Genomic DNA, 72,089 nt, shown 5'->3' with positions numbered 1-72,089 from the left:
AACACCTACAGGAAAAGCTTTCACTGCGAGTGCAGTAGGGCATTATGCCATTATTTACCATCTTTTACTCTAACCCACCTATCTCCCTTTAGGTGGTTAGCCTGACTATCTTTACAACAATACTAACCTGTTTCTTCTCCAGTCACGCAAACACACCTTCAAGAAAGGAGCTGGACTTCTTTTCTATTTCTGATTTTGCTGAAGCACATCTTTTAAAAAAGGCATCAGCATGTAGTATAACTCACTCTAATGAGGCAGAGTTAAGAAAAATTGCAGAGAAAGGAAAAAGTTATGGCTAGCCTGCATTTTAGACATAGGGGCTCCAATCCAGAATTGTGATCAGCTTGAGAAGATTTTGTGGGAAGAGCATTAGATTTTTAACATGAGGGAAGGATAAAAAGAGACCAACTGAAGCTCAAACATGAAATTGCATGAACATACTGAGCAAATGGCAAAGAACACTGAGGAAAAAACACTAAATAGGGGTAACAGGAGTCTGAGTAATAAGCAGTAAAAAAATTTCATTGATAAGAAATGCTGTCTAACTGGTATTAACTAAAATTTTAAAAGATGATCTGCACAATAAGAATGTTAAAAAAAATCACTAGCTACAAGTTATGAGAGAATGAGTAAGAGAAGTGAAGAGGAAATCACTCCAAATTCAGAACATTATTTTTAACATAGCCACTCAGACCATCAGTGAATACAGTTCAAAATGATAAACAACAAAAGGCAGGAGACAGAAAGCTGTCTATAATAGGTGGAAATTATTGTATAACCATGGCAGGGTTCTATTTAGCAGGTAGGGTCAGGGAATCTTGCAAACTCAGATATAAACCATCAAAGTTTTTTAAAAAAATATAGATAATTTTTCCTGGTATATTATGAAACAAGGCCCTTTTTTTTTTTTTTCCCTGTCCCAAATCTAAAATAAGAGATGGCCAGTGGCCTGAGTTTGGTTATTAACTAGAGACCAGTGACTGCGACTTCGTTATGTTCAATATGGACAAATTGCAGAAAAGTCTGCATCAGTAGCATCTAGGAATGGTGACTTCAAAGGCTGGTAATCCCAAAGCACAAGAAAATTAGTAGCAAAATTGATGAGGAGGAAAAACATTGGTAAAAAATTGTTACAGACAACCAGAAAGTCTTTAAGAAGAGTAGCCCAGTAATCATGAGTCTATGTACAGCTTGAGCAAGAAGCTCATATTAGTTAAGAAAGGAGCCAACAGTGATAGGACTCTCTTTGTGCTCACCCTCACATTAAGAGGTGCAGCAAACAGCTATGCAGTTATTTGCATGAGTACTGCTTTAATTAACATATTTTAATTAACATATATTCTGTATTAACAAAATTCTGGACATATTAACAGAATTCTTTACCAGTTACCAGGCCTGAGAGAGTTTGGGGTCTTCGAAACACTGTATTTCTTACTTGGTGTCAACACCCAAGTTTATAATTCTGGAACTGGTACCTAAGTCAGAACCAATGCCCTTAAGTGACTATTATTACACTCTGAATGTCCTTGGTAATTATAAATCAGAAAACTGCACTGGAGCTTGTAACTCCAAAAAATAGGCAGTTTAACAAGTACTGGAGAGAAAAGCTACCAGGTGAAGGAAAGAGGTGAACCTATTTGTCAGGCTCTCATAATAATTACTATGTACTAGAGGTCTTTGATACAACACTAAAATTCGTATTTGGTAAGCAGAAGAATCATAATACTGCATCTGAAAGAACAGGCCAGAAGGAAAAGAATAATTACAGCTTTAGAATTTTGTGTAAATAGTTTATAATATGCACAGCCAAGCTTCACATGCCACAATGCAGAAAAAAACCCCAAAGTACTGAATCTCCAAAGAGCCAACTTCATTCCAATAAGACCACCGAAACCAGTGAAAGTTCAGAGATCCTATGGAAAATAATCTTCAAGCTTAACAGCTGGATCCAGTAGTAAAGAATTCACAGCTAATTACAGTGTACTTGAAAAGTCAGAGTTTCTGTCAATGCATCAGAATGGGAAGCATTCAGCACAAGATAATTATACTAAAAAAGCAAAAAGCAACAAGCCAGCTAAAACCCATTTGATATCACCACATCTCCCAAGCTTCATGACCTCTTCCCCCTTCTCCCCCAGCAAAATGCTTGATCGCCAAAGACTGCCTCCTCAAAGCACAAAAATGGCCTATTCCAACTCTCAGGTAGTCAGACGAGTTTGGTTGAAGGGCACCATGGATGGACAAGGAACACCTGATGGAGTTCAAACACAGGAAGTACAGACACAGAATCAGGGATGGGCTACCCAGGAGGAATATAGAGACATTGCCCAAGCTTACAGGGATAGAGATAGGAAAGCCAAAGCTCAGCTGGAGTTGAATCTAGCAAAGGATGTGAAAGGCAGCAAGGTAAGTTCATTGGCAGGAAAAGGAAGGCTAAAAACAATGTGGGCCCACTGCTCAATGGGACAGAGGAGCTACTAAATAGGGGATACAGAAAAGGATGAGGTACTCACTGCTTTAGCAGCAGAGACTCTGGGACTGAGACACAGCCCACAGGAGAATGATTTAAGTTAGGAAGCACAAACACCAGTTAGACAGAAACATGTCCATGACAGCAGATGGGATGCACCCAAGGGTGCTGAGGGAGCTAGCTAAAGTCATTGCAAAGTCACTCTATGATCTCTGAGAGGTCACAGCAACTCTGGGATGTTCCTGAGGACTGGAAAAGGACAAATATTGTACTTGTCAAGCTGTACAAGAAAGAGGAGAGGATCCTGAGAACTACCTGCTAGTCAGTCTCACCTCAGTCCCTGGGCATGTAATGGATCAATTCTTCCAGGAAGGAGGTGCACAGAGGATAAAAAAAGCTATGTGGAACTGCTGGCATTGATCTGCCAAGTGCAAATCATACTGGACCAACCTGATAATGTCCCACAATGAAAAGAGTTGCTTTATGGAGAAATAGTGGATGTTGTTTTCCTTGGCTTGAGCAAGACCTTTAACTCACTCTCCCACAGTATTCTTATAGTAAATCAGTGAAATGCAGACTTGTAGGTGGAAAAGTTGCTCGACTGCCAGCCTCAGTGTTATCGTCAACAAGTACAAAGTCCAACTAACTGGTTACATTCCTCAGGGAGTCAACAGTAAGGTCAATACTTTTAGTAGTAGCCAAAGTGTTAATAGTAAATTTACATTCATTACAACTGTTTCTACACATGCCAATAATACAAAGTGTTCACTTCGAGTTGTGCTGTCCCACTTAGAACCTAGCTCACACCAAGGCAGGTATACATTGCACAAGTAGGATAGAATTTGACCAGAAGTTATATGCAGAGCTTCCCACCACCCCTGTTTAAGTTTGTTAGAACAGGAGCAAAATGACCATGCAAAATTCAAAAGTTAAAGTATTTCAATTCTGAAGTAGTGCTAGACTGCCATCATTTTCTTATTCTCCTTTAACAGCACAAATTCCTGCCCAAGATTACATCTTCTAAGACATGAATCTTTGTCACAGATCTCTCCAGTGCACAAAAAAGCAGTGAACTGGGTCTCATGACAGGAGAGGATGGTGCAACACTGCAGTTTGCATAAGGACGCAACAGCCAGAGTGGCAAACGGCCCAAATATGGCTTCTGCTTCTCTCCATTGACTGCATAGGAAGGCAGATCTGCCAGCTCAGGGGTGAAAAGCAATCAAGATAATCTATCATTTTCCTGATAACAGAAATCAGTAATGCTCTGTATGCCTTCAGTAACACAATAAAGTGAACATGACCTTGCAACTTCAATAAAGCAAAAAATTTGGCATCTTTTAAATGATTCAGGATTTGGAATATTTGCAAGTAAAGTGATGATATGGCGTGTTTAAGTGCTTTCAGAAGTCCAATACAATTACATACACATACTTTTGAGTCACACTGATTATAGCATATAGCAGTATAAAAGAAACTTTTAGGTAACACATTCCCTGAAAAAATTGCTAATAAAATTACAATGGAGAAAAAAATGGATTTCTGTTAGAACCCACTTAGTATGAAATTTCTTTCTGCTAGATAAAAATATTAGGAAGGCAAGGACAAGTCTGTGGGAAACAGTTAAAAAATGCATTTTAGGGCTGTTTTCTAAGTCTTAAATGAGACAGACTTTCAGATGTGCTGAATATCTCTTCTGAGAAATTGCCACTTTTGTATGTTGCAGGTAATGGCTAGCAACCAAAATACAAAAACAAAACACTAGTCACTAGCTTGTTTTCGCCTTGCCTGCATCTTCTAGATCCATAACTGAGACCTAAAGTAAAAAGCCAAGCCTATCTATTTGGGTATGTGGAGGGAAGAGAAGGGAAGTATCTGATAACATGTCTAGACTCACTCATGGATAAAGCCAGCCTGATTTGTACTATTTTCAGGCTTACTTTATACTAATTTTCAGGCTCATCTAATCTTGACCCTAATTACTGGGTACCAGTGCTTTTTTTCAGGCACTTTCATGAAGCCCTTTAAGTACTTGCCAGAATTTAAATTTTGTGGTCATTCATTCTCTCCAGAATTCACAGCACAAAGTTTTTATCCTCTCACTCTTTACTTTTGAGAAACTGCATGTTCCTTCCTTCTCTTTCTTCTTTTCCACATCTAAGGAAATAGTTTTCCTTAGATAGAGCGGCTGAAATTTGGAGCTCATAATGAATAATGAATATATGAATTCTGTAACTTTAAATTTTTGACAAAATTGACCCACAAAAATTTTCCCTGTTGGCATTAAATGCATGCAAAAGAAAACAAAGTACAGGTTCTAAGACTACAAGACAACTGTTGGTATGTTTGATTCATTTGTGATATAGGAAAGGAAAAAAAAAGCATGCATATGTTCTTATAACATAGTTCAGCTACACGGATCCATGGAGTTCAATACTCCAGCTAGTTAGAGCAGTAACATATTATAGATTTTACTTCTGCAGCAGACCAGAATTTCCTTGTACAGTTTGGCTGGTTCCAAAATAGCCAAACTATGGGGACTAATTCCACTTTCCAGCCACCTAAAGGGAAGCACACCTTACACATGCTTTTAAATGCTTGCTACACATGCTATATTTTATAGTGGCAAATTCCAAGGCAGTAAGGAATGGCAAATTATTGCATGAAAGACAATGTTACTCCAGATTTCCACTAATCAAATTGAAATTCTGACTCCATCACTCTAAGCCTGTGAGCAGATAAATCCAAAACCCAATGTTTTACCAACAAGAAAACTTCATTTTAAACTTCAGCTCAATAGTATAATTACATTTGTGGAAGACATAAACAGAATCTAAAGTCTAGTGCTTTCTTCCAGGAAGTCTCTGTACTATAATGTTATTAATATTGGTCTTCCTTTCCAAATATTATTACTTCTTCTTGAAAGTCATAACCAGCAAGCAGTCCAAGCAAGATGGAAAAATACCATGGAAATACATACAAATATGGCATGTATAATAATGGACTGACAATGTCTAACTGAATCAACAAGTAACATATTTGGTCTTTGTTTTAAAGTTACCGGAAGGTGCTGACATGGGATTACGTATCACAGAAATATTTAATTACAGAGCAGAAATTAATAAATAAGATATCTTAAAACAGAGTGTAATAGTCTAGGGAAATTATATACACCATGAAAAATCCCCTTTGACTTTCAGGGAGGACTAACAGTGGCTGCTATTAAACTCCCTACATTTGTAATTTTCATAGTTAAAGTCACTGTGTTATCTGCAGCTCCCCTTAGAATACAGGGGGCACTAGAATTACTACTGATATATTCAAGGGTCCTAGATAGCGCACAAAAAATTGGGAAATTTCAACCATGCACATATTTTCAGAACTTCTAACTTCACAGAATGGTTGAGGTTGGAAGGGACCTTTTGAGTTCATCTAGCCTAACCCCCCTGCTGCTCAAGCAGGGTCGCCTAGAGCACATTGCCCAGGACCCTGTCTAGACAGCTTTTGAATATCTCCAGGGATGGAGACTCCACAGCCTCTCTGGGAAACCTGTTCCAGTAAACCCTCACAGTAAAAGAGTTTTTCCTCATGTTCAGATGGACCTTCCTATGTTTCAGTTTGTGCCCGTTGCCTCTTGTCCTATCACTGGGCACCACTGAAAGAGTCTGGCCTCCTCTGACACCTTTCCTTCACCTATTTAAACACATTGATAAGATCTGCCCCTCAGTCTTCTCTTCTCCAGGCTGAACAGGCCCAGCTCTCTCAGCCTTTCCTCATACAAGAGATGCTCCAGTCCCTTCATCATCTTAGTAACCCTCCATTGGACTCGCTCCAGTAGCTGCATGTCTCTCTTGTACTGGGGAGCCCAACACTGGACACAGCACTCCAGACGTGGCCTCACCAGGGCTGAGCAGAGGGGTAGGATCACCTCCCTCGACCTGCTGGCAACACCCTTCCTAATGCACCCCAGGATACCATTGGCCTTCTTGGCCACAAGGGCACATTGCTGGCTCACGGTCAACTTGTTGTCCACCAGGACCTGCAAGTCCTTCTCCGCAGAACTACTTTCCAGCAGGTCAGCCCCCAGGCTCTACTGGTGCATGTGGTTATTCCTCCCCAGGTGCAGGACCCTGCACTTGCCTTTATTGAACTTCATGAAGTTCCTCTCTGCCCATCTCTCCAGCCTGTCAAGGTCCCTCTGAATGGCAGCACAGCCCTCTAGGCTTTCAGCCCCTCCTCCCAGTCTTGCATCATCAGCAAACTTGCTGAGGGTGCACTCTGTCCTTTCAACCAGGTCATTGATGAATAAGTTGAACAGAATTGGACCCAGGCTTGAGCCCTGGGGGACACTGCTAACCTACAGGCTTCCAGCTTGAGTTTGAGCCACTGATCACAATCCTCTGAGCTCTGCCATTCAGCCAGTTCTCAATACACCTCACTGTCTGCTCATCTAACCCACGCTTCCTGAGCTTGCCTATGAGGATGTTATGGGAGGCAGTATCAAAAGCCTTGCTGAAGCCAAGGTAGACAACCTCCACTGCTCTTAACTTTGACACATTCAAAATCCAGTGCAGAGATACAGCCCATGGTCACATATGAAAACCTGTGGCCTTTAGCCTATTGTGTTTAGAAATCTGGCACCAAAGTATTGTCATCCCCACTTAGGATCTTAAAGTTGAAAATCCACAGATATATATAAAACAAAAATAAAATATTATTATGGTATTGTGTTAATTAAAACAGGTCCATAAAGCAAACTAGATCCATTATATTATGGGCAGCAACACTGGTGCCCTAAGAAAAATCTGAACTGATAGTGCCTACTGAGAAGTTCTCTCAGTTCACATAATCCCATCACAGAGAAGCAAATGTCAACAAGTGGCCAATAGTGCAACACCACAGAAATCAGCCTAAGCAGAGATTGTGGCCTGTGACCTACAAACAGAGAAAGAGGAGGATCAGGTAAAGACTCTCAGAACAGTATTGAGCTGCATGAGTTATTCATTTTCTGGGGGAGAGAAAGAATTATTTCTTTTTAACACAACATCATTGTTTGTTAACCCTGATCATCATATACATTGTTCTTCCCAAAAAAAGAGAGAGAAGTAATGAAAATCTAAATGCAGCTGCACTTCAAAGTTGTTTAAGTTTCAGACATTTTTTCCAAAAATACGTCATGTATATCTGGGACATTTTAAAACTACCACTACAATAGCAGCACCATTCTTCAGAAAGCTTTGAATTCCTCCAGAGGAAATGATCTGAAGATGAAGAACAAATTCTTAAGTCTCATTAAGGTTTAGAAATACAACTATTTTCATGAAAGTATTCTGAAAAGCCTTTGAGCTTTCTATGCACCCAAGCAAAAAACAAAGGTTTCAGATCTCCGTAAGGCTGAAAATTCAAAGTTTGGTGAAGTAAAAGGCAATCTCTGGTGTGAGGGGCTAATGTCAGGTGAAAATTCTCCAGAAACCTCTCAAATAAGAGAATATACTTTCTAGGCAAATGAAACATGGTCTATAGTTTATCTTCAGTGAAGCACTTGCTGCACCACAGCATGGGAAATTACCAGTAAAACTGAAAAACACAAGGCTCGCAAAAGAGATTCTAAGATAAATAAATAATAAATGTACTAAAAACAAATAATATATGAAGGAGTTAGATAAGAGGTATTGAAAGGAAAACTATTGCTCTGGAGGAAATTATCAACCAAGTAATTCAAGGACTTGTTTTGAAATTGATGCTATCTACCATTTTCACTAACAGCTCTGCCAAGGATAATAGGACTGTACTAATTATATGCAAAGTGGAAAATCACTGATAATACAGAGGAAGATCAGAACAGTACATGGGAGGAATTAAATGGCCTTAAGGAGAGGATTAATACCGTATGTTGAAATTCAACTATATGAAGTACAAGGTTTTGTACTGATAGACTAATATAAAAGGAATTCCTACTAATAACAGTGACCTCTTCAACTGGAAATAACTGGAGAGAGAAGGACTTGCAGGTATTGGTTAGCCACATGATTAGTACAAGTTACGGGATAACACAATCATGAAAAAGACAAATACAATGCCAAAACATGTCAGGTGAAGTCTTGCTAGTAGAGCTAGGGGAGTATTCATACCTTCACATAGCCTTCAGTATTTCTGAAGGCTGAATTCACAGTGTGGCAGACTGTTGTACATTGAAATTCTTTGGAAACTGCCAGAAACCAAAATATTCCTTGTTTTTCCTCTTTTCAAGGTGAAAAGGACACAATTTAGTGTGACTTGATAAAAATACATAAGTAAGACTAAAATGTTTTTAGTGCCCTTCTTCAGCTCTTAGAAGGCAGAAAAGAATAAAAATCTCCATGTCAGAGATAGCCCTGACATGCTTGAGGTCAAGCAAGAAAACACTGGCAGAACTGCAAATCTCTCTCTTATGTGCCCTGCTCTAACCTTTCAGTTACACTCTGCCTCATTAATTTACTAGTATTTTTATGGCAGTGTAAATACAATTCACCAGTGCTGCAAATCTATCAGAGCACTGATTTATGACATGAACAAAGAGCTTCCGAAACAAAAGCTATGTCCTGACATGACACAGTTTAGAGACACGTTACAATTTTCTCTCCGAGTGTTTATTTTTCAACCATGTCATTTCGGTCCAACGAGCCATATAAGAAAGCCAATTTCCACCAGAGTTTCCAAGCCTACCGACTACCTTTAAACCATGACAGGTGCTTAGACAGAAAGGGTCTTCTCTCTTGCCTTGTTGGGTAAAAGTCCTCTTCTCCATTCAGACTCAGAAAAAGCCCCACTGCCCCTCCCAAGTCTTACAAGCTTTATAACAATGATTCCTTCTTCCCCATAAAACAACAGCTAATTTTAGATCCTAACGAGCAAACATCTGCGTCAAAATTATGTGGTCCCACTTAACATTATTAAATGCTGTATCAGTCCTGTGGTCTTCTGAGCTATGTAATGTGATGTTGCCATGGAGGTAACATGTCTGAATTATCTCTGTTATTTACACGATTCACTGCAATCCTGAATTCAGCACAGGCTTAATGACAGCTTAAGACCTTGACACAATTTGATTTACAGAGGCCACAATACAGCTTACAGCAGTGATTCCCACCGCACTTGTTGGTGCTCTTTCTTCTCTGTCATCCTCGCACCTCCCTGGCCTCCACCCTGTTCTTTGAACTGCTGCTTGCTCCTGTCCCCAGCCCCTGCACACAGGTACTGCTGCCATTGCCTCCTCAATAGACATATATATACACACACCACATACATATATGCACACACATATACATGAATATGGCGTATAGAGTTATAGATACATGTAATACCTGGCAGAGCTAGCTACTATAGTCTTGTTCATCTATATATAAAAAGGACCAGGATGTTTTTCTGTGTACTGTTACTCCAGGATAAGAGCTGCTTTTTGAATCAAATAAGCATTCCTCCAGCACAAACAACAGCTATTCTTCTGAAAACAGATAGGCTTGCAATTTCTCATGCACACACTTTACATTTTGAAAGGCAACATCACGGAGAACATGGTGCACTTGATGCACAGAGATTAAAAAGCCAGAAGAAAAAACACAAAGTTATTTTCAGAAGCAGTGTACTTCTAAGATTCCCAACAGATCATAGAAAGTTGTAGACTAATCTCTCTATATATTGACTGATAGCAGCAGTCAATGCAATGTACACAGAAGCACTACAAGATATTTTAGGACAACTCATATCCATCTGACAAGTGGAAAACGTGAAATACATCAAAATAAAGCAAGATAAAAAATGCCTAAAAATTTTCATGTGGCTGAAAAACCTAGCAGTTTTTAAGCATTTTCTTACAGCATGAACAAACAGATTGCTCAGATACATGCGAAAGACAAGGGCCACTCAAAAACAGTTTTGTGTTTGCTTAGGAGTCTGCCAGGAACTATTTCTATTTTTTACATTTCAAAAATTTTTTTTCTTTTTTAAAATCAGCAGCAGGGCTCTGCAAATTGCCTCCCACACCTCCCTAAGCCAGATTCACTCAGCATGGATCCAGGAAGCTGAAAGATCATTAACGTACAGTTTAATTTGCAAGGTCTTGATTTAGCGAGGCATTCTACAGAAAAAGAGATGCTCCCAAACAGTAGGCTTCATCTTGAATAAGACAGCATCCTTAATAAAATGCCGTTTTTTTCCACTTCTGTTTTGGAAAGCTGAATAAACATTGGTTTGCATAGGTGCTGAACTGACAGTCTGAACATTAAATCCACAGGAAAGGCACTGACAGCACTCAGACTTCTGTACCATCCAGAAATACACACAAATTATAGGATCATAGTTTTAGTAGAAAACTCCACTACCACCAGCTCAGCTACTGATCTGTTATATGGCACCATGCTTTAGTCAAGTCTGGAGATGCTAGGTCCACCACATTTTCCAGCTCTTAAAAGAAAAGCAACAGTTATCTTATCAAAGCATGATAGAAGTTAGTCTTATACAACACCTCCGGGAACCTGTGGCTATTCTCCTCACATTTTCCACTTACTTGCATAACTTTATCAATTTTTCATTTCAAAATTTAATTTAAAACCTTCAATGGTTATTCCTGAATTCAGATTAACATGCCCAGACTACTCTGAACTTATGTTCTGCCTTTAACATTCTCTTTTCAGTATCATCTGTGATTTCATAAACTAAACAAACACTTCACAATTCATACATTTCACATTAATACTCTTGATAGCGTCAATAAAGATATTCTTTGTAGCATTAACATATGTTTTCATATATATTTAAAAAGCATACATTTAAAGCATACTGGTATAGTATGTGCATGGCAATCAGATCAGAGTTGCTAATATCTATTTGATGGACTCATATATATGAAACAGATAATTTGGGGAGCCTTGGAAGAAATCTGAAGAAAAGGCTGTGCCTGAATGCTAGTCTTACTAGTTGTGCATTTTTTTGTTTTGTTTTGGTTTGTTTTTTTTAATATAAGTTCTGTATGATAAAGGATATTGCCTCTCTCCACAAAATTTTTCTTGTATCGTTAGTGTACTCCAGATATGATGACATCTATACTATTTTAATATATTAACACTCATTTATCATTGCACACAAAACTACTGCATTCCTGAGCCCCAATTTAACCAATATGTTGGTTGTACAGTTTCCCAAAGAGCTGTGATAGTAGCTGATTTAAATCCTTCTTTCTGGCTGGACTATCTTAAACTCAAAGTCAGAGTTGAGAAGTCCATGCAAGGGCAATTTTTCTACTTGGATATCAAAAGATTTTAATTGCTCCAGAGCAGGAAGACATACATCAATTTCTGATAAACCAAACAGCAAGCATTATTCCAAGCTAAACTATTGGACCAAAATCTGGTGTTTGTCAAGGGGAAGTTTTCCCACCCTTGCTCAAGATTTTGAAAGGGAAAAGATGAAGGGGGGAAAAAAAAAAGAAAGAAAAAAAGAGTGTCTCCCCACACTCTCCACCCCCAAGAAAATCCCTCCTGTTTCTCAGATTCTGAAAGTCATCTTCTTTGGCTGAATGCCAGAAGTATCTTATGGTGATTATCAGCAAAAATAAAATAAAAACTCCAGCATATGAAAACCAAAATTGTTGCTGAACTACTGAATACTACTACTAAGATTATTATTACCACTAAAAAAAATTTGAGGAATGAATCCTTACTCTGAAAGTTTTTCACTAAAGTGTAGCTTTTTCATTACAACAGCTTTGAGGAAAAAACTCCTAAGCAGCTCTGCTGAAAATGCTTCATTCACATGGTATTTTGCATTTGTTATGATTAAGAACAAATGACTGACTCTGCTGAATGAAAGCCAGCCGCTTCCTTGGAACTCCCACTACAGGACAGCAGTGAGTTATGACCCTCAAGTTTCATTTGTTCTATGTCATTAAAGTTAATTTAGCCCCTTCACTACCATAATTCAATAATATATTCAATAATGAAGGACAGATTTTCTGTTTTTAAGAGTTGGAGAAAGTATGTATTAAAGCACTTAAAAATATTCTAAGCTAGGTATTTTTATTACTTGGAGTACAACTATCAAAAGTTGACTGTGCAGTAAATAACATCTTGGACACTAATGGAATTAGTGCCTTACTCCCGGATAAGTAGTTTTTTCCAGCAAGTCTGTCACGGCAGCACAGAAGTAACATATCACACAGAGTGAATGACACTGAGTGCGGGATGACACTATAAAACAAGGGCACTTAGTTCTGAAAGAGGATATATCCAAAAAGAACACTGAGTTATACTCAGAAGTATGTGATCCATCAACTGCCAGAATAAGCTGTGAAGCTGTAGCCTTTTGCTATTGAACACTCATTTATCTTGGAAACCATATTTACTGTTGACCTAGGAAAAAATCACCTCTCTCCCCCCCCCATTTCTGAATTAGCCAAAATAATCTTAGCTGTTACCCACTCAACAGTATGAGCGCCCCGTGTCAGCAATCATCATTTAGTCATAAAGGTTAGAAAAAGGCCTTTCACCTCCAGAAGTTATATAATGAAGAAAATTACCCTAGCAAGCTGTGAGACAGAGTCAGAAGCCAGCACTGAAGATGCCATACGCCTCTTCTCCCACATGGTCCAGTGTATAGAGAGCTCAGCAGCAGGGAAGGCCTAGCAGGCAGATTAGAGAAGAATACAGGAGACTTAACACTCCTCCAGCTGCATAGCTCAAAGGAACCATTATCAGGGCAGTCTCATTTCAGGCCTGCTTGTTGTCACATGAGAAGCCAGCCAAAGCTTCAGCCCCAAGACAAACCCAGTTACTGTGGCTTGTTGTCACATGAGAAGCCAGCCAAAGCTTCAGCCCCAAGACAAACCCAGTTACTGTGGTGTTCAGACACAGTGGATTTGATGCTTTTCTACAGTGACAATGTATGTGGCATCAGGACTTCCACAAACATGGCAGATCCTGAAGAAGATATGGACAAACAATGTGCAAGTCTCATGCAGCAGCACTGGGCCTTCCCATCAGGGAAGGGCAATTGCATGTCCAAGAGATGCAGAAAAACATGGCAATTCCACAAAGCCTACCAGATGAGATTTCCAGGAAAAAAAAGAGACAGACTGAATATTTTTTAGTTGTGTGGTATCCCTTGGTAAAACCCACTCATAATTTACTGGCTACCAAGATAAAAGAATCACACTACACAGTATGTTTCCCATCAAAACAGAGTTTCAGAAACAGCATGGCCAGAACATTCGTGTTACCAAAAGTAGATTTTATTCTCTGCATGGTCTACAGTCCCTCTGCTTAGCCATCTCCACCCACCATCTGGATGTGACCTGGCAATAGTCTGTTCTTCTACTTGCCAGGTTTGAGGGGTTTGTTTTGGTTTGGATTTTTGTGAGTTTTTGTGTATTTTTTTTAAATTCTCCTTTCATTTCCTGGCTCATACTACAATGAGCATCCTTTTCCAAAGCAATTAGCAGGGAACTCAAGAAGTTCTCTTAGATACAGCATCACCTGCTGGCATCTTTACTTATTCCCAGGAAGAAAGCTGATTAAATAAACCTTGTTCACCTACTGTGTTCATGATGATAATATAGCCAATACCACTTAAGGCTAAGCACCAGACTGCAAGAGGAAAATGAGAAGTTATGGGTCCTATAATCTAAGCTATGGAAAATGACCTACTCTACCATAATAAGTGCTGGGAAGCCCTGAGTAGTAGTTCAGAGAAGAGAAGGGAGAGACAACTTGGATCTGCAAGTACCAGATTTTTTTACTATCGGGTTAACAGAATTCAAAACTGAAGCACCAAGATTTAGTAGCTCCTTGCCATTGCTGATTGACAGCACTTCTTTGTCCACGCAGGGGACACAGAAATGGTGCCTGGATATATCTGGTTATAGGAAAAGCACATCAACAAAACCCCTGGTCCGTCAACCCAGGCTCACTGAGATCTATTTCATCCTTCCTTTGGCCATCCACACCAGCTTCCTTACGCTCCACAGGGAGAAAAGGCCAGAAAGCCAAGGGCAGCAAGAGCAATTTTTTTTTTAATCCTTAAGAAATATGAGGACCGCCAGGGAGCTATTTCTACATTATTAACCCCCAGCTAATATTACTCACTTGCCTTAACCAGTAGCACTTCTGTAGTACAAATGCTGCATATGTTGTATTAAATAACAGTATCTTCACTAGATCACACTGAATGAAAATGAATTTTAATTAAGAGCTCTATTACAAATGAATCTTTTTTTCCCACTTCCCATCTAAAATTAATTGTTTTTAGTATAATTGTAAAGACTAGTTAAAGAATTCCATTTTCCTCCATCATAATTAAATTATACATTGTGATAGTTCATCAGCCAACCTGTTCAGTCACTGTGACTGACTCCACGGAACTTCCAAGAAAGGTATAAATCACCTGCCAATAACGGAGCAAAATGAAAGACCATCACCACCTTCAAAATATTTTGATTAGCTTGCATTTTGGAAACAAGCAACCCCTTTTAATTACAAAAATGATTAATTCTAATGTCAAGATAAGAATCTTGTTGAAATCCCTCCTCTTCTGCAAAAAGTCTACGTGGGTGAATAAACATTTCCCAATAGTATCATCTATCTGATGATATCAGTGTAACTTCAGCTTTTCAAATGTTTTTGCTATAGCCATCCATAGTGTTGTTTCAGAAAGCCTAGGTCTAGCCAACTCACAACTGAAGTAGTGTACCTTCACTGGCACTATTTAATGGATGGTCAGGCATAATATAATAACCCTCATCCTGCCTGCAAAACTATCATTTCAAGCTACTTAGAAAAGTGGAATTATTTCTCTTTGGAACTAAAATCTGTACACAGCTTACACTAGGCAAATACCTGATCCTTCCACATCCATGAAGGACTTCATTACTCTGAAGTGCCTCCTCAATCTTTCACACAAATATTCTATTAGAACAATAAAGTCAGAGGAAAAAAAATGTGCAAGTGGTTGCAACACTTAAAAAGTAAATTCTTAACTGAGCATTTTGCTGGTCCCATAATATGAGTCTGCAAAGAACACAGTCTCAGGTAAACAAAGTGACTTGTTTGGACAGGTATCACAGAGGAAATCAGTCCTCTCTACAGTGAGGGAAACTCAAAGGGAAAGAAAAGGAGGTCAGATTAGAAGCTCATGTAACAGATGACAGTTCTGCAAGATATCCTTTGAGTACAGAAGTTTAAGCTAAATTAACATTTTTGCTCTACCCAAACTAAAAGCTTGTTCCTCAGTATAGCCAAAAGCACATCAACAGTTACAGTTTGCCTTCTGTAGCACAAACTGCTGCATTGACCTGTAATTTACTCCACTGCTTACTAAGCTTTGCTGCAGCTTAGAAATCAGGAAAGACCCTCCTTCCACACCAGAAAGCTACTGAAGGAATAAATGTACATAACATCTTTTTTTCCTTATGCACACCAGTTGAAAAAAAATACCAGATCATATCACTGTAATTCACTCGTATAAACACAATTATTTCACACACCAAATGTGGAACTTTTTACACATTTTTCCTTATTTTAGCCATTTCACAGGAATCTTAGTAAAAGCCTCTAAAAACTGAAATGTAAGTGGAACTGAAGCTGGATGAACATTGCTTGAAATTCATGAACACACTGTGGTTCCAAGTGTCAGATTCTGGTTTAAGTAAAGCCAGTGTTTAGAAATACATTGCAAAGCACCAAAGGACCAAAGTTATTTACAGCTGTAACTGCATAATCATTCATATTCAAGTAATCAAATAAAACTGGTTGCTAGATTTTCTTCAGCACATGAAAAATAGCTTTAACAACCTGGTAGCAAACTATTTACATTGTGTATAGTGCATCTTACAAATGTGGCTCAGGAGACCAGTTATACTGTGCAAATAGCCAAGTCTGAGGTTAATGTTCCAAAGTGTTTAGCAAATATTTCCAGATAACAAATGCACTGAAAGAAATCAGGCTGGGTTATGAATCTTTACTTACAGGCATAAAACCCCACCTAAAACCACTGGAAAACAAGTCTGTGTAGCAGATAAGTATTAAACAATTTTGTTTTCCTAACATGTTTCCTGCTCTTTGATTTTTAAGTATCACTGTCTGTACTCGATATGCAATGTTGCCCAAATGTCCAATATGAAAACCTCTAAGAATACTGGTACATCTTTGATGTCATAACTACTCATTTTTTGGAACTTCACACCCCAAATGTCAATGCTATATGTATGCTTCTGTTCAGAAAGAGAGATCTGCTACTTCTAGCTATACTTTCAGAATACTTAAGGCCCACTATTCTTCAGAGTCTGAAGCAGTATGCAGATGTTGAGATTTTTCCTTAGAGGAATCCCAGCACCACCAGCAGCGAGATCAGACAGCAGTTTGTGCCTGGGCAACCTTCAGAAGAGACCTGACATCTACAGCCAAACCACAAACACTTTGAAAGAGGCAGGAGAGCCTTGTGAAAGTATATTTCAAACTGTATGCTCAAAATATAATTTGGGCATATTTATAGCTTGGTCCTCTTGAGTCCACTTTAATCTAACTTGAGCAACTGCAGAATTCCAACTCCATTTTCCTTGTTAAGCTATAAATAGCTTAGAGAAATGTGCTAGTATCATGATCATGTGTTAGTGTTGGTGCCTGTAAGCCTCCACACTGTTACCGTTTTTATTTCTGCATTACAGATTCTTGGGTACTGAATAGATTTCCTTCAGGCTATAAAATAAGAATCCAGAAAGTTTGTTTTGTTCTTTCATTTGGCCCCAGGCTTTGCCAATAGCTTTAGTTATTGACACAGCAGTATTTCAAGTGTTAGAAAGCATGAGCTGGTCAATGTGCCTGCCTTCAACTCTATGCTTTGAAAACAACCATTTGGTGTACATGACGAACAACAGACATTCTGCTGTTACATAAGAAAATGCTACAATGCATAAATCAATATACGCACATTCATCTTATGCAATCAGGCAGTTACATTGCTCAAGCATTTGTTCTAAGCAGCATCCTTAACTGTACAATTTTACTGGTCTTTCTAAACTCAGAAGCAGAGCTAGCATTCATGGTGATTAACTGCGGTCCAATTGTATGAAGTGGACTTCATCTGCTTCCTTTATTTTTCTCAGTCAGTGAGAAAACACTCATACAGTGTTAAATTAACACATGGCAGGAAAACAGTTCTGTGGGCAGAAAAATGGCCTTTCGAAGTTGCCCCCTTTATGTCAAGGAAACTAAGATCTTTTCAAAGATCTTTCTAAACAAAAGGCAAAAAGAGCAAATAAATGAACAAATGAAACAGAGATGTTTACAGGCACGCACACGCTGTTTCTCCACACCCTGGCTAGCAGACCCATGGAGCTCCTTGCCAAAGAATACCATAAGTGGTAGTAGCTCACATGTTCGCAGAGACCACACAAATTCTTGAAAGAGAACTCCTTTGAATGCCACTAAAAAGCACAGAAACAATGTTCACCTCAGGAGATCATCTGAGCTCAAAATAGCTGGCACCTGAGTGCATCATATCACCAATATTTGCCTGTTTTAGCTTTTCCTGAGGCATCTGCCCCCGTTGGAGGCAGGATGCAGCACTAGATGGTCACTTGGTCTGATCCTGTACAAACACTATGTTCTTAAACAGCCACTGACAAAGCAACTATGGCGTTCATCTAAGGCTTGCATGGCCTTGCGCAGATCCTAGACTTCAGAGTTAGTTCCTCCACATCTGCAGTAAGTGTCATGACTACAAGAGCACTGACTATTCTGGAACGAGCCTCCCTCTCCTCTGTCAGCTAGGAAAACTATCCTGAAGCTAAGAAACCACCCATTAACTCAAGTTTAGTAGAAACTTACTTTACCACAAAACATTTCAGTTTCACTGAAAAATTCCTGTTTACATTTAGTGACAGTACCACACTAAAGCATACTGCGTAATACGTGAAGCTGTACAGCGCTTACAAAAAAATCTAAGCTTATTCTATTTGTATTTCACATTTCTTGTCTTTTCTTCCTTATGTGGAAATTGCAAGCGATGGAGATGTTTTTCATCCAATAGATGCAGTTAGCATAACTGGCATATTATCTACCTCTTGGTATTATCTACATGTTCAAGATTAAGAAGCCTTGGACAGGTCAGTTCCAAAAAAGTTTCTTTACAAGCAACTTCTTATTGCGTAGCATATAGCAGCTGCTGCTAAGTGGAGTTAAGATGAAAAATTTCTTTAAAGATCAACATCTCCCTCAAGCATTAGAGTTATCAGACAAGTGATCAGATATAGGAGTGACTGAGAGTAAGCTTAACTGTTGAAAAGAAAAGAAAAATGGCCATTTTCTGACATAAGTTCTGACATAAGAACCAAAGAAGTTTAGTATACACCAATTAGTAGTTAACATTAGAGCTATATTTCTGCTTTCAACATGCTGTTTTGTAATGATTAAAGCAGGATGATTTCACCTTTCCTTTATTGCATCCATATAACAGGAAGCATTATTTGCTTGTTGGTGCTAGTTTGCTCCCTTCCACTTAAACACAACATCTGATCAAAAAGCTATTTAAATTGAAACATGATGGACTTGCTCTTTAATCATCTCATTTTTCTATAGAAAAGTGCAAATAACAATAAAAAAGCTATACTAAATGTAAGACTAGTTGAGAATTACACTGTTCAAAAATTTACACTGTTTGAAAATAGTCTTAAGGTGATCTCTCACCACATGCTGTCATCACCTCAACTCTGAAAAGTACTGCTCTGCTTACAGCACAAAGATAAGTGAGAAAAGATGAAAGCAAAGGGACCAGAGTCCAGACGAAACAGATGCTGAACTGGCTCAAGATTTAGTTCATGATGAGCACCATCTCAGATCAAGTGTCTGCAAAATGTCAATCTCAGTCAACATCCACTTCATCCATGGTATATTCTCAACAAAAGCAAGGATGCGTTATGTAGTGGAAGATATAGGGTACAGTCTTAATTTTGCATTTGAGTCCTTTTCATTATTGCTTTATTATTCAATATTGTTTTAAATACATCTAGTTATTAGTATCTCTTTGCTTCCAACTTCTTTTCCAGCACTGCAGCTGACACTGCCCCACACCTTGACCTCCATTCTGGAACACACTTCAGGTTTCTGAGGGACTGTAGGAGCAGTTTGAATTACAAGCGGGGAGCGTTTGTGGGGCACAAATTGAGTAACAAACAGAGACTGTGCGTAGAAACACACTCCTCAGACCAAGCTGGAGGAAATGTGACAGACAGTACCTTGTTTTGATTTTGTTCTGTTCATTTTTGTGCACAGATTTGTTAATTTCCTTTACCAATACTGATTGAGATAAATATTACTAGAGAAAGGAGGAGCCTCCTGGCACTGGGCAGCTACTGCACATGCTGGCGAGGGAGACTGTCGAAGAGGCAGCAGGGTGCGACAAGCCCAAGAGCTGCCACCTACAGCTGCGTGCCTGCAGTTCACACAAAGAAGCCAGCAGTCTGCTGAAGGGAGCAGGAAGACCCCAGCCAGGCCTTGGAAAGGACAGAAGAGTAATTTCTTAGAGACCAAAGGAGACTGTGCAAAGTCTCAGAAAGACACTGAAATGGCAGGAAGCAAAGACTGCCTTGCAAGAACAGAGTAGGCAAAGGGCTATAGATAAACTTGTGTTAGACAGGGAGGTTCCCATTTATTAAATTTGTCTTTCAGAAGTTTAAACATCTTTCCTTGGGGAGCTCAGCATAGAAACCCTAGGCAAATCTACCTCAAAACTCAGACCAGCTCAGAGCATGCAAGTCTAGGGTTTCTTTTATAAGCAGTATAATCCATCCCAACATACATCCTCCAACTTTGGCTCTGAGCAGAGTAGCTGCTTTGAGCCTGAAGTATAACTGATTTCATCTCTGCTAGAGCATGAAAACATGGAGAGAAAGCAAGCAGGCTCTAGCCCTCTCTTCACCTCTCTCTGTGGAGAGGGTCATAATGTTGTGCAACTGCGTGGTGTTAGTGACATCCAAGTCTAAAAGACTAAATCAATACTGTGGAGGTTGCCTACTGTTGACACACTTGAATGAGACTGGTTCACTTGGTTTTTGTTAGTATGAAATTGAATCAGCTCTCCAGAGACATTTGGAAGTGACCTGAGGAAGGGAGAAAGGTCTTCAGGATGATAAATTATGTTTTCCTCAGGATTGACTTTAAAGTCGGTGAAAGATATTATGCTCAAGTACTGTTCATCTAGAAAGTACACTGAAAACAGGCATGAACTCTGTGGCAAAGTATCTGAGTGCTCTCAAGTGTGTTTCCATGAAAGAGAATCGAGAGAGTCATGATTGCCTTGCTCAAGCAAGGTCTTCAGGCAAAATACAGAATTTTTCTAATGCTTCCTCCAACAAAGACAAATTGAATTTGCTGGCTCCTCCCCACCCCAAACAGTTATTATTAACAAATGCACAGTGAAGGGTACTTTTCTAAAAGTCCATCTCAGCATCTGTGCAACTTTGTGCTTTAAAAGTTGAAAGCAAAGTTTTGTCAAAATGATATAATGCAAGATACTTAGATAACCTCTGAAATGCCAAGTAAATAGTGAAGGGTTCTACATGCAGAAAACATGGGTATAAAACCTACATAAATCACCGGTGGAAGTGCACAGCTTAAGGCACCATAGCACATATATAATTCAACTGAATCCCAAAGTTTGTCAAATGGCAGATTAACCAGTGTCCCCTTTTGAGAAGGGGACCTAAATCCTGACAACGACAGCTGGAAAAAAAGGAAGATTAGTAATCAAAACCTCTGATCCTGGAGAGGTAATTATGTGAGAATTTAAGGAAATAGTTCTTCAGATGCAAAGTGATCCTCAGGCCTATATGTAGTTAAAGGCAATGTGACAAATGAAACTAAAAATATAAAAGTGTAGCTGTTTTGCATTTCTGATTTTCACTAAGCATTTCACTAAAGAATGAAAATGAAGGATTGCCAATTATCCACTACCAAGAAGATTAAAAAAAAAAAAAAGCAAAACCCACAGATTGACAGGTGATACTAAGAGAGTTTCTCTTGGTTTTGTTCCCTTGCAACAAAGCTGTGAGTACATAACGTATCAGTCCTCTACAAAAACCCTGCAAAAATTCCACACAGCGATAATTACTTTTGGAGAAAAGCTGGAGCAGGTAATACCATTGAGCTGTGACCAGGAAGTTATAACATGATGGCTTCCACACCCTCGCACACTCTTGTGCTTAGCATCTTTCATGGAAAAGCAAGAACAAGCAGTTACAATGACTTTGGAGCATCCAGACATTTTTAAGCTGCTTTGTGCCATTTCATGACAATACTATGATAACAAATGATACTATAATACTGTGATCACTGTATTATAGTCCTCCTTAAGGAAGTTTATATTAAATTAAGGATTTTCTGTCGGCATTCTGCATTTGAACATTTGTGACGCTCCTAAGTGGTTAAAGAAGTCTTGACCTCACTTGACCAAAAGAATTCAGAGACTTGAGAGCAGTTTACAATTGCATCTTAGCCTAGCTAAGATGTAAAAGACCCTAAGCAAAAATGAGGGGTTTGCATGTGTGTAGTCATACTAAATGGTAGATTTCTGAAATACACAAATAACCAGAACACTTAAGTTAAAGTTGTTCCTGCTGTTGGGGGGAGCAGACACTTTTTCTTACCAGATTTCAATATATTTATATTTACAGTATGCATCTAGCTGACTAAGGAAGATTTAAGCAAATAAACACTTATTGAAGTGGTAAGGACACAGGTCAGACTTCACAGTCAAATTTACATTTCCTCCACCTTTGAATTAACACACACGCTATACAGGAGACATCATGCTAAGGTTAATTTTAGCATTCATGGTTTGTTCCCTTTTACAGTTTAGTTACAGCCTCAGAGGAACGTTTTCACTCTGTCAGGTAGGTACATCAACATGTCGTCAGATAGCGCAAGGAACATTTTTAGCTCTCTCTAGCTCTGCCTGTAGACAAAAAATGCTGAAAGACATGCTGTGATGCTATAGCACTTGTCGTGCAAATCTGGCTTCCAGATGGGCAGTAAAGCACACAACAGAAAATCAACATTTCACCTGCTGCAGCCACTTTGAGAGCAAAGCACAGCCATGACTTAGTAATGCTTGCACATTATATACAGCTTTTGACAGGGGGAAGTGAAATACAGGGACATCACAGCAAAATATCTTGGACAACCAAGTGCTACTGAAGAATCACATCCATTCAGGAAATCAGGATACGCTGCCCAAATAAGTTACCAGAAGATGGCCTAGCATGCCTGCTTGTAGGGCATTAGCTATTCAGAAATAACTTTCTGGAAGTGGTCAGTTATTTCTGAAGCAATCACAAGGGAGCAAAGCTACCACCTAGGCACCTTCACAGCACAGTACCTTCCAACATCAAAGTTTAGCAGTCACCTCAAAACCAAAAAAATCCCATGGGTTTTTTGGAGCAACACTGCAGCGAGGGGAACTACCTCAGACCATAGCAAAGCACCCAACATGCAGTACTGCTTGCTGCTGATTCTCTCCTCCAGCAGCTGGAGTCAACTCAGCCATCCTAGGTGAAGCACGTGTGACAAGCTCCTTTCACCCACCTCCAATAAGGTACTTGGTTCTTCTAAATAAAAATAAGTGTAATTAGGAAGTGTCACTCCACCCTCGAGCTTTCATCCTTCCATAAGGCTACTAAACCTTCACAAAGTCATACATCTTCCATGCTCAGAATAGAATGGTAATAAGGCCTGCAAATGACCTGCACAACAACATCTTTAAATCCCTTTCTCCTTCTGCCCTACAAAGGCCAGCCTTTCTAACCAGACCGTTCGCAAGCACAGCATTGGGGTTCTTTGCTATTCAAAGACAGAGCGGGGCGAAATCCTGTGTAATAAAGATATTTTTGACGAAGTTTTTCAGTAAACCTGGATTACAGTCAGACTGCTTTTCTTGTTTCTTGTATGCTATTTCTTGTATGCCCTTCCTTACTGAGCAGACAGTAAGTAAAGAGAGAATGGAGTTCTCAAATGAGAGCCATATGCTAATTTTTTACTCCCATCTGGCTTTTTAACTGCTTTGTGCTAATCTCCACCCTAATTATCATCAGTATCTCTCATGAAAACTAGTATTACCATCTGCAAAAAGAAATTTTTTCTCTTTGCTCCAGTATAGTGCTTACTGCCACTACTACTACAGGTCTAAGTCATTTTAGGGATTCACTCTGCATGGCACTTTAAAATAAATAAATACAGCTTAATATACATCTTGCTTGTAACCTCTGAAGGCTCCCGTAATTTACACTTCTCTTTTGCAGGTCTAGACATCTACAGTAGAATTGGAGAGGGAATCCTTCTACCCAGGAAAACAACAAATTCTTGCAAACAAGGCAGGAAAAGTATTGTTTATATTGTTTACAGCATGTCAGCTTGCAGAGGCTGGCTTGTCTTGGCATAAGTAATTTGAAAGGTTTCTCTGGAATGACAATAAAAAACAAAACTAAACAAAAACATGTTGAATAAAGCTAGGAAAGCTCAGATATAGGCAACACACTGAACATAAGTAGCTTGTATGTAGAATGTTACCAAAAAAAAAAAAAAGAAAAAAAAAGAAAAAGCAGAGAAGGACCTTGGAGCTTGTGAAATCTAATGAAACAAACATGAAGGAGAGCAATGATGTTACAAAGAAATAGAAATGCTGCAGCCAGAAGAGGGTGGCTTTCTAGCCTACCTCAGAAACACTCCTGGAGGCAGATCTCATTGTCTTCTTCCAGGCTTGTATATTAAGCTCTCACAAATTTACCTGTCAGACGAGTAAATTAAAGTATTTCCTCCCATTCTCAGCAGCATAGCTAATATTTCAGAGTGAGAGGAGGGAAGGTCCACAACAGAAAAAAGATAAGTGATCTTTAGGAACAGGGAGTTTATTTGTCCTTATAATGCTACTGTAGTTGCTGTAAACTGCATTAATGGGAATACAACAAACAAGAGTAGATAATATGACTTTTTCTTTCTCCCTACAGTAATCCCTCAAGTACACTGTGAGCACTTCAGGCACAATTCTGATCAATGTTACAGGCTGCCAACTGGAAGAAACCTTCTTCAAGTCAACAGCTCTGTGACAACTCATACGTAACTACACTCAGCCAAATCTATAAAACAGGAAAGCAATGGTTATATTCAGTTGCTCTTCCCTCTGTCAGTCCTGGCACCATCTCTGCTGCAGTTACAGCAGTGTCAGTATCAAGGAGATGGAGTCTATCCTCATCTCCTCTGCCGGGGGACACCTGATGGGGGTGGCAGTGAGACCCTCAACAGATATTACATCCAAGAGAGTCTGGGAGAAGGGAGACAGACCATGATGTCCTGCTCATCAGCACTGCAGGGAAGGAGGTTCTGTCAGATCAGAGCTGCCTGATAAGTGATTTTTTTTCCATTAATTTTTTCATCATTTTGAAGTTGCTTCTGTTTTGGAGGACTCAAATTGAAATCTTTTTCCCCATCACACCTATAAAGTTTTTAAGGCATTCAAAGTGTTTTTCTTAATAGAAGAGCAACAGTAACGCCATAATTAAGAAAAAAAAATGTCCAGTGACTCTTGCCCAGGCAAAGAACAAGAGATCTGAACATATGCCCCCTCATCCCCAATATTGCAACTACTTCCTAGACCTCTGATTTTTTGCTTTCAGCAGAAGGAAAGAACTTGGCTGTGAAGGGCTGCATAACAAAATCACCACCAGGAAATAAGCATCACTATTGGTGGCATGAATACAGGAGACACACAGGCAAACCAAACACAGGCAGAGTACAAAATACTTCTGAATCCTTATAAGCAATCTCTTCAGGATGGAGCTATGCCCTACCAATTAGAAAATCAAGAGACACTTGCATTAACTCATTCTCCTCTTTTGCATGGAGAATAGACATTCATAGAGCAATAATAGACACCAGGTCTGGAACAAATGCTGTTTTCAAAATTATTCTTCTGTTCCTCACTTTAAGCTGCACTGTATGCTCCCATGTAATCATGTTATCATTTAATTATTAAATTCCAGAGAAGAAACAATCTTGTGAGGGAATACAGGTGCATGTGACAATTTGTAACAGCAGGATATGCTAATGAAAATCAACTGTGATGTTTACAGTGTACACTGCTGTTGTGTGGTGATGAGTTCCAACTCATCTTCCTGACAAAAACAGTGCCACCTAACTAGCTTTCTGAAAACTTTAGCTGCACGTGCACCTTCTATAAGGCAGCACAGGGTCAGTGTATAGCTGGATTGTCAGCATAGACAGCAAGGGAAGACTGTGCTCCAAGCAAAGGAATTCCAGCTAGTGAGCTTGAAGATCCCTATTTTCATGAAGGGGAGAAAAGGGGAGGGGGGAAGTGAGGGAGAGGCGTTCAAAACAGAATAAGAGATATTAAATGAAGAAGGTGAATGCTATTTGTGATAGCCTCAGCTGAGGGAGGGAGAAGAGAAAATAATCCAAAATCCTGACAAAAAGTCAACAATTAGAGGGTTGGTTTGTGGTGGGGTTTGTTTTTTTTCTTCCCCCCGGAGCCAAAACTCATCAGTGGTTCCTTTTGGAAAACACTCTCTTTCTGAAGTGAAATGCTCTTTGCAATTCTTGACAAGGCCTGACTGATGGACTCAAATGTCCTGCCAAGCCTTGTGGATTCTGGAGACACCTCAGGCTATAAAAGTGGAAAATACAGGAATATAGGAAAATAGCTTGGAAGAAGTCTACAAATAGTGGAGCTGTAGATCCGGAAAAACCCACCTGCTGGGCAGACCACATGTTGAGACCAAAGTTCAGCTGTGGACCCCAGAAGACCTAACCAGTTCCATAAGATGACAATGGCTTTTGGATTCTGTACTGAATCTCGAGTTCGCAGCGTTGCTGAATTTCCACAATAGTGCTTTCCCTGGCTCCCAAACCTCATAGCTGCAAGGACTCAAATGAGCTCAGCTCCCAAGGGACCCTGCAATCCCTTTGCTCAGATGCAAAGGAATGATACGCGTGATGGGGCTGCACTGCAGACAATATCAACTGTCCCAAGTCCAAACACCATGGTGGGTCCTTGTCCCGATCCAATATCGGGAGGGTTTTGTTACGATCCCAAGGACGAGATTAAGACGCTAAAACTGGCCAAATATCGTACAACCTTTTAACTTTATTTTCCACGAAGTGGGGAGAAAAGGTGGGGGGGGGGGGGGGAAGGCGAAGGGGAGGCGAAGGGAAGAGGGGAACAAGGGTAAGGGGAAAAGACAGAGAAAAGTTGGAAAAAGAGAGAGGAAGCTAGCTACCACCACTCCGAGGCCGATGATGTTCCGCTGACTCCGCTCGAATCACAGCTCAAGCTGGGTGCCTCCGACGAGGGACGAGGAGCAAGGGACGAGAGAGGGAGCGAGAGAGGAGGGGTCAAACAAAGAAATCCCTCGGCAATTATAGCTTTTTCAAATTAAGTTTTCCCACCCCTCACGTGGTAGTTCAGACCAATAGTAATATTTGGGTCTGGGGTCTCCTGCTCCTTATTGGGTCTCATCACTGTCCCTAGGTAGGCCGTTTACTGTTACCCTTTCTGCTGACAGGTGTGTCTCCATTCTTGGGTCCAGCCATTAGCTCTCAAGGTCCTGACAAAGAAGGTGATAACTCCAGCAATTAGCACTGTTTCAGCAGTGCACAGGAATGCAAATTGCTGGTAACTCCCTTATCATTCCTGCCTGCACCAGCTCTGGGCCCTTTCTCACTGTACTAGGGAGTGCGGCCTAAGGCTTCAGCAAATTTAGCCACTCATGCCAAGCAGGTTTTATAGAAGTTGTGCTAAAAACGGACAATAATTTACAGTCCAGGTCCCAAAGTCTCTGCCCGATTGTGGTCTCATTCAGTGCAGGCTCGGTGTGTCCCAAGTGGTCGCAGGGAGACTGTCTCGGGGGTCGCAGCAGCCCAGTCCTGTTTCCGCCAGGGACAGATGGCTTGTTCGGGGTTGTGGCCTGCCTGCACCCCATGCACCAAGAAATGTTTAAGGCAAAAAATTCATTCATCAGTCCGCCACAGTCCTCAGCAAGCCAATTAAGGTTTGTGTTAGGAAAATCGGCATATTTTGAACCTGGACTGTCTTTCCTCAAAAGAGTCAAAAAACCTGCAAAACTTTTGGCACTGGAATAGTGTTCCACCAGAAATATTATAATCATCTCTGAAAAGATTCCCATCCTATACCTAGAATAAAATACTCTTTCAGTGAAATAAAAATCTTCAAGCATATCTGAAAGCCCAAGAAACTAAGTGGAGCTCAATTATGAATTTTACCATTTACAAAGAAAAGAAAGAAGTTTCTGTAGATTAGCTGGTTTGTTATTGGTAAAACAATCGGTAATGAAGCAATGCACAGAAAGTTAACCTGTATAGATTTCACAATGGAACTGCTCACTGGGAAAAGAGGAAAAATGCCACTTCAAGTCTGGACCAGACTGGTTCCTGTTTGTTTTTTAAAAGAAACAATACCTCACGAGTCCAATCTTAGTACAAGTTTCAGAATACTGAAACAAGAGTGCCACAGACTGTAGACTACAGTGGAAAGGAAAAAAAATGCTTGCTCAGGAAAGCATTTAAAGGACACCTCCAAGGTGCTTTTCATTGAAGCAGTTCTCAGATCTTGCTCACAGATATGCTGCAATCAAGTAGAAAGGTGTGGGAAAGCACAGGTTTCTCTGCATAAGGAATATGGCTAGATGACAGCAGCGTATTTGGGGAGCAGGAAACATCTGCAAAGCAAGCGATATGATTGTAGCAGCAGGAAAATAACTCATCATTTAGACAATACTGCAAACTGCGCAAAAGATAGTATTTGTCATACATAGACCTGCATGCTCACCCATGCAGCTCTCAAGCTTGACATACCCTATCCCTTTACAACAGTTATCTTGATTAAGAAATAAATCACAGTTGTGACAATAGCCTTAAACACAATCTTACCAAAAAAAATTCAGTTGCAAACTCCTGTTACTGAATGGCCAAATACTGAAGGCTGTCTCTCCCAGTTGGTGTACCCTGTCACAGCCTCTTAAAAGCAGATTTATCTACTTTATGCAATTGCTATGAAAATGGATTTTGCAAATAGGAGGGTCAAAATTAAGAGGTGCCCATCTGAATAGACGACTCCCTCCCAATCAGTTAAATAGCTGCAATCATTCTGTCACAAAGGATTGCAGGAATGATTCTGGTACTGCCTTGTAGATACTCCCTGGCTTTCCTGGTGAGGAAGGAAGGCGTTCACCAGGCGGCATTAATGAAGCAGGAGGCCCCATGTTTTTTGCCTGCAAAGGGTATGGGTGAGAATCACTCAGCAATCCAAATCTCTGCACTATAATTATTGATGCCTATCTTCATCACAGAGTCTCTTAGGTAATGTTTGCTTTTAATCACATACACTCTGGATGGCAGCCTCTCTACTTTGCCGTGGGAAAGCAAGTAAAACTCCCCAACGCCTGACAGCCCTCTGGTACCTTCTCACAATTCTCGCATGTAACCAGAAAAGAAAAATGAGATAAGGGAAAAAACAGACACAGACACACACCCCTCCCCCCCCAACAACAACAACTCCACACCCATCACAAATGCTCCACTTACTACAATGGAGAGAATCAAGGGGTGTGTGTCAAGAAGCCTTACTACCAGCAGCATGAGGACTTCAAAATTGAAAGGCTAAACCAAGCAACTTTCACCTGGGCTAACTACAGTAAAAGCTTGAGAAGTGACAAACAGCCTTTGTTTTAAAACAGCTCACCTCATTATGATGGATTACAGAAAGAGAAAACTTCTCTAAAAAAAAAACCAAAGTCCCTAGAAAGGTCAAAACGTTGAACTAATACAAATATTGTTTTCAAGAAAGCTGGAAGTCTCTTGGATATGCAACATTCACAAGTCAAAGGTTATGTGGTTTGGTATGCTGCCCTGATGCCTTTTACATTCTTCATTTCACTAGCTGCAGGAGGGCTTCCCACTTTATGAACCATATCGTTGGTCAAATTTGTCTCCTTGCACTTTCCTGTGCTCCCTCCTTCTCCAACTTCAAGATATGCTCCAAGTCACATTTTAAATTGATGCTGCTAAGTTTTACTAAAGGTTTTTACAAAGCAGAAAATTTGATACAAATATTTCCTTTTTTGAGTACATCATGTAGGTCTGCAGTTCAGAAAAGTGTATGTCTGAGTCTCATGCAAGCCATCAGGCACTTGAGAACACACTCAAGAAATAAACACAGGCCTCCGTTTGGCTGAACCAGGGCATGCTGTTGCATACTTTATTCCTACTGACTTTCCTGTATCCTTATGCAAGTGGAGCTCCTTGCAGGGATCAGAGCTCTCTATCCCCAGACAAACCACCACCTTTACCACTCTTTCTCAAGTGAGAAAGTATAGCTCAATGGCCAAGTATCAGCAATATGGAAAAAAGCATGGGAGGAGTTTTTTGCTGTGCAGAAGGCTTCCCATACAAACCTGTTCACAGACACAGAAAAGCCAGATTTGCAGAAGTGTTTATGGGAGAGGTTCAGTCACCTACTCACTGGCATTTAGAGCTTTAGAAGCTTCCTAGAGCATCCACTTGGGACAAGCAGATGTGGATGATACAGGATGACACAGGCACCAACACCCTTCTGGGGTAGCAGCTGGAGGTCAGACAGCCTACCCCATCATGCCTAAAGTGACCACATCAAGTATCCTAAGCAATGAGACTCTACTCTGAATTTTTATAGCCTGGCTCTACTCTCACAGTTCTGGATTCCCAAATGAGGGGGGCGGGGGGGGGGAAGGCAGGGAGAAGCTAAAGTGCCTCAGACTGGGAGCAATGGCAATCTCTGTAAGCAAAGAGCTGGCTAGAGCCAGCTGCCATTTGGCAGAGCCAATACACTGCACAAGTATGTATTAAATCTTGTCCTTTTCTGGCACCTTGCTCAGCAAAAGTACCTTAAATATCTGGTCTCTACAGCCCTTCCCTGAAGATCAGGGCCTCTGGTTTCCTCTTTCAAAACCATATAGGTTCACCTAATGAAAATGCAGCTGGGTGAAAAGGAGGCAATAGTCATCTTCACCAAACCAGATGCGCTCTGGGCAGAGCGTGCTCCCACCCAGCTAGGCTGTAGTCTGGGTATGCAGCATGCTCCCCAGCTAAGTGTGACAGGTACAGAGGGAACTGAAGCTGGGTATCCAACATCCTTTAACTAGCAAGTTTTGTATAAAAACCCTTATGAACTCTACTTCCTCCTCTATTGTTTTAAAATAAGAGGACGGGGAGAGGGAAGCACCTGCATCTTGTTCAAGGGAATGTTTTTGATGACATCCCTCAAGTGACATTTGCAAAACATCATTTCTGCACACAAATTAGATGTGAACTAGTCAAGAAGCAGCTCAGTTCGGTTGCAACCAAATTTTCGCACAAGTCTTGAAATGGAACTTCACACTTATGGAAGACATTAAGACCAAAACCTGAAATAGAGTAGGATTTTCATGATCACATTTTGGGATTCAAATAGAACATAGGTTCTTAAGACTTTTGTGTGAATACAGACTGTTACCAGGCATTGCAAACACACATAATTGGGTCAAGTGCCTATCTCATGTAAATGACTCTAAACTTTATTATACAACTGTCTGCATATTTCAATGATTGAATGTAATGAATCTATCCTCATTTCTTCACTTAATTACAGAGAAGGAGGATTAAGGACATAACCATGCTTCCTTATGTTACTGAAATGATCTAAGGATAAATATCTTAAGGATTAAAAAGCCATATAAATAAATACAAAAGGTAGATGAAAATTATTTCCTCCCTATAGAGTATAATCATTCTAACAATTAATTTTTAATAATACTTTGAAATTCAGTTCCAGTTGCTCACATTTTGAAATCAATAATTAAATTAATGAAGACTTATTAAATCGCTGATAGATGGTTTTACCACAGAAAATCCCACCATGTTATCACTGGGAATGGCATTCAAGAAGTAACAGGCACTTTCTTATACCATCAGTTATAAAATTAAATGTGTAAATCTCAGCTTTAATCAGCAGCCAAAGCAAAAAGGGGCAAGGACCCCTATGTAGCTGCTCTTTGAAAAGTATGACTCGATTTCCAATTTCTCCTGAATTTATGAGCTTTTATTTCACAGGAGCACAAGCATCTTTGCTTCCCAAACTGTTATCTTTATCTCAGTTGCTGGCTGGAAACTGGCCAGCTCTTTCATTTAGAAGTTCACAGGATGCAGCTGAACTAATTAACTGTGATTAGTGAAAGTTGAATTCAACAAAATGGTCATTTAATTACCTTTCACAATTGTACTGCAGTGCAAGGAAGCTTCTGGGAAAAGACTGATGGGTTACAGCTCACCTCAGTAGACAGGCTTTTTTGTAAAGGGACAACTTAACAATTGATGCTATTTCAAGCACTGTCAATGTCAGTGCATTTGCTCCTTCTGAAAGTAAATTTTTACAATATCTTCCTCAGATTGTATTGAAAAGTAATACAAAGACATGGTGCTTGGAATTAAATCAGAGAGACTAGATACAAATACAGTGGAGAGACTCAAAGGCTCTGGACAAAGTGTACTTAGGAGAAAACTTGTGAATGCTCAGGCAATTAATAGCTAAATCTTGTCTGATACAAAAAAAATGTAATGTGGCTGTATTAACTTTAGCCTGAAGGTATAATGCAGACCAAGATTCCCTCCCTGCTCCATCCCGTTGTTCAGTGGGCCAGAATAATGGCACTAACACTATTTCATTAACAACCAAAATAAAATAAAACCAGACATTGTTTAAAGAACTGGAAAAAAAATCTAGTATCTTTTTTTTTTAATGACTAAAACCACCAATAAGAACCCAGTTATGAAAGCAATTAACATCCTTCAATGGCAGAATCAAATGCTTAGAATAGTAGTGGGAGTAATAGAAAAACTTATAAACAGATATAATATAACTGCAAGGAATTGGACACCAAAAATAATCGTTAACATGCCTGTAAGAATAAATACTAGATCAAATTTTAATAGAACTAAAAATATTCCTTCAAAGACAGATTTTGCTCTTACAGGAATAAAGAATTTCTGTCTCCTGTAATACCTTTCTTGAAAAGTTAACTCCAAATATAAATGGTATGTAATGTTACATGAACTGTAAAAGCCTCTAGAAGGCTCACCAGTATTTTAGAAGACTGATAAATCAGCTCTGAGTTGCAGGTGATGAATTCATACAAGGTATCATGAAATTTGGTACCAGCACCCATGTTAGTTATCTTAAGGAAACAGATTAAATTCACAGATAATCTACTGAATGACATGGATTGAAAAATAATGCAAAATCTCAGAGGACACATATAGGCATAGTCAATTTACAAACTCTAATGTAGATCAAAAACTGTATGTTTGAAGATAGAAAAAGTACCTATGTGGTTAACAGTGACAGAGCTAGTATATGTGCTGTAAGATACTATAAAGAAACCTGGTGAACTGAGCATCCCAACACAGAGTAAAGAAGACAGCTGAGAGTGGGAAGAACTCAGACCTTACCAAGGACCAAATTCGCCATAGTTTCTGTGTTACTGCAAGGGTAGGATGGGCACCATGATGTTTACTGTATCCAGTAGCTTCTTGTTCTTCAGCATGGCTTTATGCATAAACCATATGGGAAAGCTTGGTTTGAGGTCTGGGCTTTGGTCCCTGTGAGCCTAGAGACTTCCCACCACTGGAAACACAAGCTAACAGTGTCATTGTCTAGCAGAGCCTGGAAAGGCTGCTCCTTCCTCCCAAGGAGATGGCCTGAGCCCAGCAGCAGAGCCATCAGCTGTTGCTTCAAAGCTGAAATCAGAGCCATCTCCTGGACTGGAAAGAGGGCTCTCCAGAGAAGAAGTGAGCTCTGAGCCTGGACACATACATGCTCCCTTTCTTGCCTGGGAGGTATTAATGAATAACACCTCTCCCCAGCCAAAGCTTGAAGCCTACGGTCCCCCAGGAGTGGAGCAAGGAGAGAGCACAGTCAGCTCCACTCAGCTGAAGAGCAGTAACTAACAGCTCAGGACCTCCCAAGAAATGCAGCTGCTACCACAGTGAAGGTCTCTCACTAATGACCTGCCCCTGTTCAAACCAGAAACCATTGTGAATAAGGAATCACTACTAGATACAGAGCGCCCAAGGTTATAACCTAAGCTCTGGGTGACAGAGTCCCACCTCTGTGGATCTGATTTTTACTATGAGAAAACAGAGCGAGTTCAGATCAGACCTGAGCTCTGACATACAACATGAACAGTTTTTGCTCAGCTGTAACTCACCCTCAGAAGACCGCTCCCTGATGGCAAAAATACCTACTGTGCAGTAGTTCCCTCTACTGGGAGCTGCCAGGAGTCACTCCACTAGCTCTTGGAGAGGGCCACCTTAGAGAGTCCTTCTGCCTGTGTTCCTTCTGTAAGGAACACAGGTTTTCCTCCTCCCCATCCCAAGGAGTTGATTAGGCCAGAAATATGGGCCTTTATCCTGCAGGAAATCTGGCATAAAGCAATTAGAGAGGAAGACAGGAGCTAGACCATTATATCTCAACTCCCAACACAGCAGATCACGTTTTCTTTCCTGTATTTGAAAGCAACAGAGTGTGGCAATAAGAAAGAATTACAAGTCACCTGGAACTATATACAGAAGATAGCATGCCCTCGGAGAAGTCCTCTCTGCATGACTATAAGCATTGATTATTGTCTGCAATTCAGGGAACATCAATTTGAGAAACATGTTTATAACAGTTTGCTTCATAGAAGCCTCAGTCACAAGAAGTAAAAACTTCTAAATTAAACATACTACATTCGGTGGCACAAATTAGAAGAAAAACCACTGAAAGTAATGAAAAAAAGACATGCCAACTCTTACTGCAGGCTGTCATTTGGCTTTGGTTCAAGTCCCAGAGGGATCAGATGAACTCAGTACAGGAGCCTGACAACACAAAGCATGACCTAAGGCATCCACAAAAAAGAAAATACTGCAGGTTGTTTCTATGTACTACCTGTAACCAACACTGTTACTTCTCTTGCCTGACCAAGGCACAGTTTCTACCATGGGCAGACACAGAATACTACTTACTCCTCAAACAGTGGCAGAGATTTCAGCAGGAAGAAAAAGCGTGAAGCATTTTTCTCCTTTTTATTTCTTACTCTAAGTACAACAAAGGTAGCACCATAAACTGCCACAGAGGCCTTTATTTTCCGCCTCCTCTTCCCCTTTTTATTTCTCACCTGATCTCTTTTATCTGATAAGGCTTTCCTTGCTATCTGAGCTTTGTTTCAAGTTTGTCATCCTCGTTTCTACTGTTACTTTTTACCTCTCTCACAATATCCATGTGTCTCCTGAGTTCATTAAGGAAAGATTATTCCTTTCTTCTGTTAGTTAGAAAATACCTCATAATTTCTCTCATTCTGTTAAGTTCCTGTTGTCTTTCCTTCTTCCCATATTTCTCAGAGTTTTGAAATAGGTGCCTATCATGTCCTATACACGGATCTTTTCCAGCAGTACCTCCATTTTAGCCAAAAAGACCATCTTCTCACTAGTATTAATGATTTACTTCATAACACATGTACAGGATTGATCCACCATCTTATTCTTCTCTGATTATCCAGCTGTTTTCCACCCTGCAGATAACTCTCCATCACTGCCTTAATGCAAAGCGTTTGTATATCTAACGCTCCACATGCCAGTGTTTCACATTCCACAAATTGACTCACTTTTCAGACTGCTCTGGAATGCTAATTTCCTCTCTTTTATCTGCACTCTGTGGGTGTTCCCCAGGACTCTTCTGTCACTTCCCTACTCTTCTCCCTTCACACTTGGCAACCAGCATTTTTACCTCTTTTCGTGGTACATGTGTGTCAGATGACAGGTCATTGTATTCCTCCTTTCATTCTCTCTCCTTATATGCATCTTTGATTTCTCTACTGTGCTCGTAATTCAATTATTTTGTAAGACAATGTATTACAGAGTCAGGAAAATACATTTTGATTGTTTAAGATCAAAATATCACATACAGAAATCCCAGCTAAACCTAGGAGGCATATAATACACTGACAGCTGATGGAACTCGTGACTGTTTTTAAACAGGTTTAATTGAGAGTGCAACAATTTTCACTGGTACAGATGCAGAATCAAAACTCTTCATTGATATTCCTGTGTTTGTACACAGAAATACACAACGAAGTCAGTATTGCACAATTTTTCCAAAGGGGAAACTGCATTTTCAGAGTTTCAGTGTACAGATTTTTCACTGCCTTATGAATTGAAAAAATGTCTTTTCTACCTTGCAAGGACAAAAAAAAAAAAAAAAAAAAAAAAAAAAAGAGGTGGTGAAGCAAAGGCAAAAACTGCACAAATAAGGACATGCCAGACAGAGAAACAGAAGAGCAATAGTCTGGCAATACCAAAGTAAAAAAATAAAATAAAACAACTAGCTAAGTTTCTGATATATGACCATCTCAATGAAAACATTCACAATATCGACATTCTTAAAGTTTTTTTTTCAGAATGAAGTAGGGGCCTGACCAAAAACACCCTATGATGAAAGCACCACCACCACCCTTTTTTCCAGGATGGTGGGAATGAAAAGTAAATGGAATAAAGTTTTAGCTTCTGTCATGTCAGCTTTACCCCATTATTGGCCCATATAGTCTATCGAGTAAGTCAGCTTCTTATTCTGCCTTTACTGTTCATTTTGTAAAATAGAGATACTGTTGATTTACTTGCATAGCAGAGATCACATAAACATTAGATGCTGACAGGAACATTTTATGCTGACAGTAATTTGACCCAAGAACTCTGTTAAATGCTGTAATCAATACAGCTGTCAATCCCTTCACTAAAAGTCTGCTGTGCCTTTTGAGAAAGACAAATATCAGTCAGGTCATATATACTATACATACATTAGATAATACAGTTACTCTTAAGGGAGTCACTTAAATGTGCAAAAAAACCAAAAAAAACACACAGGTTCTGTTTGCTGGAAATCAGGTGTTGCAGGCATGTTGTGAGCTTCTCTAGGGACCTGAAAATCATCTTTGGAAAGCAGAATCATTCAGTTTTACTCTAGACCAGATAGACATTGGCCTCTTCACTGAGGTTACGAAAGCATTACAAGTGTTTTGCATGCATTATCTCCTGAACTGCTGCTGGTCAACGTGTCTTGGCCTGCAACAGCTGGTCACAAACACTAGTGTTTATCCCTTTTATTAAGGACGAGAGGAGAGATATACAGCACCACGAAACAATAAGAGCAGAGTTCACTTGGGGCTGCGTGAGTCTGCAGGCCTATGTCCACAGAGAGGCAGGTCAGCTTCTCCGTGGATCCTAGGCTGAACATTAGTGCCATCTCAGACTTCCCCCCCATTCTTGAAGCAAGCAGTGAAGACATTCATTTCCTGCGGTCTTGAAATTAAGAGGAGCCAAGAGCATTCATAAGGCAGCAGATTCTTAACTTAAATTCCTTTTCAGAAGCTTCAAGCTACATAGAGTAACCAAAAATTTTTTTCAAGATCTCTTCTGTTTCTTCCCTCTCTTCAAATTCTACTCTATCACTGCAATACCTTTCTGGTGTGCATGTAGGAAAGCAGGATGACTGGAGGTAAAGAGATGTTCTGACCAACCACAAAAATTCTGTAATTTTTTAGGTTTGACAAATTTCACAAAAATTTCAAAGTGGTAAAAGTTCTCAGAAACTTGACCTTACTTTCTCCAAGGCCAGTGTTTACAGCCACTATTATTCTATACCACTTGTATAATTGAATCATCAGTCCTGCACATAGCCCAGCCAATCAAGGCAATGCCTATAATCAAATAAAACTTTCTCAGGGCTTGAAAAATAAGTGTTATCATTCCACAGCACTCCTCTTCAGTAATCTTTTCTGTTCTTTTAACATGTTTGGGCAAACAGAAAAGCAGCATAATGCATGCAGTCCCTGTGAAGGTTCTTCAAGTTATCCCAGCAAATCAGAAAGAAAAAGAAAATAAGTCTGCAGACAGAAGTCTCTGAGCAGTTTCTGAAGAGTGATATAAACTGTTCCTTCTTGTGCACGAATTTGCAATAGCATTTACACCAAGAATTTTGGATGAAAATGCTTAGAGAAGGTCAGCAAATTTCAGACAAAGTAAGTGAAGTGGCACTTACACACTTGAAGAAAAAAATGGTGAAAGGAAAAAAAGTAGCAAGAAATTTTCTGAAGGAAAAAGTCGTTCTAGGATTTTACTGCAACAGGGCTGCTCTCATACTGTACTCAGTTCTACTGCAATTATCCCCCAAGGTAAAAACAGCTCATAGGAATCAAGAAGAAAACTTGGAAAGAGCATGAAGGTCTTGGATTTTGCTAAGGCCTTTTGCAGCCTGACTATTCCTATGCTCCTAGATGTCAGCGAAGGAGCAAGTCCTGCGGCACACGCTTTCCCCAGAGGAGCTCTCCACTGATCAGTTAGCTGCAGGTGCAACATATGCAGTTAGCAGGACAGATGCACGGGGAATGCTCCTGGTTTCTCAGGCACAAGCTGGAACAGCAGCAGCCTCACCACTAGATGAAAGCTCCTTCTCACTGCACTCCTTCCCAGCACCAGAGCCTGAGAACACAAGCAAACAAGCAACTCCTGCTAAAGAAAGAAAAGAAAAGGAAAAAAGAAAGGTCAAGCTGCACTGAGGTAAGAATTCAGATACACTCTAAACAGTGTCTTTTTCAACATAAGGAAGTTTCTCAAGAGGAAAGATATCATAAAACATTCACTAAGGAGTAGCTAGACTCAAGTAGACACTCAATCACTAGTTTTTCTTCTCCAAAATGCAATGAGGTTGTGAGGAGGTACCACAGAGGGCCAACAAGAACAAGTTGCTATTTTTACATCCAGACATTTAGGAATAGTTAGAAGGTCAGAAGTAGCAAAGCCAGCTTCCTAACCTAGTAAATCTTTTCTGATGAGAAAATACGCTGCAGGGTGAATTCCAATAAAAATGCACAGGAGTATTAATAAGTACAAATCAGATAAAGAATCATGCTTACATCAGACACAAAGATTAAAAAAAGACTGAAAAAAGGAAAGGAAAAGGAGTAACTCACATTGAAAACTATGCAGTAGGTATAGCAATATTTTAAAGGTAGAAATGAATCAAGAACTATAAGGAAAGATTTGTGGGTGTTATTTATTCAGCAGATATAGCTGAAAGAACAGGAAAGCTTTCATATGTAGCAATTACTTCAGAGAAACTTTTTTTTTTTTTTAAGTAACCTAAATCATTTTTTGAGACCCAGGTTAAAGATTGGTTAGACAAGCACTTAAACCAGCAGAAGCAAGCAAGGCCAAAAACAGTTGGGCTTAATAAATTAGATCTATCACATCCAGAGAATACGTTGGCTTGCTTAAGAATGATTTTTTTTTCCTCTATGCAACCCATCAATTTATGGAAGTAAAAACACATTTTTTTTTAGGTGGAGCAATCATGAAGGTCATGAACACAGACCTCTCAAGATACCACACATCATGCATTCATTTTCTCCATTCAAAATATCTTTTTTTCTCCCTTCACTTCTAGCCCAAGCCAATGCAGCAAACATACTGAGATAGCAGCCATTCTGACCTGCTCTTCCAGATCATATACTAATGAACTCAATTAGTTTGATCTTCAAAACCTAGCTTTTGGTTGCCTACCTGAGCGTAGGATAATGAGACTTCCTTCTTCTATAAAAGAACTGATGCTCATAAGAATACAGATGAGTTAGCAAGGGTGGCATTTTTCTCTATAATGTTTTTCCTAACTTTCTGGCTAACCATTAGTCCCCTTGCTCCTCCAGCATCAAGGAGCCCAGAGGAACTGGCCCAGAAAAAGGTAAATGAAAACTGCAGGTGTGCAAGGCAGAATTACAGGATCTGTTTATCTAATTTAAAAGGCACAGTTTTGGAGGCCTGCTATCTTTAAAAAGCAATGCTAAAAGATTGCAGAAGTCTTTAAATAGATATCTGACGAGATGATGAACCACTGTTGTAAGGCACTAATGCTTTATTCCCCACATTCACACACCTTCACTGCTTTTCTCAATAGCTATATCATCCTCTCCAAACTGAATGCTTCCTAAGGAATACAAGCATCAGATAAGCAATACCAAGGCAGAACTTATGATTTGCAGCCACCCCTTTTGCCTACTGCTACATACTGATGGATGATCATCATCATCATCAGAACAAGGCAGGGAATGAATGCACATTTGCATGACATCCCTCACCAAATCTTGAGCTGATTCCGCTGCATATTTTGAATGCAAAATGTATGTTGCTAAGTTTTTGAGAACTTGTTTCTTAGGGACTTAGGGACAAATGTCCATGGGCACAATAGCAACCAAGTAAGTTATTAAATGGAATTTTGCAGGCAACAGATAATAATGACAACATTTCCATACAAAATAAAAACTGAGAAAACAGCCCCCTCTCTGCACTCTCACTTACAAAAAAGCATGCGTGCATCTATCTGTGTATCTCCTTATTCATGTAGAGGTTTGAAGTTTTTTCTTAAATAGAAGCATTACTTTTAACTCTAGAGGACTGATCTTTCGGACTGTAAAGTGAAAGTAGCTGTGCTATTTTATGGCAACCCAGGCTAGGAATGTTGCAATAAACAGTAGAAGAATCAGTGATGCTGTATGGCAACATGTAACAGGTGTGTGACACAGCCAGACACGACACCTGTAACATCAGCCTTGACAGTATGTCTTCCTATTTGCTCATTTTAATTCATTCAATATATCACTGACCTATACCTTTAAGTTACTAAAAGTTTCAGTAGATTATACAGAATCAAACAATGTGTAGTAAGTGGCTCTCGTCCAGCTCAAATATTTGTCTAACGTTTCTTATGCTTACAAATGGTGCTTTGGGGTATTTAATCATGATGTGTTAAGGCCAAGTTTGTTACTCTTGGAAAAAGTTTTGATGGGAAGACTATTTGGACCCCGCCTTTGCACCCTCCTAGAATGTTTCTTATGAAGAGAATTACTTCCAACATCAAGCTATTTACGATTCAAGTGATGACAGTAGCCATAAAAGGCAGTAATTTTACTCTCTGCTGCATTATAAAACATGTAAATCAAAACAAAAAAAAAATTTAACTATAGCTATTTTCCTAAAGAAATAAGGATGCTAATATTTTGCCGAGCAAACACTGAAATCTCCTGCTTCTTTTTTCCCTTGCAGAAGTTAGCACAGGATCCTGTGATGTATCAGATTGACATTTCCTGGGCTAGCAAGAGAAGTGCATTCCCCAAGACTGTCAGTCATTTGTTGTCACTGATTTTTAGATGCCTTGTAACTCTAAACAGGGGATGAGAAGCAGGGCAGGTCCTGGGGAGGGGAAGCAGTGTCTGTGGGATCAGCAGAAAGGAACCTATCTGAACAGAGCAGCCCCCATGCAGACCTACCTTCATGTTTATCCATTCTCTCCCCCCCCCACCTACAAACTATATGGTTGCCAATATCACCATTTAACTGCTTGACTTTTAGAATTAACCTGCTGATTATACACAGAAAATCAGAACAACAATGATAAGTTATATAAAACACCAGTTACGCATATCATACATCTTAGCCCCATCCAAGTAAATTCTAGAAATAAAATTAGTATCAATGCAGGACATTCGTATTTGTGGCATTACATCTTTCTTTTGGTTCCAGCTGTTCAAGTCTCACCACTCAGCCTCAAAAGAAAGATTAATTCTTTTTTTCACCTGAAACAGCAGCATTTGGAAGTTGGCAAACGACAATGCAGATTTTCTAAAAGAGATAGATGAACAGGTATTCCATACCATTATGTTTTCTATATTATTCCTCTCTCTTTTCATGTCTAATGATTTTCAGCACTGTTTTTAAAGGCACTATGATCCTCAATAGCATTGTTGCAGCAAGTCTTGCAGTACATGCTCCCTATAGCTGAATCACCAACATACATGCATTGCATTAAAATTAGGACAGCAGGTTGCAAATACTCATTTCTTATGAAGTGTTCTTTCCACAAAACCACATGAAAGCATCAGCTCTGATAAACCTCCTGGCTCAAAAGAAACTCCAAATTCAATATATTTTAAAACAAAACAAATTTGCAGGATTTTGTGCAAAGTGCCTTTTCCTCCTTTTTAACACTTTTTCCAAGTGTTAACTACTACATGGATTTAAAAAAGCATTAAAACATTTTTAAAAAACTTATAATTTCAGAGCTGAACATTTTGACCTTGAGGGTTGAGGAAAAAGAATGAGAAGCATCAAAAACCTTTTCCCTCTCAGGTCTGATAATTACAAGATGATTTCACTCACTTTGCTAGCAAATAATACCAAGTCTTTTTTTAGATCTATTACCAGTATGCACTTTCTCCCAGCCCTTTCTCCTGGGCCATGAAACACTTTCTCATAGAAAATCCTAACTTTCTCAGCCAGCCACACTCTTAACTCCCCTCTCCTTGGCCAATTCTCTAACTGCATCTTTGTAGAAGCACTTTGTGACCCCCACAGCCGATTCACCATTCCTCCCAAGTTTCCCAGAAAGGAGGTTTATGGCCCAGTCCTCAGAAGCCGTTCCCAGAACAGCCTCTCTGCCCCACACCCACAGGGCCAGTGTGGTGGGGCTGAGGTAGGACTGAGGAGCTGCCTCCTCTTCCTCCAAACACACACCCTTCAAGGGCCAAACGCTTTGAGCTCTGACACTGGGTTGCATCTGGACATCAATTAGCACACACAACTTTTTCCAAAAATAAGGAAAACTCTGCATAAGGTAAGAGACAAAAGCTGTAACAAAAGAGCTCCTTTACCCACTTTCTTTTTTTCCAGAGCAAGTCCCCTCCTCTGACCTGCTTGCATTTTAAAAGTGCAGAGAGATTTTGCAGCACATACTGTGCTCTCCCCTACACATAGTAGGAAAAGTCCTTCTTTTCAAAACCATCAGCTACCTGTGCATCTCTGTCCTTCCCACCAGACATGGGTGCACCAAGGATCCCCTCCACAGCACAGCACAGCACAGCTCCAGGCACTTCTCTGTGTCAGGCACACTCCTACAAAAGGGGTAACCTCTCCCTCAGAGTGTTCTGCCTGATGCCACCACATGTAAGTGAGCAGCTTTTTTAAACAGTATTGAGCCCAGGTGGTGCCATACAAGAATTCTGAACTTACATCTTGGATTCAGAGATGCAGCTCTTAGAGATGCAACTCTGTCACCCAGATCTGATAGTCTGGTGCTGCTTGGGGTCTGGCTGGGCAGCTAAGGACTTCCACAAGTTGACAAGACTCCCACCTAGCATAGCAACAGCCCAGTTGATGCTTGTGACCATCGTACCTTCTCTGGGGTGGAGGGAGCACTGTGAGTTAGTAAGTTAGAGAATTAGTGGCAGCTGCTTATATGGACTATACCCCTATCAGGGCTCAGGCACACCCAGACCATGAATGTGGAAGTCATGATCACCTCACTTGGGGGCTTCTCTGCTCCTTTTGCAGTTAGTTGACTTCAGCCAACCAGCTGTCAACAATCCAGTCTGATTGCAATTAAATAAAAGAAATACAAATGTGCTGAATTGAAGAAAGGAGTGGTACTGAGGAAATATATTTCCACTGAAAAAATATTTGTTCAAAAAAAAAAAAAATCCAGACCCCCCAAACAAGCTATTTAATCCCTGCCAGGTACCTTGCAACTAAATCTTTAAATGTTAATTTATTAACTTTAATGTTTACATTTTTAATTCAAATTTCTACAATAGCCTATTTTGGGTTAATGTACTGTATAAACACTTGCTACTTAATTTTTTATTCAAGGAATTTTTATTCACGGAACATATTTCAAACAAAGTGTGTTTGTTGGCTTCCTCTTCACTGCGGTAGCATTATGGGCTTTTATGGGAAATCTCTGTACAGCAGGCAATCATCACTAATGGAAACAGTGCAGAAACTAAAATTAGTGTCTTGTTATTCAGAAGCTTTTAATATTCTTCCCTGTACTGCAGTAAATTAAGTTGTGGAATGATTCGATTATTCTGTGGAATATCAGAGCCAATTACTGCTTCACTATACAAGAGGTATTAAATGACACATGGATTTTAGCCTTTTGAAATAGTGCTGTTTGTGGCTTCCTCCCCACTTCTCCAAGTTTCTCTAGGCCACAATGTCTTTGGGCATAGCCTCCCCTAAAAATAGTCATTTTTTCCAGCCACAAGTATTATAATATTTGTAAATCCATGGGTTTTTTTTTTTTTTTATACCAGGGTATTACTTCTGAAAGCAACATAAAATATACAATTCTTTTACAAAAGATAGCTGAGAGAAAACTATTTTTTATTTTAAGGGTAGACCTAATACATCACTCCTAAAGCTCAAAGATAGTGAAGTTTGTTACCACTCTTTAGCTGCACTGCTTTATCATCCCAAACTCTCTATACAATAAAATATAGAAAAATCCAAACCCAAAAGTTGTGGTAGGTGTCACAGGAGATATCAAGCTGAGAACCAATGAATCATTGTTTTTCAGTCATTTGCAAGAAAGCATACGAGACGTATGGAAACCTCCCAAGTAATTTTATGCAGTTACAGGGTTTTACAGCGAAGACAAGGCAGGTCATGACTGAGGTGAAAGATGTGCTCTCAGACTGGGGGGGCGGGAGGGGTGGCACTGAGAAAAAACAGGACTTTGGAAGCACAGGTTTTGTTCCAAAAATGTGCAGTGGGATGAAGTTTCTTTTTCCCTTCAGCATCAACGGCACATCAATTATTTTAGTTGGAGGATGGCTGAGAACTGTTGGATGCTGTAACAAGATAAAGCAAAAGTGTTCACTTCAGAGAGCAGAAGGCTATATGGGAGCTACGTGCCGGTCCTGGAGACAGGAAAGTAAATGATCCCTGTGTTATGTTAATGGCTCTGGGGCTTGCCATAGGAAAGAAGGCAGGAAATCTCCACTTTGTTACAAGATAGCTTAAGGAGAAAATTTGTTACCCAAAAGACTAGGAAAATGAAGCCTAGAGGCAAGAAATTAGTTTTCCTTGGCCCTTTGTCACAGAGTCTTTAGAGACAAGTCTGTGAGCTCCTCATGAAATCAAAGAAAAGGTATTCCCACTTCATATGGACATCTGCCAGCAATGAAATTGGGAAGGGTCAAGAACACTTGGCAATCAAGAAACTGTAGGAAAAAGGATTTTCCAGTATCTCAACTTTGGGAATGTACAACCCAGCATGTTTTCCATTTATAATATTCTCATTATAGCATACAGAGAAGGTGTTATGACATTTGGAAGAAAAATTTCCCAAGCTTTTGGTGCATGTGGAAATCCAAGATCACCTGATTTTGGGTGCACCTTGTCTTCTACACCAAAGTGCAAGGCTCTAAATTAATTTTTGCAGAATAGAGATTAAAATATTTCAACTTTTTATAAAAAGTTCTCATAGATAATTGTGCTCTAGAACTTTTGGCTGAGCTGAAACAAATAATTCACTATCAGTCTTGAAAGACTTATGCTGAGAATACTATATAATATGTCTATATATCTATATAACTATGTAATATCTGTGTGCATATATATACATTTTTATTTATATATACTATGTATACATATGCACATACAATATGCTATAACCTACTATGTGGTAGCCCTGAAAACTGGTGTTTAGTCTTTCCTAGCTTGTCTTCACTCTGATTCCTCATCCAACACCCAAGAAAAAAAGAAAGAAAAAAAAAAGCAACTGAACTGTAAGACAAAGCACTCTCTAGAACTTATAAGAACTGTATGACCTATCCATTAGCTGACTAATTGGTGACATTAACATTAAAGAGGAAAAACTCACTGAAATAAAACCACTGATTTAACAATAATCTTGCACATCTAAATAATTATGAACCCAATATCAAAGCATTAATCAAGTCTCCAAATTACAATATGTAGCCTGACAGAGTTCATACTATTATGAGTTAATAAGACAGATGAGATTTAAAATCATTTTGCTAGAACAGAAAAAAGACCCTCCATGATTCTTCAGTAAATCTCATCTTCTGTAATCAGAACCTCTTGTCTTCTTTTTTTCCCCTCCACTACAAGTAAAAACAGGTCTTGCCTTTAAGTGTTTTGTCTTAGCATAACAATTTCCTCCTCAGCCCAGCAATATCGCTTGACACTGGATAAAGTCATGTCCGTTAGGAGGAGACTCTTATAAGTACCAACTCATCAAGGCTATCAGAGGTGCCCTTTTGCCAGGAATGTTAAAAACTGGGATACAAATGTGTCATGAAATCTCCCCCCTGAGCTTTTCTTCAACCATGGTAGCATGACCTCTCTGGAAGTTCATTTGCTTTACTGCACAAATCGCTCCTCCTAAACTATCTATTCTCAGTTTCTTCACTTGGATTTTTTTTTTTAACCACGTTCTTGGCTTATCCCAGGCTGTGCAATATCTCTGCATTTTTCACCTGGAGAACCTTTAAAAGCCATTTGTGCCCTAAGTGAGTTCCACCACAGAAGTGTTTCTTCTGAATTTTAGTTTTCAGCATGACCTCACTTACTAATCAACAGCAGCTGAAGTCATCATACCTGAATTCACCATAAGAGTATCAGATGGCTTCAAGGAGCTGATATTTCTTAGTCAAATATTTATACCACATTTTAATCAGGTATACTTTCTACAGCAGAATTTTAGAATCTAGCCACACACACTGCTAGAAATTTTAGAGGCTCCCAAAATATTTAATTCACTATATTTCAGACTTTTGAAACTGCTCAGTTTCATATAACTAACAAAATCTTTCATCAGCATTCATTTCATTTGTAGTAAACTTTAAAGGGGCTTCACAGATTTTATGGGAAAGTCAGGACATATAAAATGTAATAAAAGCTGTCCTTAGCTACTGAAATCCCTACACAAAGTTTTATTGCAATTGATTTTTATACTTTTCTCTGTTTAGTTTTTGCAGAAGTTTCCTTCCTCCTGGATCAAAATATCCACCTGCACCGGCATCCTTTCTCCTCTGAAGCCTGCGAATTGTCAAGCCTCAACTCTGATCAACTTCACTGGGAATTTTACCCTTTATTTTGAGTAAACACAGCAGAGAAACATAGCCATATATTCCATGAGAGTTAAAACTCTCCTGACAGTTAAAATGCCTAGGAACAGGTACAGCATGTGCAGCATAAGCACAAGCTAACCCCCTTCCATCTGTGCTAGAACATCTTGTCTGTTCAGTAATGGCTGAGATGGAGGGAAATGGAAGATAATGTATCGGCCTCTGCAGGAGATGAGGACGTGCAAAATCTTGCTAGAGATACTCACCATTTTGCAATTATGTTCCTTATCGTAGCTGAGAAAGTTCAGCACACGCGCATCTAACGCAGCACCCGGCTGCCTGGATGGGCTGACACAAGGCACAGAGCTGTTTACCAAATGCCTGTTCTGCATCGCTGCCTTAACTTTTAATCAAGTCCCTATCACGTATTAGCATGCAGTCCTTGAGAAGCTGAACACTTGACCTAGTTTAGTCACTCTTTTATCTAGCTGAAAGAATCTAGTAAAAAAGATGCAAATAGAAATTAATTTTAGTGATCAATGAGGTTAAATTCCTTATCGTCTGCACGTAGTATTTATTGGACAAAATTAAATGTATTTTAGGATATAAAATATGCATAATCTCTGTCTTATGCTAAGCTCATTAAGGAATTAACACAGTTAAAGTCTGACGAAATAAAAAATCCAAAGGAACCGGACCCCTAATTTTTAAACTGTCTTAAAAAAGAGAGGGAAACCCCTGGGGAAAACAAACAAACAAAAAAGCCTCAATCCCTCCTTTTGATAGCTTCAAGGCAAGTGTCACAGACTGTTGTGATCAATAAAGTTTTAACAGTCTGGGTGCCTCCAGATAGTGTTGTGTGCTCTTGCAAATACTGTATTACAAATGCTTCAAAGACAGAAAATAAAATTATTCAGGCCCTAGTATTTCTAACTTACGGTTAAAATTTCATAGAATTTTCACTACATGTAACTTCTGGAACAAAGCAACAGACCAGCATGAATTCTCTGCTCAAGAATGCAACTTTATACAGTAGGGGATTATAGTGAGGAAGGATTGAGTCTTTATACAGTGCAGAGAAAAAGCAGTACAGCGGCTTTTTTCTTTTTCCTTTCCAAGGCCTTTCCTAACACTGAATTTCATTTTGGCAGGGATACTTTTTCTGTATCAAAACATCAAGGGATAGCTAAAAAAAATCAGATATTCCTGCCTTCCATTTGGACAACTGCGCATGGCATCAAGATGGTTGCAATGGAAGCAAGTGCATTTTGTAAAAATATATTGAGGTTTTAATGCCTGTTTTAATCCTCTGTTAGACCACATCTGACCTTGAAAATTGCTGAGCAGCTTCAACTCCATCTCCAAAGTTTCATGAAAACCTCAATGGGGAGAGAAAGTGGTCAGAGTGGGTCACAGTGGTCAGAGCTTTGGTCTCCACTTGTGGGGAAGTGAAGAGGTTCTTATACTCAGAAATGGGTTGGAGATCCCCGTTAAGCATGCTGAATATAAGAAATATTTGTGATAATAGCTGCAAATAAAGCAATATATTTTCTTTATGCTTTCAATTTTTAATAAATAAGCCATCACTGGTGAAGAAAATATGTCATTCCTAAACAGCTCTCATTGATACTGATCTTTAGCATGCTAAATATGGGTGTTATAGCATGGCAAGCTTGCTCATTTGTTAAGAGCATTAAATGGGAGATAGCTATCAAACAAACAGGGGTCTTAAAGAGCACCAACTTGCAATAGGGAGAACACGATTATTTATTTTGCATAAGATGCAGGTTAAAAGTCTTGAAAGAAATCTTCCATCCATTTACAGTGTGAATTAAATCCCTAATATTTAGCAGAGTTTACTTTCTTGATTGTCTAACCTTTCAGACACTTTTCATGAGAGTATACATAGATATACACTGTCATATATTTACATATATACATGCCTGTTTTTGTGTGTGTGCATCTATATGTGTATACTCATGTGGAAAGCAACATTGCAGCCCTGATTCTGCACATACATAAACATTGGCTTAGCATTAATCATTTAATAAATTGCACTGAATTTGACTGGATTTCAGTGTTAATGGGAATCTCACATAACTGCCCAATAAGAAATGTAAATGCATGTACACAAGATTTACTGAGTGAAATTATAGCCCTATTGAAATTAACAGAAAAAATCCATTGACCATATAAAATAGTAATGTGATATATAAATTCCATTGTTCTACATTAATCCTGAAAAATAAGATTAGAAATGGGGGTTTATTTTAAGTTTTTAGATATCCATTGAATGGTTCACATTGACTTCAAAAGGATGCAAAGTTGTAACTACATTGAGGGCTTCAGGAAATCCCAAGAGTTTTAGTGGCAATTTAGATTTCAACACATGACGCATTGGTAATGATAGTTTATGTCATTTACTTCATCTGACAAAACCTCAGTTTTATCAGATGAAGTCTTATCAGTCATCTTCCCGTGATACTACTAATGCTCTTATACCAATTTGAAACCAGTGTAACTCTTCTGATTACAGCTGAGTAACTACTATATGACATACAAGTAGAAAATGGAACTAGAATTACATTATTTTCATTCAGAAAGAAAAGACAGCTGATCAGAACCATAGCTTACAATTGGAGTTGTTCACATGACTCATATACAAATTTATCATCTAAAACTTCTGAAATTTTATCCTTTGTCCTGTATACTCTGAATAATGCCATTTGTTCCACCATCTTAGTTAAGCAGAAGATTATGGTTTTTTTTTTTTATAACATAAATCTCTTTTTTTTCCCCATCATACGGCCTTAAATTCAGGTCTCAACATCAGAGGGTTCTGATTCTATCATTTTTCAAAGTAGGTGGCATGATTTTTAAAGTGAACTTCACACCTAAGATACATATTGAATTTATATTTCCAGGAACAAAATTCCACTTTTCATTAACTGAACTAGCATGCTGCAGGCATGTTTTTCACATCACTTTCCAAATTCTAGGAACCTTGTAAGTAAATCTTACTAAAGTCCCAGAGGCTTGTAAACCAGCCTTGTACTAGAGGTTACTGCATGTTTTTTTCCACACCCATTTAACCTAAAGTCCTTCTGCCAGAACAATAAATAAAAGCAGCTATTTCAGCTATTGTATCACTTTTAAGGTGCAGATCCATTCTAGAAAATGAATTCAGGAAACATGCTCATTTTTCATAAGCTACCAAAACCTTCAGAAAGATTATGGTTTGGAGATCACCAGAAGTCTAAGTCTATGTAACCCAAAAATGTCAATCCAACTCAATTCCCTTGGCCAGATGACCTCTCTCTTGTTCCAAAGAAAATACATTTGCAAAAGTCTTCATTTTAAAGAGTACCATACTTTTTGCACTGAGATATATGGATTCATCCCAGAGGACCAGTTACAAACTGTATCCAATACTGTATTCAACTAAAATGTTCTCATAGCCCTGTTATCTTCAATGAAGTAAAGTGATCTTCTGAGCAAAGGCAGTCTTAATCATATCCTGAGTGCTTTGCTTAAATGGAACAAGGGACACTTGGCTTGAGATAATGTATTTCAGCAGGTTTTAACTATGATGATAAAACAGATGGAAGCTGATATGATGTTAAATGTTTCTCTCTCAAAAAAAAAAAATCAGACCAACTAAGCCACATAACTTTGAGACTGAGGCATCTATTAGGAAAGTAAATCATATTTCTTTGCCCTTCCTTACATAGTCACCTCATGGCTAATTCAATTCTTCACCACTGGCTGAAATTTTCTCCTCATGATGTGATCCCTGAAGCAACAAGAAGTATGTGACATCTGTTTCCACAGTTTACAGATGCTGAAAGGCCAAAGTCACAGATTAGACTGAACAGTCCAGAACTGATATCAGAGTGAGATAGTAAGGTAGTAAAATAAACAGCCTATCTACACAGATCTCCTCACATTTGATGGCTTGGATATTACAGTTTTGGCAAATGGAAATAGCTAAACCTTTAGCTTAGGTTAAGCCAAAAATAGAGCAGAAGTAGAATAATAGTTTTTTTGATGTTTGGAAGAAACATGATGACAAGTCATTAATTTCAGTCCTTGTCTCCAGAATAGGTCTGGAAGCAATAATTTGAATCACTGTATCTTTTTTCTTACAATCACAGGCAAGCACTTCATATTATATTGTGTTCCCTTATCAACCCTATTTTTTAAGAAAATCATTCTACTGTGAGTCACAAACTGGAAATTGGGAAATATTCGAATTTATTCACTGTCGTAATCTTTTACTTCTCCTCCACCCTGTTGTTTACTTTTCTCGACTAAACCAGCCACGCTGTTTCAGTCTCTCCTCATAAGACAGGGTCTTGGTCACTGTCACGGCTGCAGCTCCAGCCCAAACAAGCCCTTCCTGACTAAGGCAGATGAGATGCACTCCGAATTCAAGCTAAGATCTCATCAAAGCAATGTGCTCAGGAAATAACTCACTTAAAGTAGCCCTAAGATTGTGATTGTCTTTTTAATGACCATGACAAATTGGTAGTTTATGGTTCGGAGTTTAGTAATGTGCCTTTTAAATCAATATTTCAAACTCAGCCAAGTCAGTAATGACCAGCTCCTAACTTTTCTAGTTGCTTGATGATTCTGCTTTGTCAGCTATTTTCTTGGCTACATGTTCATAGTGCTATAGTGCACATTAGGTTAGCAATGTGGGAAAATTTAGTCTACCACTAACCATATGGTTTGTGTTCCCTGGATGAAAAACTTTTGTCTCCAGAGTTGCTTCCTACTTTCTAAGAGCTATATATTTTCCAGGAAGAGCGAGTCCAGGTGTATCATTTCATCACAATTACTTTAGAGTAAAGCAGAAATTACTGTGCCACAGTAATAAATTACAAAAAAAAAAAAGATTATTTGAGAACATTATTGGAGACTCAAATTCATTAAAAATTTGTACTGCCAGTCTTTGTTCCTCTTGCAATATTCTAAACCCATGTTTAATAATGACATTTTAGACCTCAGAGCTTTTTCTACTATGTGATTTATTTAGGAAGTGCTTCAGTTTCAAGAATTCTGCCTCAGTAATTGTGGCTGCATGTGTCTTTCCTTCACTTATAAGATCCATATTCCATAGGGAAAAATGCATTTTTTTCATTTTAGGACACTAACTAATCTCAATGGAATAAGTTTTTCTGATCTTGTGAATTTTGCATTCTTTTCATGTCACACAGACTTCAACTAGAGGGGGATGATGATTGCCTCCATGGAGATCTTCCCCCCTGAGGCCATGAAGAGTCTAGAACCAGGTCTCCCCCTTCCTGATCAGGTTTAACCACCCATAGGCTGTTAGATGAGGTTGGGGGGACTATGTCTTCTGAGCATATTTTAAGAGAAAAGAGGAAAGAAACCCCAAAAGACAACCCAAGCAGCCAAGACCAAGGAAAGAGCTTCAGATGAAGGATTCCCATTCCTGTGGTTTCTGATCCAGCTGCTACTGCCACCCTCTGCAGCAGGGGAGAGAGTGATGATTTCAGACACGGCATTCCCTACAGCATCTCCTATTGCCAGGATTGCATGTGGCCATGCTGTTCCTCTGTGTCTTTTTTTCCCAGGCCTCCATATGTATGCCAACTTTGATAAATCCCATATCCAGCATCCTCACTCTTCTTGTCCACAATACCTGTGAATTTACATGCCAGGTTTGGGGATGCCACTTCCTTCCTGGTGCTCCAGTACTCAACATAACCATGCTGTGGCATCTCTTTTATACTCTTTTATCCCTTGAACATTACCAGCAAAGGTGACAACATCCATTTTTATAGCATGTTTATGGATGGGAAGGTTTGTAATTTGGATCCCTGGATACCATTAGGCAGCCATCAAAAAATAAAGCTATTAGTTAATTAGTAGTCCACATTAGAGTCATATTTACAGCTTAGAGGTGATTGTTCACTAGAAATCTGCTCAGCTGTCCCTTCTTCCAGTACTGCTATTTAAAATGACACTTCCTTTCAGTTTTACAAACACACAGAAAAAAAAGTTCGTTCCTTCAGGCAAAAATGCACCTTTATATTTTTGCTTATAAGCAATGTTTATGTGGCACATTTAAACTTACAGGACAGCAATTTTCACTGAAAACAATACATCGTAATTCCAGTTGCTACTTGGTGTATATTAAGTGCTTAAACTGAAATGCTCTTTTTAAAACAAACGAATAAAAACTATTGATTAGCATTTTCACAACTATAAAGAAACAATTATTTCATTATTATCATTGCAATTATTTAATTGTAAATAAATATTTAATTAAAATTACTATTATTACTATGATTTAGTTATTGTTCTAGTATCCAGATGGTGCTGTATTAACTGTCATAAGCTCGATATGTTGTTTTACTCACATTTCAAAGCTACTTTAGAAAAAAGGTGCTTAAAGACTTACCATTGCTTCTTCTAAGGTTGTTGAAAAGGTATTCCCCCCATCAAAAAAGTAAAAAGAGAGCATGCTATTTTAACAAATGGCATTATTTCTTCAACATGTACCATTAGCAAAAAACATATGTGTGTACAGGGTTGAAACCAAGGCCATCCGTGAGACATCATGGACCTTACCTATCTAGTGAAGTATCCTGCTGCCTGTAGTATTCTCCTGCATACTTGGCGTCTGAAGAGGGTGAATAACCCTTACACTGTATTTGGTCACTATACAGTTAGTAAACATTTCTTTTACTAAATTACTAAATGCTGATGATCAGTTTGTGTCCTTTAGTATAGACATTGATTAAGCTGATAGTTTGTTGTCCTTCATAAAAGCCAAACCTAACAAAAAAGTTGCAAATCGTGTAAATGTTCATTTAAACATACAGTAAGTGAAGTTTGTCAGAGCCAGACGACCCCCATCTAAGGGATGGGCTTCACATACGCATGATAATCTCCTGTGACGTGGGAAAGCCCCTCCCCAACAAATAAACCAAAGCCAGAAGTCACTCAACGTATACTTTTACTAAGGGTGCTGCTATGTATTTAGAAACAGCTAAAATATTTACACCAGTCATATGCACAAAGCAGACAACCTGTAGTCTCTTTTCCTTCTCACTTTTCTCCTGTTGTCCACCTTCCTCCTCCTCTCCCCATAGATATAGATACCAAAACAGTATAAAAACACGTTCTCCTAACCGACCGTAGGAGATCCATTAAGCCAATGATCAGGCAACGTCAGTTTATAGTACTTCAAAAAAGACACAAAAAAGCAGCAAAAAAACCTCCTTGCATTTAAACCATTCTCAGTTGGAAGTTAAATCATTTTATTGTTGTGTTTAAACACCCACTTTTGGTACCATTTCTTTCTTGTCCTGGTCTCTTAGGTGCAGTTTCTGAACGGTGTACTTCTTGCTCTTTACGGACATGTTTATTGCATCTTTCCCTGAGGCAGTTTTTATTTCACTGTTTCACTGAGTCACATTTCCACTACCCTCCACAAGGTGAATTTGTGCACACCACGTAAGAGAGGTCCTGAGGAGACACCCAGGCTGGTGCACCCACAAAGTTCAAAATGGGGCAGCCTGCGAGCTAGGGATCACCACTGCTCAAATGGGAACATACCACTTTGGTACTGAGCTGGATCCTGTGCACCCAGCTCAGCTCCCTTTATAAGGGTGCCCCAAACCTATCCATGCTCATATAGAAACCATGCTTTCTTCAGGCTTCCTTCCCATTTGGTGCAGGTGCTTTCCCTCATTCTTTCAGTTGCCGTAAAATTGTGCTCATTTCAAAGACAATATTATGATTATTCCTATCTGATAGCTCAGAAAATAGAAATGTTTTAAAGTATTTTCACCTGAACTCCCTGGTAAATGTTTGTGAGCTTATGGTTCACTACGTTCACTTAGAGTGAACTTGTTTCTTTTGGGAAATGAAATCTTCTGACACCAGCTTTTAATAGGAAAATGTGTAAATAAGATGGTCCAGCTTCCAACACCTTGGCATATGCCAGCGGCAGAAGTCGTCTCTCTGTCTCTCAACACCAAGCAGGAGATATCACCAGAATGAAAACAATTTTATCCAGACTATGTCCCTTCTTTACCTTTGACTCGAGTGTGTTTCCTTAGCTGAACTTCCTCTACCTCCTTCCTGGCTAAATTTTGAAACAAAATAGGAAAGTCTTTTCAGTATAAAATATAGAGCCAAAAAATTGCATTGTATTCATTACTTTTATTAGAAAAGTTATAGTTTCATGGCAAGTGCCTCACAGGTGCTTTGAAGCTTTTGGCAGAAGTAAAAAGAAAGGAGAAAAAGCCCTGTGCCTTTCTGGCTTCAGACTGTATGCAGCGCTGTCATTTGTTAAACCTTGGAACATTATTAGTAAAAGATTTGAAAATCTTGAAAGAGATGTAAGACCTCAAATTAATGTAGTCCTCAATATCATTACTCCACTGAGACATCATTACAATTTACAGACTAGTTCACTTCTACTTATTGGCATACATATTTCTCAGAGCGGAAATCTTGTTCTGAGGACTGTGCCAGCAGATGGAGATCCTAGAACATCACTGGTGTCTGAGCAGCAACTTTTACATGAGCTACATGTACAGGAGGATGTTCAGATGCGCAGTGATCTGAACGTCACAAAGACCTTGGAGCCACATCCTGCTTTGTAATGTTTATAGCTTGGATCAAAAACATAATGAGTTTGTGCCTAATCTGTCCTCTGCTTCATCAGTAAATGGTAGAGTTTTATAGATAAATTGTCAAATCCCACACCAAAATAATTAGTTCTGCCAGACTTTAAGTTTTCTCATTAACCTTATCTGAAGATTTTGTGCCATGTAAATTTTGAAAGAGGATTACAGTCTTTAGACTGTAGACTTTAGATTAGAGTCTTCAATGGTATATTATAAACAACCTTTGTAAAAGCATTTCATTAAAAGTGGTCATTTAAGAATCTTGAGGTTATTATTCATATTGGAAATTAGTTCAATAAGAAATCATCACTTTATGGAAGCTCAAATATTCTCAGAAAAAAACATTTTGATGATATTTAGAAAGAAATTGTGCTTAGTGGAATAACACTGTCTCTTATCAGCTCATCTGCCTCGTTCTTTGATGAAATGTCTGATGGTCTGCTGTGAAGTCTCAAGTTTCAGGGTCTCAGTAAATATAGCTCCAAAAGCTTTCAGTCTAGCAGTCTCAAGAGAGCTCCTCACAGAGACTGCTGCAGGTTTCTTTCATGCCCAACTCTGTCTTCCCAACATGGTTACTTTTCCTCTCCACTGAGTTGCCAGGCATCCCATTTACTTATTAAAAAAATTCAGGACAAACTGTTATTCTGAAAATGTAATTCTTACTCCTAGGGAAATATAGTCATATTTGGCTGAATCATGGAACAAAAAAAAAAATTTGAAATTTCATATTTTTCCTGTGAATGGGAACATCTTCCCAGCTGTAATTTCTATTATCTGAATTATAATACAATTACTAAAGTCAAGGCTTCATTATTCTGGGTTTTGTATAAACATACAGTAAGACATGCTACTTAACCTCAGCGCTTTGCAATTTCAGTAGATAAAGCAGACAAAGAAAATATTATTCTTCCTATAATACAGATGTGGAAATGCAATACAAAAACTTAAGGCTAATTCTTAGCTAGAGTAAATCATTTTCATTCTACTTACTTCAGTGGTGTTTCACTAACTTACACTGTCTGACCACCAGCTTCCACAGTCACACAGAAGGCTTGTGATATGGATGGCAACAAACTTCAGACCTTCTGGAGACCTTTACACCTCAAGGTGTGATTTTTGGTAAAATGATGTAGAGAAACTTATTTTAACATTTTCATTTTACTTGTAGTGATTATGTTTTATACTAATGGATGAAGTCATGACTGCAACACACCACGGCTGCAGTAAAAAGTAATTAGCTGTTGAATATTTCACTAGAGGTGCTTAATTAGCTCATTTTCAGATGTTAAAAGTCCAGTTCTGAGTGTTTACACATTTTGTTTGACTGCTAAAGTAATTAAAATGATAAATAATTGGATTTGCCTCTGGTGGATTTGTCTCCTGAGCCATTATGTACCATTATTATGAAAAAGCAAAGTTATTAGCTTCCAACCACAAAGTTCAAATGGGGCTGTAGACTTCTCAAAAGCCTGGGGAGTTAAGCCTTCTTGGGCAGACATCATCTCTATATCCCATCCTTACCTAATATTTTCATTTAAACAAGTGTGTTTTGTGTCACTACAAATGTCTACTGTTTTGCAAAAAAAGATCCATGACAACAGCTAATTTAGGAGTTATTTTGGTTGTGTAATGTAGTCTCATGGTTAATATCCAGTCGTATTACTAGGGCAACAGGCAATTTTGGCATAAAAGGGTTATTCTTGCTGTGTACCAGTAGTAGTGCTAGGAGCCTCAGAGGGGAAGGCAACAACAGTGGAAAGGAAAGTCTGTAAGACCTTGGTCCCCACACAAAGTTGCCCTGTGGGCAGATTGCAATTTGGCACACAGGGAGCCTTTAGGATGAATATCGTGCAGGGAAGGGGATGCTACAGCTACAGCACAGCTCGCTGGGTGCCACGTGAGCGTTGCTCTGTGCAGAACAACTGTACGCTCCAGTTCCACTCTGACAAGACCATGAGATTAGTATTGCGTTTCCAAATTCCTACCATTCTCCTGAAGCTGAAGAATCTACGGAAATTCAAAAAAAGAAAAAAAACTGAACTGTTCAAAAAAAAAAGAAAAAGCTAGAAGTGTACAGAACTGAAAAACTGCTAGGCATTATGTTTGTTGTGCTTCAGTAGGATTTACAGTCTTCTGTCGCAACCAGGTGACAGTGTTTCTTAGCTTTAAATGCATGAGAAAGTGGATTTTTTTACTTACTAATAATGTATTATGCCCCTAAGTAGTGTAACAGATTTCCTTAGGACTGATATGTCTAATTGCATGTTTGCAGTCTGGCCCTTATTTACTATGACCTTTGTTCTTTTATTCAATGTAAGCAACATGTGATGCAGCAGTTCATTGTACATTAAGATCTTGTTCTGAAGTTTATGAATAACCATAAAACAAGGTGTGATCCTTATTTGGGAGTACAGTTTAACCTGAGTAACAGCTGGTGCATAGCTTCATTGGATCAGAGTGCTACCTGTGTTTGGGGACTATCTTATGCACTAGTAAGAAAGCCACTTAACCTGCTTTCCTGGAGCTGCTTATTTGCCCAGGGAATAGGGATGAGGAAGATAAATCACAAGCCAATACTACCCGAAAAATTAGTCTTTCCTTTTTGCTCAGAATTAACATCTGGGACAAAGCAGGATTTCTCTTAGCTACAAGAGAACCCAGCCTGAAGCCAATTTTTGAACATTTTGGCCCTTAGTTCTCTCTGTGACAGGAGTCAGCAGCAAAACACGGTGATCAGCTCCAATTCAGCTGACTTTTCTACTGCTGTGTCAAAAGGAAGTCCTGAAAGCACAGAACCTGTCCCCGGCTTTGAAAGTAGTGTAAACAAAGAGACTATTTGTCACTTAAGGGCTTTACTTCCCGCAGAGCATTCCTGTTTATTACAACAATTAAAAGCAGCATTACTTTAGAAGCAACTTCAGGATTCACTTCTGCACTAACGAGTTAATTGGATTTTGTTGCTATTGCTGAAATCTCATCCAGCAGCTAAAAAAAAAAAAAAGTTCATAAATGAATTGAAAAGGAGTTGTTCCCACCACATGCTTTATAAACCTTCTGTATTTAGAATGGTTTATTTTTATGACACTTACATCCTGCACACGAGCTAGGAGGATATCTGCACAGGTCACTCACTGGAGATGCTGGAGATAAAAATGGATCAGTATACATGGATCTGACACAGGAAAAAAAATTAAAAAAAAAACAAAAGGGAAGGGAATATATTGAGCCTTGAAGCTCAGCCTGGAGGAGGCTGAGACCAGGCTTTGTTTGGAGTCACGAGCACAGCATTTCCTACAGTTGTAGCAATGCCATTTATAATGCTTTCCACCATAGGATATTACAGAATATGGATCACTAGATTTATATGATTATACCAACGAGATACCTTGCCCCTGTCTTGTGGTTAGCTACTATCTGAACAACAAAATGAGATATGGAGTGGCACAGCTGACTTCTGCTTTGTGTTTATTGGACTGAAGATGCAGGCAACACAGAACCGGGGGAAGGCAAGGCTGGAGCGTGTCAGCCGCTAACCTGTGCTGCTGCCAGAATAGGGCCTAATTTGCAAAGTTGAGCTGACTTAGTTTTGCCCAGGCGCTGCTAGAGGCAGTAGGAATTTTGACTACTGTGGGTACAGTCCATCATTTTTACCTGTGGCTGTGCATTTTGCTAACACACAGTCTAGCATGAGACTTCTATAATCTTATGGTGATTGAAGCTGCTCTGCATCCTTGAAAACCAGTATTTTAGCTTTGAATTTCCTATTTACAGGCAAAACAGTGGTGTTTCCCTGCACACAGACAAACCAGCACTTTGGCCTAGGATGCATGAAGTTTTTTCTGGGGTGTAATTTCTTCTCTGCTTTCTCCGTGCTCCTGTAGCTACTGAAACTTGTCCATCCTTGGTTCAGTTGTACCAGGCACTGTTTTAGGGACGCGGAGACAAAGCTGAACTTTATAAGCTTTCTGTATTTAGAATGTTTTTAATGACACCTACATCCTGCATATGAGCAAGAGGATATCTGCATAGGTCAGAGATAAAAATGGATAATTTTATTCATGCAGATGCTGGAAATAAAACTACTCATTTCCTGTCCTTGCCATAAACTGATTTATAGATGGAGAGTAGTAGATATAGTCTGGGTAGGAATACCATGTCAATTCCTACTCCTCGCTATATTCCCAAGTTATACATATAGGTCATATAGTAGTTGACCAGCTTTCACAGCCTAAATTAAAATTTACTCTTTCCTTTCTTTTCTTTTTTTCCCTGAAATATCCCCTATACATTAGATTTAAAAAGGTATTCTAAAGTCAACATTTAACTTATTATAAATTATGATGAAACTAGCAAAATGTGCTTATTACTGAAAAAAGCTGCAGTATTTCCACCTATTGAATCTTGTACTGAAACTTTTGCTTTCAGTATTTCACAGAATGTACTCATAAATGTCTCAGATCACAATTTGAATGACAAATCATTAAGCTCTCCTTTTGCCCATGAAATAGCAAGTTTTTAACTGTGTGAATAATTTGCCTTTCCAAGTTAGGTTTATCTGGGAAAAAAAATTAAACCAAAATAAGCTTCAAGGTACCTTTTTATTCTGAAGACAAGTGAACATAAAAAACGAATTTGAAAATCTTATAGCTCCCATACACTAGATATAAATAGGCATCTCTAGTTTAAACAAAATGTAATTTAGACCTCACCTATGACATCACCTTCCATTCAGGTAAAACTGGAGATCTCCCAATTTTCTTCTTATTCCACCATCAAAATGAAACACATTTTCAGAAAAGTTTTTATGAACTACTGGAAAAAGAAAGATTTTTTTGGTCCTAGACTAGCCAATAGCCTGGTATTGAGAAAACTCACCTGACATATGCTGAATTCAGCTCAGCATTGAATATGTTTTCAAACCAAAGTATCTAAGAAAGAGGGTTTTTTTTATTTTGGATATTTACATGAATGTATCTTTGTAATATCTAAGTGATAAATAAAATTTTGATATACCTCCATAACACCCTAATGGAAGGAGCCCATGGAATTGAATGTACTCTGAATAAAAGGCTGGGAGAAAACCACTTGTATCTCGGCTATACTAATTTTTCAGCCAGCAAGTAATTAATCTTAACAGCCCCTTACTCAAGAACCCAGGCAAATATTGGAAGTCATATTCATTCAAATTCTTCCACAGCAAGAGAAATAGCAATTCATTTTACTAGCTGAAGCAGCCAGAACACATCCTGAGGGGAACAGAAACTCCTTTCATTGCCCATGTTAGCCATATTGCAACCAAACGAACCTTGGGCGTGCTCAGTCTGGGACAACAGATGGGGTTGAGACATTGCAGCCTGCCTGCTTAGCAAATCACCAGGGCCCCCACCACCTACTCCCAGCTGAGAGCTCAATTGCAGAGGGGTCCCAGTGCCAAGGATGGGGTACGGGGGAGCCCTCGATATCACTGGAGGGCACAGCAGAGAGGTTTCCTACTCCCTCATTCATGCCCTTCGTGATCTACTGTCAGTCTTCCTTGCAAAACTTGACATCTCTAAGTCAGATTGTTCCTTTTATTTTGTGTATTATCATTATTATCACTTGCCTCCCTAATTAATTTTCCAGTGCTGAAAAGCACTGTGACATTCATGAATAAATCAGCAGAAAATACCTCCCTGTTTCACAGTTGTATTTAGATCACAGTTCTGAATTTATGCGAATGGGTGACTTGCAGAACTACTTTAAAGAAAAGCTAAATTGTTTTCAAATTTGAAAATAAATGGGAATTGGAATAATCCCTTCCAAAATTGCCTTTTTACCATTTCATGTTTTCTTTTCTAGCAGAAATCTGCCAAGTATTACAATACTATAATTTGTTATAAAGCAATACAGTGTAATTAAATGCCCATAAGCCTTGCTGGTCAAACAAAACATCATGCTCCAGAATTAGAACCATGGGGTTTGATTTTACTCTTTGATATGCAAGTGCATATCCTTTTGCGCGCTGCAAAATTGAGTGTGCATGCAGAATATCATGTATTGCCAAACACAATGAGGTGAGCCTACCTCCTCCAACCAAAGAGTCAACTTTTCAAATGTTTATTTTGTGCAGATGAATGCAGAACAATAGCTTCAGCATTACAGATTTATGGCTACTACTTATCACTATTGCATCATATTCTCCTTGGCTTGTAGAAGTGTATGTTAACATGTGGCAGAGTTATACTTTAGTAAAAAAAAAAATATGTGGCTAGCTCTGTTCGCTTCCGTATGTGCATGGGAGAGTAAATCCCCCCGCAGCCCGGCTAGCAGGGCGATGAACCCCTTATTTCTCTCAGAAACCTTGCAGCAAATGAATGGCACTTGGGGTGGAAAGAGTCACAGTTATGCTCTCCTGTACCAAGAGGAAATAACAGCACGTTTGAGTTGGCCAGAGGTTTGTGATGGAGAGCACCGCGGTCTCGTCCTCCACATGCTCTCTCGTTTCGGAGGCAGAATTAGGACAGCAGCACATCTGCCCTTGGGTGGAAGGAGCGACTCACATTACTCTCAGAGGAACTAAAACTGGCCACAGCTCACTAGTCAAGGTTTATGGAAAATTCTGAACATTGATTTTATTGCAATTATAAGCTGTGTTAACGGGGATTTTGCTTTAAATTTATGAATCCTATTTAAGAGATTTATACACTTGGTAGATCCTCCTTGCTCTCACTGTTTGTATGCTTCCAGTACAATACAGAGGTGTTTTGATGACTATAATTTTTAATGCATTTAATGTGATTACCAAATATGTGTTCCCAAGAACCTCAGTGAGTTTTCATCTATGACCCCTGTGCCAAAGGCAAGACAGGAATAATTTTGTAGAAGGAAACTGATACTGAGCTAAGGTTCACAAATGGAGAGGGGAAAATTGCAGACAGCACTAACAATTTACTGAGTGGCATAAGCAAGCTGTCTGCTCAGTAACACCTCCTCAGAACAGATGTTCCTTGCTATATGCAAATTCACAGAGGTCAGATTTTTTTCATTAAATGTTTTCAACAACAAGAAAGAATCCTGGCTGGGGACCAGATTGCACGAGCTCTAACCACTCGTCCTCCCTGAATCGATTTTTCTCCTGTGTTGCACAAATCGTTATCCTCAGACCGACAACCATCCTTTGCATAAAGTTACAGCATGTGGCATTTCAAACATTTAAGCTGTTTGCGTGATTGGGGCACTCTCTAGTGACAAAAGACATAGCATCCCTCTTGCATACCCCTGCAAAACATACACATATTTCCTTACTGCCTCTGAATTTCACAATCTCTGCTTTGCCTCTCCCTCAGTTAGGCCTCTGCCCCATTAAAACTGATATCTGGGCCTCCTTTGGGGCTGAACTTCAGCTAGTCACTTCTAGAAGACTGCTGGCAGATTGTCCGGATTTATGTATTTAAATGGACAGCGTGATCAAGAAAGCCTGTGGCTTCCTGGGATTTTGCCCAGCTCTTTCTTTTCTACCTTTTGCTCCCTTCTCTTATACCTGCTTCATTTTTATGTCTCCCCCTCTTGTGCCTCACTGCCCTTTTTGTTTCACCCTTATCCTCACCTCAGTTACCTTTGAGTTCTCACCCAAACTGTATCTTCTCCCTGGATCACCTTCTTTTCTGGCTGCTTCAGCTTTGATCCTTTTTCACATTTAATTGACACTTGCCCTTTTCTAATACAATTCTTGCTCTTTGCACCATCATGATAGTGGAATAAACAAATGCCCCTGGTAGGGTGCTAACAAGCAGTAAAAGATTTATCCTGACAGAAAGTCCATTTCTCTGTCCCTCTTTCCTTCCCAGTGATTATTGGAATATTTCACCATCTTAAAGACAATAAATAAAAAAACTGTGAAATTGTTGCACTGCATGTCAAGGTTAAAGTGACTGAGATGAGGATACAGCTGTAAAATTAGCTCTTGTATTTCCTAATGCAACATTTATTATTAGAACTAATTATTTTTTCCAAACGTGTTCATAAATCAGGTAAATGGCACTTACTAAAGCACTCTCATATAAGGAAGTTATTTGCTGAGTTACTTATTTCATATTTGCATTGTTTACAGTCCCTTTTATTTAGCATTTTAAAATGCAACTCTTTTGAATGGTCTAAAGAATACACAGTTCAAGTTGTTCGGCCAAACTCTTGACTCCTTGGCTCTTCCTGAACAGTTCTCGACATCCCAAATACAAAGGGAGCTAATAAAGGTTGTACTAAATCAAAGATATCAAAACACAGCCCAAGAAATTGTCTTCACATTGTTTGCCCTTCACAAAGTTATCATTACTGATCCAATATAAACATATTCTGTATCTGCCTAGGCAGAAACTACATCTAAAGTGTCCTGTTTATAAGCTTTGATTTCTAGAACAAAAGAGTGCCCATGTAAATTCCTGTCTTTGTTTAACATATATGCACGCTAAACAACGATATTGGTACTCTTATTCAGCGAGGCCATGCAGAAAATGAGAAACACCTAAACAAAACAATTTTTTTGAGCTTGCCTGCTTCCTCTGTGCTCCCAGCCTCCAAAATACCAGGCAAAGCAGGCTGTGGGCTTTGTCGTGTACTCCAGCATTGCACACCACAAGCTGCTTTGAATGACAGGAGGGCAAATAAATGCTAACCCCATAGGGCCTGCTCAGAGGACGTGCTGGCCCTGCTTTTTGTACCTGGCGATGTTTCCAGCACAGAATAATCCCCCTTGATTTCAAGGGGGTAAGGCAAGTACAGGGAGGGAGGCAGCCTTCTGAGAAACCAAACCATCAAAAAATGCCCCTGTTAAAATCCACACTTCTCATGCTGGTTAAAAAGCACTTGCCTGCTGTGCGTGAGACATTGCAGGATCCAGGTTTTGATTTGAAATCGCAAGAGCTGGCATCGTCCTTTCCTCTTCCTCCCTCCCCAAAACAAGGGCAACCATTGAACAGCTACAATTGCCTTTTTAACTCCATTGGAAAGTTTGATTTTAAATCAGGGGCAACTGTACTAGCTAGAGTTGAAGACATTCAGACATTTAGATACTGAGAGGGTAGGTTGCTACAATTTTCCTAGTCCATTATTCAGTGAGATTAGGACACTGCCTATTGCCTAGACTGACAATACTCTGCAATGATTTCTTGAGCTAAGACTAACAAGCTTTGAAGACTAGTCACAACTTTCCCTTCCTAGTGGGGCTAATAACCTTTCCATAATGGACAAACTCACTGAACAGTAGCCTTCAACACTCCAGAGGAGCATCGATCTGCTACAGAGGTTGCGGCACAAAGTTATTGTAGGGGATCTGGGCAGCAAAGATAGAAACTTAGCAGATGACACATTTTATGCCCCTCAAGACATCAACGTGGTTTCATGGGGACAGATAACTCTGCATAAATGTTATGAATTTTCTCCACAAAATAGTTAGAAATGTCAGGAGGGACCCGAACCAACAACAAAACTAAGCTAGCTCAAATTCCTCATCACCCGATCCAATTTTTCTGGCCTTTTCGGTTAGCTAATTGTTTTTTGTCTTAGTGGAGTTTTGAATAAAGAGTGCTTAGGTTAACATCTCATCCTTTAAGCCGGAGTCTTCAATGACATGCAAAAAAATTTTTTTTCTATAGATTGAGACCATATGTAGTCACAAAAGCAAAAATCAGTGAAAGACTTTATCCAAAGACTGAAAAATTAGGAGTGATCCAGTCTGTCACCCACCCAGGAGAAGGTGCTATGTATTTCTCTTTGAGGACCTACCCATACAAAATGGCTCTTATTGGCCCTCCCAAAAAATGGCAATCCCCAAATATCAGTTTCCTGGCTAACCTCAGTAGAAATTATTTTTCGCTCAAGCTTCTGCAGTTTTTATGTGATTCTTAACTTAAAAGGAGTTAAATGCCATTAAGTAAGGATATACATTTCAGGCATCACGTCTGGTCTACGTGGCATGCCAGGAAGTCATATTGCTGTGGGAACCCATACCATCACATGCCAACAAGCAATTCCCTCGTGACCAAAGTACTAAGTAAATGGCTTCCCACAGTCAGAGTTCAAACAAAACAAAAGAATAAGGTTTCCTGGAGAGTAATACTATTTCTGTTGATGTCTCTGCTGTGCTATTTGACCACAAGAAAATGCCATGAGATTTCCCAGAGGAAGATCATGGCTCAGTGACAGATCTGATAGTCAATCACAATCTGGCAATGTAACCTGGAGGTGGTGGGGTGAAGAGAAGCAGACACTGTCCCCTTTTTCAGGAAGGAAGGCGGAAACATTGATTCCTTTGCAGCTGAGACTTAGAAGATAAAACGGTTAGCAGGAAAGCTAACATAAATCCATTCTTCTCTTTGCCAGGCCCTGACTATGAGATCCCACTGTCATCAAAGTACGTCAGGAACAATTTTGTTCTGACAGAGACCAGATACTCACAACTGAGTTTAAAAGTTGGTGGCACCTGACTTGCTCAACACAGCTACCAAACAGTAATGAAAACCTCTCCTCACAGTGAAAGAGTAAGACATTTTGACGAAGGGTAATGTTTGTCCAGGTAACGGACCTCTTCCTTTAAACCCTCTGCAATCGCTGATTGCACATGATTGCTTGTTCCTCTTTGAGCAGAGAAAGAAGAAAGCAGCAGCACACACAGCTGAAGAAGGTGTCTCAGGATCTCCAAATTTACTGTGGAAAAATTTCAGATCCTAGTTGTTTTATTTAGATTCAAAACACCATGAAAAGACACTCACTAAGGATGCCTCACAGCAATAAATATTTTTGCTGTAATATAACAAAAATATTCCAAACTGGGAGGGAAATAATGAGAGATTTCTCCATCTAGTTATCCATGCCTGTGCATAGGTACCTTCTGCAGCATCTCTAAACAATAATATTACATAGCCAATTTCACAGGAGGATTTTAAGCCATTTTACAAACATTAGGAGGCAGTACAAGTTGTGAACTTCATTCTTGTGTAAAAAGGTAACTCATACAGATAGCTGACTTGTTTCAGGCCCCTTATCAACTCTGCAGTTTGCCCTCATCTTTGCACTAGTCCAGCCCTGGCTATTTCCATTTCTCACCCTCTCCACACACCTGAAGCTGGTTAGAGAAATGGGTATTACACCTGCAGTCTGCTTAGAGCAACACTCCAGATCCAGCTGTACTTACATCTAGCAATGGGCTTTTAATCCTTCTTCATCTTGCTTAGAAACAGGGAGCAGTCCACTCCCAGTGACTTTAACGCAATGATTAAAAAACAAATATTACTAACAGAACTAATTCTCAGTTGTTTTGTGCCTGATTTACACTAATGAAAGACAAACTAGTGCCCTACCACTTTTAGCATATTTTTAACTTTTTTCCCAGATTTTTAGTTGTTCTACTTAAAGAAAGTTAAGCTATCGTACGTTTAGTTTTGCTTCCAAGAAAACCAAAGCAAATTTTCCACTTCCAATGCAAGCAAAGCCAAATTTGCTCTAGAAATAAAGAAAAACAAGGTAGATTTATATCCTTGCAAATGAAAGGACTGGATTTGGATTATCAGGCATTCATTTTTAATTACTTACTGAATTTTTTCCCCCCTATTAAAATATTTTAGTCATAGCATCAAAGAGCAGAAATACTGCTGTGAGTTATGTGACATAACATGGAACAGCTGAAGTGAATGTCGCAGACCATGGTCTGAAAAGCATTTGTCTACACTACTTACCAAACACGGAAAACAAACACAACAGCTCAGAAGTAGTTAACTAACCATTAAACTACGGCTGGATCTACTCACCAGGTCAAACTGAACTGCATAGCATAGGATATGTGGAGAAAAAGATAGTCCCTAAGGCCGAGGCTGAGAGGCAGTCTTGGCAAGGCTCTAGGTTACACCCCGCTGTGGGTTACTGCAGATTGCTGTAGTTTTTCAGCTATAATGTCTTCCCCTTCAGCAGTCCCACTTAAGAGACTAGGACCAGGAATATGTGCAGCTCACTCTACTAACCTTCCAATGCTAAGGGAATTCCTTTTTACACTGCTAATTTGACTTTCTGCCAAGCAACTGAAACAAAGGTATTTCGAAAGCTTCAACCGGTTCTGCATGTAAGCTTGGAGCAAAAGGAGGTGCCTTCTGTTCTTATGCTCCTGACTGTGCTTTCTTCCCTATATATGTAATATGCTTCAGCTTTCCTCATGGTATATTTCTGGCCTTCAGGTATCTTCATACGCCAGGAATCAAGTGCTGTTTCATAATTTTACAGAACAGAAAAAATCATTTGTTTCTCTCATGCAGCTCTGCAAAGAGATCAAGAAGGTAAATCTGTCAGGTTATGGTGGGCCAGTCCCTCTTCCTATTAATGGATTAATTTCATTTTATAGCGCTGTAAAGCATTTCACTAAAATGGCTCAAGATTATACCGAGAGCCTCTCAAAGCCAAGATGCAAAGGCATCATTATTTGCTGTGACCAGATGGCATCCCTTGTCATCCCAAAGGTCAGGTAGCAATACCACTTTGCAGTGAACACACAGTCACACACCCGCCCCCGTCTCCCCGCTAGCATAGCTGCAGGGAAACAAGACATGGCTGTTTGACAACTCTAACCTCTCATGTCTTTTCAAAATAGAGAAAAAGCCCATGAAAGAGGTAAACATGAACACTCTCCAGCATCCGCCAGGCTCAGACCCAAGCCCTGCTGCATACAGGGGGGTAAACACCAGGGAGAGGTCTGCCCTCTATCTAGGCAGCTGCATAGATCAAGATGCCTGTGTGGGGCAATTTGAGAATCAAAATATTTGGGGGATTTTTATGGTTACTTAACTTCAGCTGCTGCTTCATGAAAAACTCTGTGTTAGGTGCAATCTTCCCTCACCCATCCCTCTCCAGAAACAGGGCCGATGCGTTTCTCATGAGCAGAAAGTTGCCCCCACCGGATATTAAGCATTTAAAATGCCTTTTCACAAGTCTGCTTCTAAATAGTGCAAAAATGAGTTTCTCATTTTAGTCTTAACCCCATGACACATTTGTTTATTCCTCTCCCCCTTCCAAGAAAAAGAAACCCAAAGGGGAAAGAAGATAACTTCATCCAGAGTTTCTTTTTTCACCTTGTCATTTTCCTGCTCTGAGAGAATCTCAGAACTGCAATTTCAAGCATGCTTCAGAGTGGTAGTAAATACCAAATAAAAAAAACAACAGAACTGGGAAAACAGAAGTATGTACATCAAACTTTTTCAATGACCTCATGTTCATGTCCTTTTGTGTTACTAGCCGTTATCACATACTATAAGAACATACAACAAAAATCAACTGTTCTACTGCACAACCCTCGCCCACTGCCCTCCATTGCCACCATGCTCCTACCCATCCATGCTTAGCTACATGTAAAACAGATGCTAAAGACTGACCCTGCCAGAGCTCTCCATTCACCGAGTTTTTGGAAGTGGTGAACTTGCCTTTAATTGTGGTTGCATTTAAAATGTCCAGGGCAGACTTGGTACTTACCTGATACTATCCACATAAATTATTTGGGATTATTTCTCTTCCTTTGTGAAAGAAAGATGAAGCACACCTAACACTAGGATTTTACTGGTGCAGCCTTAAAGCTGTGTAGGCTGGTGCTGTAGAGTTCATTTCCAGGTACAGGCATGCCAGTCAAACCTAAGCACTTACATAACTAGGAGAAATAAAAATTATACAGATGGCTGATATAAATTCATTTACACGTGGCAGTAAATATTCCTAGAATATTTTTGCAACTGTTGCCTAGCCGGTTGTTAACTTTTGTCAGCACTGCAGAGCCAACACATCCGAAAGAGAGCAGAGTGGTAAGAATAAATTATCGGCTAAATTCTAAACTGGAAAATCTTCAATTCAGCCTGAATTTCAGATCAAGTGCGTTCTACGTGTTTGGTAAAACAGTTATAAAAATCATCTCCTTTCTTGGACATTTAGACATGTTATGAAAAAATCTATACTCTTTAGAATAACTGCAAAACAAAAAAGAGACTAGGAAATGAAGTACGTGTACAAGATGGAAAACATAAGCATAATAGTCATTAAATAGCATGGTTCGTAAGTGGAATTACATTTTACTATCTTATCTTGTATAAGAATACCTGTTTCCAAACTACTCTAAATCTAGTCCACAGTCCCCTTTATTTACACGCACATAATTTTCCCCCTTTGGGATAAATCACTAGTAATTATTAGACAAGCTGAGTACAAGGCAACAACACGAGTCCTTTTTAAAGGCTTGCTGAATATTACACAAACCACATAGACAGCGCAATGTGTTTTCTTTGCTTTGTGTTCCCTGCAGTACATCCATATCTGTTATCTCCAGAGGGTAGGATTTGTGTGTTTAGTGATACAGCCAGAAATCCTCATTCACAACATGAAAACATGATTTTGAGTCTGAGTTTCCATGTTCAGCTCAAAGAAAGGAATTCTGGAAAAACAGTCATGCCTTTTCTCATAAATGAGAGTTCGTCCATCAGTCATCCTCTCTAACTCTGTCTGTCTCAGACTCTATGTATATATTGAAATGCAGCCCCACAGAAACTGCTTTGAAAGGGCATTGATCATATCTGGCAAGAAACCAGCTCTGAAACATGTATGGGGCCCTGGCAGTAGGGGTCAGCCAGACTCTCTCTTAGCTGAGTGATCTACAACTTCATGAACTCCACACCACTTTTTTTTTTTTTTTTTTTTTTTCTTCTTTTAAGCCACTGAAATGGATCAGGTTTTGATCTAGCCCCACCAGCAGACCTGCTGAGAAAGAGTATTTCAGGTAGCTTGACATTATTCCAGAGCAAGACCAGTCTATGCTTTCTTTTTGCAGGCTACATAAAAGTTTCTGTAAGCGTCAAAGAATACTTGCCTGCGATATATTTCTCTTGGCAACTAAAACAAAGTATTTTTTTCCCCAAGCCAAAAAGTTTTTTTCTATAAACACAATAAAATCAGCAGCATGTGTTTAGTCACAAAGCTAGACTCAGAACTGCTAAACATATGTCAGCCATAATTTCCTCACAGAACTCCAATATCACATTTGTCAGGTAGAGTTATCTCACTTCCATTCACCCATTGCTCCTAACACAGGCCAGATGCATTGCAGGTTCACGCAGTTACCGAAAAGATCAGCTTGGCCCTTGACCCAAGGCTTCAAATTAAGGCCTCACGGGGTGTTTTGGAAAGAAAAGGCCCCTGACTTATCACAAACATCACCATCTGTATTTATCCCTTGCTTAATGGTTACTGACCCAAAGGATCCCCTTGCTTTTCACCAATTGCGTGGGACCTCTCACCTGCTGCCTCTGCCTTTGCTGACACCCATCTGTTCTTCAGCGCTTCTTGCTTTAGTCTTTCCAGTTCTCTCTGATCAGTTGGTGATTCAAACACTTTAAGCACTTATATTTTTAGAGCATTTTTTGCAAGTCATGATGGAATACCCATCTTAGTAATATTTCATGAAGTTGTAATTTTTTCACATTTCCCAATATTGTCAAATACTGCAGTTGTAATTCTCAGATATTTAATGACCTTGATTCACTAGAGGAGCAAAGAGAAAGGGACATAACAAGCTGGAGATGCTTATGGCACCACACCTAAGATGTTTACACCAGATTTATAAAGGTGAAGAGCAAAAATAACCAAATTTCAATAAAAAAGCAAGACAAGCTGCAATGTTTTGCAAAAACAAATAGCAAATGAATATTACATGGTATAATTAACACCTTCTGACCTATTTATTTTACTAGGTGTTCTCAGTGATCATTCCCACTTACATTTAAGATTTAGGTGCACCAAAGTCTCGCTGAGACTCCCCACACACTGGCTGCGCACTCCCAAACCACCGCGTTGCCTGCAATCCTGTAAGTACCTGCACCAGCGCTTGGGGACTGGAGAAGAAGTGTGTGTCCTTACAACAATGACAGACGGTGGGGCTTGGTTGCCAGGGATGTTTATAATTTAAAGAAAAATAGAAGGGTAAAAGAGAGATATTGTTGATCCTGTCTTTCCAGCCTTGTGCCCTCACCCCTCCACAGAGGAGCATCTCTGTGCTGGCTGTGACTGCACAGCCAGGGGATTTGGCACACAGCCCTGCAGAGGGGTGCACTCCTCCGGAAACAGATGTGCTACTAACAGGGAACATTGCTTTTCTATCAGCAGCAGATCAGACTCTGCCTCTTCCCTCAGCCACTTGCTCTTACTTTCCTGCCAGAGATTTCCATCCCTTCAGTTCATCTGTCCCCTCGGAGGACACTGTTTGTGTAGCTGTGCTGGAAGGGAGGAGAGCAGAACACCTCCAGCAGTGTACAGAGAAGAAAATATCAGGTGATGAGGGGAGACAGAGACCTCTTGAAATGCCACTAAAATAATAAACCAGTAATTTCTGCAAAAAAATCCCTAAGCAAGTTCCTATTAAGAGTCCTTTCCAAGGCCTTGAGCTCCCTTCAGTGTTGCAGGTGAAGCAATTACAGAGGAGGGAAGCAGTATCTGCAGTTGCCCGCCAGGCTGGGGAGACGGCCTTATTTTGTTCTAGATGGTGATCTTCAAAAGCTCTCAAGGAAACAAACATTGATGCACAACCAAGACTGTCACTCGCGAGGACGTGACAGAGTCTCTGCATCTACCACAGGTAACAAATCACTCTTGCCTATCTGTGTGCAAGAAGCAAGGAGTTCCCAAGTACTCCAAGACTATTAAACTAAGTGACTGCAAGGCACCCTTTCAACCAAAAAGGCTTACATCAAGTGGCATTGCAGCTTCCTAGCCTACATTCCCATTGCAAGGTATGCCTTGAGCAAGTACAGCTGCAGCTCACTGTTCTTCCAGAAAATAATCTTATCCCACCATTGAGCTAATCTAGAAATAGTGCTGCCAGCACAAGGGG

This window comes from Dromaius novaehollandiae, chromosome 2 (genome assembly GCF_036370855.1).
Source record: "Dromaius novaehollandiae isolate bDroNov1 chromosome 2, bDroNov1.hap1, whole genome shotgun sequence".
Classification (NCBI taxonomy): Eukaryota; Metazoa; Chordata; class Aves; order Casuariiformes; family Dromaiidae; genus Dromaius; species Dromaius novaehollandiae.
This window is presented reverse-complemented; position numbering follows the sequence as displayed.